Source organism: Rattus norvegicus, chromosome 4, assembly GCF_021556685.1.
Source record: "Rattus norvegicus strain SHRSP/BbbUtx chromosome 4, alternate assembly SHRSP_T2T, whole genome shotgun sequence".
Lineage (NCBI taxonomy): Eukaryota > Metazoa > Chordata > Mammalia > Rodentia > Muridae > Rattus > Rattus norvegicus.
Window position 1 is genome coordinate 24,362,846 of NC_141537.1, and position 55,360 is coordinate 24,418,205.

General features: G+C 38.9%; 1 protein-coding gene across 1 annotated transcript; it reads right to left on the minus strand.

The window, feature by feature from the left end:
- Positions 1-8,896: 8,896 nt before the first annotated feature.
- LOC148006237 (glyceraldehyde-3-phosphate dehydrogenase-like) lies at positions 8,897-19,529 on the minus strand. The gene is made up of 3 exons (XM_087659858.1): positions 19,478-19,529; positions 9,442-9,628; positions 8,897-9,278 (listed from the first exon to the last, which is right to left on the minus strand). The coding sequence occupies exons 1-3, from the start codon at positions 19,527-19,529 to the stop codon at positions 8,897-8,899; spliced, it is 621 nt and encodes a 206-aa protein (XP_087515984.1).
- Positions 19,530-55,360: the final 35,831 nt, after the last annotated feature.

Here is a 55,360-nt window from a genome sequence, read left to right on the forward strand (position 1 = left end):
AAGTAGGAACAAAAAGGACTATACAAAGTCTCAACAGAACCAAAAGCTGGTTCTTTGAGAAAATCATTAAGATAGATAAACCATTAGCCAGACTAACCAGAGGACACAGAGAGTGTGTCCAAATTAACAAAATCAGACATGAAAAGGGGGACATAACTACAGAATCAGAGGAAATTCAAAAAATCATCAGATCCTACTACAAAAACCTATATTCAACAAAACTTGAACATCTGCAGGAAATGTACAATTTCCTAGACAATACCAGGTACCAACATTAAATCAAGAACAGATAAACCATATAAAGAACCCCATAACTCCTAAAGAAATAGAAGCAGTCATTAAAAGTCTCCCAACCAAAAGGAGCCCAAGTCCAGATGGGTTCAGTGCAGAATTCTCTCAGATCTTCATTGAAGACAACTTACCAATACTCTCCAAAGTATTCTACAAAATTGAAACAGATGGAGCGCTATCAAATTCCTTCTATGAATTACTCCAATCCCTAAACCACACAAAGACCCAAAAAAGCAAGAGAACTTCAGACCAATTTTGCTTATGAATATCAATGCAAAAATACTCAATAAAATTCTGGCAAACCGAATCCAAAAACACACCAATATAATCGTGCCTCATGATCAAGTATCAGGCATGCAGGGATGGTTTAATATACAGAAAACCATCAACGTAATCCACTATATAAACAAACTGAAAGATAAAAACCACATGATCATTTCATTAGATGCTGAGAAAACATTTGACAAATTTCAACACCCCTTCACGATAAAAGTCCTAGAAAGAATAGGAATTCAAGGCACATAACTAAACATAGTAAAAGACATATATATATAGCAAACAAGTAGCTAATATTAAACTAAATGAAGAGAAACTTGAAACAATCGCACTAAAATCAGGGACCAGACAAGGTTGCCCACTCTCTCCCTACCTATTCAATATAGGTCTCAAAATTCTAGCCAGAGCAATCAAACAACAAAAGGAGATCAAAGGGATATAACTTGGAAAGGAAGAAGTCAAAATATCACTATTTGCAGATGATATGATAGTATATTTAAGTGATCCCAAAAGTTTCACCAGAGAACTACTACACCTGAAAAACACCTTCAGCAAAGTGGCTGGGTATAAAATTAACTCAAAAAAATCAGTAGCCTTCCTCTACACAAAAGAGTAACAAGCCGAGAAAGAAATTGGGGAAACGACACCCTTCATAATAGTCCCAAATAATATAAAATACCTTGGTGTGACTTTAACCAAGCAAGTGAAATATCTGTATGATAAGAACTTCAAGCCTCTTATGAAAGAAATTGAAGATCTCAAAAGATGGAAAGATCTCCCATGCTCATAGATTGGCAGGATTAATATAGTAAAAATGGCCATTTTACCAAAAGTGATCTACAGATTCAATGCAATCCCCATCAAAACACCAATCCAATTCTTCAAAGAGTTAGACAGAACAATTTGCAAATTCATCTGGAGTAACAAAAAACCCAGCATAGCTGAAACTATCCTCAACAATAAAAGGACTTCCGGGGGAATCACTATCCCTGAACTGAAGCAGTATTAAAGAGCAATAGAGAAAAAAACTGTATGGTTTTGGTACAGGGACAAGCAGATGGACAAGTGGAATAGAACTGAAGACCGAGAAATGAACCGACACACCTCTGGTGCCTTGATTTTTGACAAAGGAGCCAAAACCATCCAATGGAAAAAGGATAGCATTTTCAGCAAATGGTGCTGGTTCAACTGGAAGTCAACATGTAAAAGAATCCAGATCAATCCATTCTTATCACCCTGTACAAAGGTTAAGTCCAAATGGATCAAGGACCTCCACATCAAACCAGATACACTCAAACTAAGATCAGAAAAAGTGGGGAAGATTTTTGAACACATGGGCACTGGAGAAAATTTCCTGAACAAAACACTAATGGCTTATGCTCTAAGATCAAGAATCAACAAATGAGATCACCTAAAACTACAAATCTTTGTAAGGCAAACGACACTGTTGTTAGGACAAAACGGCAACCAACAGATTGGGAAAAGATCTTTACCAATCCTACAACAGAGAGGGCTTATATCCAAAATACACAAAGAACTCAAGAAGTTAGACTGCAAATAACACTATCAAAAAAAGGTTTCAGAGCTAAACAAAGAAGTCACAGCTGAGGAATGCAGAATGGCTGAGAAGCACCTAAAGAAATGTTCAGCATCTTTAGTCATAAGAGAAATGCAAATCAAAACAGCCCTGTGATTCCACCTCACACCAGTCAGAATGGCTAAAATCAAACACTCAGGCAACAGCAGATGTTGGCGAGGATGTGGAGAAAGAGGAACACTCCTCCATTGTTGGTGGGATTGCAGACTGGTATACCCATTCTGGAAATCAGTCTGGAGGTTCCTCAGAAAATTGGACATTGAACTACCTGAGGACCCAGCTATACCTCTCTTGGACATATACCCAAAAGATCCTCCAAAATATAACAAAGACACATGTTCCACTGTGTTCATAGCAGCCTTATTTATAATAGCCAGAAGCTGGAAAGAACCCAGATGCCCTTCAACAGAGGAATGGATACAGAAAATGTGGTACATCTACACAATGGAATACTACTCCACTATCAAAAACAATGACTTTATGAAATTCATATGCAAATGGATGGAACTGGAAAATATCCTGAGTGAGGTAACCCAATCACAGAAAAACACACATGGTATGCACTCACTGATAAGGTGATATTAGCCCAAATGCTCGAATAACCCTAGATGCACAGAACTCGTGAAACTCAAGAAGGATGACCAAAATGTGAAAGCTTCACTCCTTCTTTAAAAGGGGAAGAAGAATACCCTTGGTAGGGAATAGGAGGCAAAGTTTAGAACAGCCTTAGGAGGAACACCCATTCATAGCTTGCTCTACTTGTGACCCATACATATACAGCCACCAAACTAGATAAGATGAATGATGCAAAGAAGTGCAGGCTGACAGGAACCAGATATAGATCTCTACTGAGAGACACAGCCAGAATTTGGCAAATACATAGGCAAATGCTTGCAGCAAACCACTGAACTGAGAACGGAATCCCCCTTTAAAGAATCAAAGTAAGGACTGAAAGAGTTTGAAGGGGCTTGAGACCCCATATGAGCAACAATGCCAACCAACCAGGGCTTCCAGGGACTAAGCCACTACCCAAAGACTATACATGGACTGACCCTTGACTCCAACCGTATAGGAAGCAATGAATAGCCTAGTAAGGACACCAATGGAAAGGGAAGCCCTTGGTCCTGTGAAGACTGAACTCCAGTGAATGGGATTGTTGGGGGGAGGTTGGGAATGGGAGAAAGATGTGAAAGGGAATACTCATATAGAAGGGGAGGGGGAGGGGTTTGGGGGGATTGTTGCCTGGTAACTGGGAAAAATAGTAACATTTGAAATGTAAATAAGAAATAAGAAATATCCAATTTAATAAAGATTGAGAAAAATATAAATTTGAGGCTGAAGTGAAAAAGAAAAAGAAAAGAAAAGAAAAAACTTCCCAGCACATTTCATCTCAGTGATACTGGTATCTTCTTTATCACTACTAATTTGGTAGCTCCAGTTGATCAGCATCAACATACCCAGTAACTCAAAGGGTTAGTTTAGTAGTTCTGGTATCTTGTTAATCACAGCTGATTCTTTAGCCTCAACTAACCAAAACCACAGAATATTCACAATCAAAACAACATGGCTCTGAAAAGAATCTTTAATCTTCCCTCTGGAATTTCACAAGCCAGGCCTCCATCTTCTGCTCTGTTCTCCACATTATCTTCCAAACTCCTACAGAACATCCCACAGAGCTCTTAACATCCCAATGGCTCTTCTAGCTCAAAGTTCCAAAGTCCTTCCACAATCCTGCCCCAAAACGTGATCAGATTGTCACAGAAATACCCCATTCCTGGTGTCAATTTGTCTTCTATTCCTGAACAAACATCATGACCAAGAAGCAAGTTGGGGAGGAAAGGGTTTATTCAGCTTACACTTCCAAGTTGCTGTTCATCACCAAAGGAAGTAAGGACTGGAACTCAAGCATGTCAGGAAGTAGGAGCTGATGCAGAGCCCATGGAGGGATATTACTTTATTGGCTTGCTCTCACTTGCTCTCTTATAGCACCCAAGAGTACCAGTCCAGGGACAGCACAATGCACAAGGGGCTGGGTGCTCCCCCCTTAATCAGTAGTTGAGAAAATGCCTTACAGCTGGGTCTTGTGGAGGCATTTCCTCAGCTGAGCCTCTGTGGTAACTTTGTCTTGTGTCAAGTTGACACACAAAACCAATCGTACAGTGTATAAAAAACATTACTGTAATAGCTTCCTAAAATACATACATATACATATGTATATACATATATATGTAATGAGTTTAAATGAGCTTATCCTTTCTGAGACACTATAGGATCTGAAATTAAAAAGCCCAATAATTTCTTTTCAAGTTAATGGCCAGTGTTATTCAGACTCCTACCCCAAACACAACAAGGTATGCCTATTTTTTTCTAGTTACTTCCCAGATCTGTGTTCAAAGACTCTGTAATCCTCAAAGTTGAAACTAATGTCTGATTCTGTTAACTAGGGCAGCCTAAGTCATAAGCCCTAAAGAAAAATCTAATATTATTTTCTGTTTTACAGGGATAGTAGTAAATTATCCTCAACGATTTTTATTTTTAGATCCACAAATCTAAATATAGCTTTATTTAGATCTGTGGATCTAAAAATAAAGTCCCCATCAACATTATCAGAGAAACATTTTGGAGAGGATAGTCATCAATACAAAGCCATTATACAGAAAACAAGAGATGGTGAAGTTTCCAGTTTTGTTTTGTGTTTTTAATTGGATATTTTATTTACTTACATTTCAAATGTCATCCCCTTTCCTGGTTTCCCCTCTGGAAACCCCCTATACCATCTCACCTTCCCCTGCTTCTGAGAGGGTGTTCTCCCACCCACTGACCCAGCCACTCCCACCTCTTTGCCTTGGTATTCCCCTACATTGGGGCATAGAGCATTTAAAGTACCAAGGTCCTCTCTTCCCACTGATGCTTGACAAAGCCATCCTCTTCTACATATGTGACTGGAGCTATGGGTTGCTTCACCCTTTGGCTGGTGGTCTAGTCCCTTGGAGTTCCCAGTTTTAAATGTAACATCTAAACTGCATCCCTCTCGTCAAGTTTCAGACATTATCATGGAAGAGAGGATGAAACTATTGCAGGATCCAGTAATCTTTGATATTTTCTGTAAAGCAATGTTTTTAGGACATGACAGGGACATTGCATACACTGAATGGCTGTGGTTGTGACTGCATTCTTAAGGCTTGCATTAGCCAAGGCATCTAGATTCCCAGCCTGGATCACGGAGAAGCTCATGAAGTCTACCACCGTGGCCAAGGAGCTATTGATAGTTAATGGCTACTTGGAAAGCATTAGTGGGTTTCATTCAGGGTTTTCTTGTAGAATCCCAAGAGGCTACATATTTATACACAGATAATACAAGGCATATTTAATAGATGTAAATAGAGACAGAGACTCAGAAACACACAAGAGTGAGACAGAGACAAAGACAGACAGGAGCAAAGACACAGAGCAGGTGAAATTAGGGAAAGGAACAAGGTTAAGAAAGGAACAGAAAGGGAGGATTGGGGGTAGACTTGATTGAAATACCTTATATTCATGTATAAATTGCCAAACATTAAAAAAATAGTCAATAAGACAGTTCCAACTAAGATTACCCCTAAAAACAGTATGGCTTGACTGAATTTCTTTGTGTTATTGTTTATTAACTATAATACTATAGCACTGAAAATAGATCATTTTGACTTCAGTAAGTTGTCCTTAAATTGCCAAGTAGCATATATTTATATGTGGGTGATTAGAAGATTATTTTTTAACTTTTCTGTTTTTAGATGACTATCCTATGAAGGACTTTGCAACCTTGGCATGCCTCACATTTAGGGTCAGAAATTTTGTTGGAGAAGGTCACGTAATGCTTTACAAGATGTTCAGCAACAACCCTGACCTCAATATACTGAATGATAGTGCTCACAGCAGAGATGACAATCAAAATGTCTGTATACATTGCCCAGTGTCTCCTCAAGGGTAAATTTGCCTCTGTTCCCATTAAGACTACTATGGTAGTAAATAAGCTATCAAGTAAACTTACTGTATTGAGCAGTTAGAAAATATCAAGTAGCAATTTTCATTAAGATGAAATGTTTTTTTTAAATTTGACGAAGCAATATTACAGTTCACTTTTCTGAACTTCTCTAACATAACATTGTTATTCTATAAGTAGACTTGAAATGATGTTTGGTAAAAAGAAGATATGAATTACTAATTGATTTTTAGTAGATAAACTATTAACTATGGGCCACACATTAAGAGGAACTAAAACTCAACATGGTAATCATTGATTGATTGAGTGAGTGACTGATTTTTGTTGCTGTGACAAAACACTCTGACAAAAAGCAACATAAAAGAAGAAAGGATTTGTTTGGCTTATACAACAAGGTCATTATCCATCATGAGAGATGTTGGGCTGTGAACTGAGAAAACCATGGAGGATTGCTGCTCATTGGCAGATACTCAGATAATGTTCTGATATAAGAGTGGCCTTCACACCTAGAGATAGCACCACTGTAGTATCACCGTCATCAGTGGACAAAGCAACAGGTCAATTGATGTTCTCTAAGTTAATATTCCCTTTCCCAGATGATTTTGGTTGTTTCCAACTGATAAGAAAAATTAATTCACACAACTGCAGCAGGGGCTTACCTTAACAATATCGTCTGCTTGTGGATTCTGCTCCCCTAATTAGGCTGCCTTGACCCACCTTAGTGGGAAAGGATGTACCTAGTTCTGCACTGACTTGAGGTGCCAGAATTCATTCTGCAATAAAACCAATATCAGGTGTTTCCTAAATTCTTTCTGAAACAACACTTTTCTTGTTTTTTTTTTTTTTGTTTTTTTTTTTGTTTGTTTGTTTGTTTTTTTTCCGGAGCTGGGGACCGAACCCAGGGCCTTGCAGTTGCTAGGCAAGCGCTCTACCACTGAGCTAAATCCCCAACCCCACAACACTTTTCTTTCACTTTTTCTGTGAAAAACCTACAAGAGTTTTTCATAAAACAATTGTTGCTTAGACATAGCCAACAAGTTAAATAAAGACTGTGAAGATGTAAAATATTTTTACTTTTCCAGTCCATGCCAAGAAATTGCCACTAGTGTGAATACCCCCGGAGAAAGGGGCTTCCTCTGCCAATGTCCTTTTGTGTACAGAGGACTGAATTGTGAAACTACTACTAATTCCTGTGGAAGGAACACCCGCCAACACGGAGGCACCTGCCATAAAGACCCTGAGTACCTATGTGTATAGTCCCTGCTGGATATTCTGGAAGGTTCTGTGAGACAGATCAGAATGAGTGTGCTTCCAGCTCATACCACAATGGAGGTAATCAGTCCATTCTCATTTTAGACAATGAATTCTGATTCTATTTGTCCTCAGGCTATAAAACCTCTGGAATACTTGCTCTGCATTGATAATCACACACTGTATTTGCCAAGAGAAGAGGAACAATTCAGCAAAGCTTATTTTCTCCCTTCAGTATCAGGCCTCCTGGTAAGTATCTGAGGTTGAGCTCATACTGTTCTAGTACTACATATGTGTGCTTCTTACTTTTGGCTCAAACTACTCAATGATGAAGGAGAACTCCTTTATCATAGTTAAAAACATCATTAGATGGAGCTCAGGGCATCTTGTATAAGAGTTGTGGAAAGGATTGAGGAACCAGACAGAATAGGAACTCCACAAGAAGACTGAGAGAGTCAGCTAACTTGGAACCTTGGGGGCTCCCAGAGACTGAACCACCAACCAAAGAGCATACAATGGCTGGTGAAATAGTTGTGTAGCTTGGTCTCTATGTGGCTACCCCAACAATTGGAGTGGGACTTACTCTGATTCTATTGCATGATTTTGGAGTTGTTTCTCTAACTGGGCTGCCAGATCTGGCCTCAGTGGGAGAGGATGTGCAAGATCCTGCAGTGATTTGAGGTAATAGAGTGCATTGGTACACAGGTGGGGACCTTCTCCTTCTCAGAGGTGAAGGGGAAAAGCGCTGGGAGGAGGGGCCCTGTACGGTAGACACTGGGAGGAGGAGGGTTGGAATTGTGATATAAAGAAAATAGACTAATTAATGAAAAAAACTAATCAATAGGATCAATGAGATCATGTCATAAACAAAGGCAAGAAAGAGGAAGTGGATTCTGGCTATATTGATGTGGGCCAAATTTAAAGGGAAGTGTCTCAAGAGAGTGATTCTAGTTTTCAAACATCTTCGATAGCATGTAGAATACAAGCAAATTCATTTTTAGATTCAGCACATGGAAATCTTTTATGCTATTAAAATTTTGATGTCTTCCTGTGAGCAGATGTTCAAAGTAAGTTGTTTTTCTTTGTTTATATTTTTGTCTTTGTTGCTGGATTCTTTTTTGTTAGTTTGCTTGTTTGGTAGCAAACTTTATTGATGATATTCAAGTGAGTAGGGAGGGCTTTCTAGGTCCTTCTTGTTATTATGGGTATCTGGGACAGAAGTTGTGTGTAAGATGCTCAGTGATGGGGGTTTTGCTGGGACAGGGACTCATCAGCAACCTAGGGCCTCTCCTTTGCTCTCAGTGTCCTTACTGGGGTAGGTGGTCCAGGGTTTTTTATTCCTTGGAGGCCACATATCCCATGAGGTTCACCACACTGTTGCTGGAGCCATACTTATTGTAATACCAGGAAATGAACTTTGCAACGTTGTCATTGAGATCAATACCAGCCCCAACATCAAAGGTAGAAGAGTGCAAGTTGCTTATGAAGTCATAGGAGACAACCTAGTCTTCAGTGCAGCCCTGGATGCCCTTTAGTGGATATTGCAGTGCCTGCTTCACCACCTTCTTGTTGTCATCATACTTGGCAGGTTTCTCCTTGTGGAATGTCAGATCCACAACAGATATGCAAAAGGTCATGCCAGTAAGCTTCCCATTCAGCTCTGGGATGGTCCTGCCCACAGCCTTGGCAGCACTAGTAGATAAAGGGATAGTGTTCTGGGAAGCCCCATGGCCATCACACCACAGCTCACCAGAGGGACCACCCACAGTCTTCTGAATGACAGTGATGGCATGGATCATGCTCATGAACCTTTCCACAATGACAAAGTTGTCACAGATGACCTTGTTCAGGGGGACTAAGCATTTGGTTGTGCAGGATGCTTTGCTAACAATCTTGAGTATCAGCACTCAAAGGTGTAGAGATTATGACCCTTCTGACTCCACATTTCAAGTGGTCCCCATCCTTCTCTGTGGTGGTGAAGATGGCAGTTTATTCCATGACATACTCAGCACCAGCATCACTCCATTTGATGTTAGCTGGATCTCACTCCTGTAAGATAGTGGTGGGTTTTCTGTTGATGAAAAGCTTCCCATTCTCAGCCTTCACTGTGCCACTAAATTTGCCATGAGTAGAGTCATACTGGAACATGTGAACTATGTAATTGCGGTCAAGGAAGGAAGTTGTCTTCGGTAGCAACAATATCCACTTTGCCAAGTACAGAGCTGAAGGCAGCCCTATTGACCAAGCACCCAATACAGTCAGGTCTGTTCACACTGACCCTTCATCTTCTTGTCTATAGGATGTGGCTAGCATGACATGAGAAGATGCGGCTGTCTCCAGAACAGGGAGAAGCAGATAATCTAAAGAGATGTGTGTGTGTGTGTGTGTGTGTGTGTGTGTGTGTGTGTGTGTATGCAAGCACACACGCACACACACACATACTTGAACTCACATACACATGCATGCACACACACAGATGCCCAAAGCTTTAATATTTTGTCTTAAAGGAAAGGAAGAAAAAGTAGTTTATAGAGATGAAGTGGACTGATTGAAATGATTCTATAAGACAAGGAAACATTCACTTGAATAGATGGCCCAGAAAGCAGAAAAATTAAGTAAGCTAGAATGAGAATAATGTAATAATGTTTTAACGGTTACAATGGAGTTCTTCTTCATCGTGGAGTAGTTTGAGCTGAAAGCAAGAAGCACCCATATTCAGTACTAGAAGAAAACAGTGTGGGTTCAGCTCCGGGTATTTATCAGGAGGCCTGATGCTAAGTGGAGACGATATGCTTTGCTGAGTTTTTTCTTCTATTGGAAAATACAGTGTGTGATTATTAATGCAAAACAAGGATGGTAGAGGTTTTGATGGCCTGAGGACAAGAGGAATCAGAAATTAGTGTCTGCAAAGGAAGAACCAACTGACTAGAGACCCCAGAAGCTACCTTATGGTGTATATTGTTTAGCTTCTACTGCAGTCACGATTCTGTTTATCAGCAGCCACTTGAGACTTCAATGAAAGTCTCATTTGGAGTGAGTGAAATCAGGAAACACAGTGAAAATGGGAAGCCATCATTCCTAAGGACTAGAGAAGTTGGACCTATCTTGGTTAAGGGCAGTCACATGGCTGTCAGCTCAGCCATCTCTGTTATGGGAACTCATAGTTTGATTAAAAGCACTACTTTGATTAAAAGCAGCAACATCTCACATGAGCAGACCAAAGAAGCAAGTCTCCAAATCTACTTTGAAATAGAGATAATGTTTTTGCATGACTTTTGTTCTCTCTTGATAAATCTTTTAAAATCACTAACATAAAAATATGTTTAGCCTTATTTTTCCTAATGTTATTACACTACAATATAGCCTTGAAATTTTAGAAGCTACAGATTTTTTGTAACAATGCACCACCTAAAGGTCAAAAATTTACAGTCTCTTTATGGAATATGTTTATAGATTAGATTATGTTTAGTATCGAAACATCATTTTGATACTAAAAGCTTTTCAACCCAAAACTGCGAATGTTTACCAAGACTCTAATATGACACAAATATGTTATCTATTACATTTTCTACAATATAGATTTCAAAACAAATAATTTAATATTTCTAAAATGTATCTTCTTGTAGACTTAATAAGGATTCTTCACTCAGACCCACCTCTCTTGTGTCAAATGGACAGGTAAGTCAATTATCTAAGTTTGTCTATTCTTACAGGGTAAGGTTCATCCTGTAGTTTCAGACTCCCCTCCCCCATCTACGAAGACCATGTACATCTAAGAATTTTTTTCTTCCTAATCCACTTAACTTTACTTTTAGCCTCTAATGCTCATTTATGTTTCAGCATCTTGTCAAGTCCAGGATTTTACTCAAAATCTGTATCCAGGACAGCTCCAGAGAAGCTACCCACAGGTGCTCCAGTCTACCTTCATAGACACTCTAACTGGGACTACACTTTCCTACCTGCAGATATTCTCACAGATACCGGAAAGCAATGAAACAGCCAACTCTCCGAAAAGTTGGCCATCATCCCAATTTTCTTAGGGTCCCGAAAGATGACATTTCACTCAGTCTGCAGAAAGTAGTTTAAATAACAGGCTAACCTTACTCCACCATCACACCTTCCTAGTTTCTCATTGTTAATTAAACAGGAAAGGAGGACTCTCAGCTTACAGGCCATTCTGCTAGGCTTCTTCCAGGACATAGTAATGGCTTGTATCATCATTTCCTTACTTGCTACCCACCAAATGCAGGTGGCGTGGTGTCTAAAATGACTGATGGCTTGCCACCCCAGCTCTCTTTCTCTCTCTCTCTCTCTCTCTCTCTCTCTCTCTCTCTCTCTCTCTCTTTCAATGTGTTCCTGGCTGGCCTCTCTTTCTTTCCTTTTTTGTTTTACTTTTACTACCCTTATAGCTCTGCTTCCTTCTGTCTGCCTCTACCTCTTCTGAATGTCCTCACTCCCCTCCTTTCCACTAAATAAACCTCACTTATACCAGGACTATAGCATGGCATGATTTCTTTGCATGGACCCTCCAGGTCCTCCCACCCAAATGCATACCACATTACATTTCAAAGTACTGTATATAGAGTTGCAGTGCTAACCACTTTTTATTAGACAGCCACTCAAAGACTCATCTCTGGGGGTGAATAATACTGCATTTTTGGCAGGCATTAAATTTCAGTAGTTCTTTGATGGGTCCATGGGAGAGGTTTTTCCTCTGCCTTTGTTTCCCTACTGATATTGTCATTGCTTGAATTTAGTTTATTCTAAAGTATATAAATATTCAAATAAGCTAAATGCTGAGGTACATAGTTGAATCTCAGTTTTATTTTGGCACTGACCTCCTCATACACTGTGTCATGAACTTGTCTATACCTGTAACAACAACTCTATTGTAGAGTTTAATCAGTTGTCTATTATCTCCATTTGCTAGTCTAAAATCCCTTACCATCACAAAAGGACAATTTTTAGAAAAACTCACATCCGTGTCCTCAGAATCTTACTTTGTGCTTCCCTTGGTGATCTATGTCAAATGAACCTAGACAAGGTATATGAGGCAATTTATAGGAGATAGACTGAAAAGTGGCACACTTATAACAGATAAAAGAAGGCAGTGGACAAAGAGGTGACTGGGATGGACTTGACAGAGTTAAGACGATAGCAAAACATGTTGCTGATGCTTATATGTGATAAATTTTATTTCAATTCTAAAGTCTCTGGAACATGCTGCTTTCCTGATGGTCTTTGTCCTCTACATGAAACTGAGTCTTTTTTCTTTAGCAGGAAGTTTCTTACCACACAGCAGCAGTAACAAGAGCAACAACAACAGCATCAACAACAGCACGTGCACGCACACACACACACACACACACACACACACAAAGATGATACTGATAATAAGTAGTCATTAAGTAAGCTAATTTTTTTTAGAAATAAAGGATCCCATTTTTATTACTAACTAAAGGAAGTCAGTTATAAAGTTTATCTCTTTTTCTCCCCTCTTCTCTTTCTTTCTGCCTCACTCCTTTTATTTCTTCTTTATCACTTTGATTCTCAGTATCCTTCAAGGTTAGCTGTCATTCTTCAGGAAAACTACAGCTTTTCAGAATTCATCAGTGTTCTAAACAAAACTCACAATGTCAGGTCTAAGCCTTGATCTATAAAACAAACTCAGTCTGTGGCAGTCCATAGCTAATTACTGTGATCACCCAATTAGTGTGATCAGCAAGATAACTGGCTTGCCTACTTTTTAAAAAGGAAAAGTAAGAGGTTTCAGCCTGAAGCTAGATTCCTTGCTTAATCTATGGCCGTGAAAGCCAAAAATTGCTATCCTCTTACATTATTATGAGAAATGAAGCTTCAAACCAGGGAGATATCTTAAGTCTAAACTGGTAAGATTTCAGAGACTTAAAGGTGCTCATTAGCATAACAAAAGATGATTAAGAAGTATGTTGTGTTTTTCAAATTTTCTTCTCTTTGAAAGTAGAAGTTTGTTTTCTTCTTTTCTTTTTTTACAGAGTAGCTACTTGGGCGAACTGACTAACTTGGATCTCATGTTGCTGGTATATGAGTGAAGTCTAGAGTTGTGGAGGAGCCAGGTCTCTACATACTATGAATTATTTAGAAATCTGTGGTGGATTCATTGTGAGGCCATTGACATTATCAGACAACAGTTAAAATATCTGCATTGGATCTTTTTCTGTAATACTTATCAGATGTCAAGAAAAATTTTCTCTAGAATCCTCTAAGTGAGCATTTTTATTGGCTCTATCAAAGACAAAGTAGCAACCATAAATCTTTTCACTAAAATAAGATACATAGATATTGGAAAGTTACAAACATTTAGGGTAGCCAGGAAGCAATCCATTATTGACTGTAGACAGCAGGCTTAGCTTCTGGGATGCTGACTGAAGAACTAGACCAGCCTTTCTTCTCTGTCACCATTGAAAAATCAATGTGGTTCAGATATCTAATGTAGGTGAGAGGCAGACACTATCATTATGCTAATCCATTGATATGAGAATTCAGAGCTTTAACTCTCAAGATCTTTTGTAGGCTCTGGAAGGCACATTTACATGTTAAAGCACACACAGATGGACAGAAACACACACACACACACACACACACATACACACACACACACACACCTACTTTAAGTCAATTGACACATCATACTGTGATTAAGGATTCCTTTCAGGAGCAGTGAAAATTGGGACACTGAAGTCATCTCTGGCAGAACTTTAAGCTACATTAAGAAAACCTCCTAAAATCTGTAGAACATCAAGCCATGGCACTGATAATGCATGCATAATGAAAATTATGTATTGCTCCAATTTTGAAATAAGTATAGAATGTAAAACTGAGACATGTGAAATATTGGGGAGAATGCATAAGAAGGCATAAAACCAACGAATATATATATAGTATAATATATGAGGTATAAGGTTGGCACCAAAAAAAGCCATAAAGGCAGTTTGAAAAAGTATAGACATTGTAAAAATAAGTATCGATAACCAGTAAAGAAACTTAATGCTAGGAAAGTCTAATTCTCCCTTTCAGCCCTGAAATCATATACTTATGTGCAACACAAACAGACTCAGCAAGTTGTGTTTATATATTTGTGCAGACAAATGCATTCATATATATGCAATATTGCATATATATGTATATAATGGTAATGGCAAAGAAGACCATCAGTTTGAGATGGCACATAGGAAGAATTCAATAGTGCATAGGAGGCGCTGAAGAGAGAACAGGGAAGGGAAAGTAATATAGTTCTATTTTAGTTAAAAATGTGTTATAAAATATTCTTCTCCCCAAAAAATACTAATGTAGGAACTTCTTTAAAAACTAAAATTATGCCTACTGTGACCTAGCTATACTACACTTAAATATATATGTCAACACATTATTAGGATACTTGTATATACATATTTATCATGGCACATAGTATAATGTTATTCACCCCCTAAAAAGAATGAAATTGTGTCACTTGCCAAAATATGGATGACACAGCAACTCAAACTCAGAAAAGCCTGTATTATATGCTATCTCTCATGTCCAGAATGCATATGCACATATAGTCATAATGAATGTAGAAGGTGAACTGCTTCAAAGGAGATGAGAAGCCTGGAGGAGAGGGAAGGAAAGGATAAGAAAAAGTATTCTCTTAAAAAATTAGTCAGTTTTTTTTAATAAAATCATTTATACAATTGAAAAAATGATCAACTGTAATGTAAATTTGTTGAAAGTTTAGTATGATTTAAAAATAGTTATTTCAAAGCAAGAAGTTCTGTGATACAACTGAAGACTTAGGAATAATTTTGCCCCCTGAATAATTAGATATTATGCTTCTAGCTCTTTTACTCCATTCTGCTTGAATGTCAATTGCCCTTTTGACAATCATGATAGAAATCATAGTTCAAAAAATTTCCTCTTCTACTTCCCAAAACAACATGTCCAAAACTTAGGCATTTCTGATGAGAAATGAAGTGTCAATATAAACTGTACAAAAATATGAGAAAGAAAAGAAAGGAGAAAAAGAAAGAAAGGAAGGAAGAAAGATAGATTAAAAGAAAAGCAAAAACAATAGACTTATCTCTAGAAGACAAAATGAAGAGTAAATTTTCAACTCAAACAATAGCTATCATGTGAGGACTTCTATTTTAAGTCACACTTTATTATGTACTAGATAAACGAGTTTAATTAGGTCAAATAACCGCTGACTTTTCCCTTAATATAAAGAGCATAATAAGGTTTTTCCCTCATAAACCTTACATATCTATCAAGATGACAATGTGAGAATGTGTAAAAATACTTCCCTTGTAAAAGTATCATAAGTTTTCCTTTCATTAATAGTACTTTTACCCTGATACATGCTCATTTATTGATACATAATTTCTTAGTAAAGTATAATCATTCAAGGAAATTGTGTTTACTCAGAATTTTCATGATTCCTCTTCTGGAGAGAAGAGGCCAACATGGGCTGTGATTGAAAAAGTCTTACTCAGTAGTTGTGATCTGAGGAGAAGCAGGTAAGAGGAAAGGGGAAAAGCAGGAGGAGGAATGGGAAGCATCCTCCCAAAATGATCAATAGGCAACAGAAATTTCACAGCTGAGTTACAGATGTTACCTGCTTCAGAACTTAATAAGCCCAGAGCAAAGAAAGAAAAAGATCTACATTCATCTTCAAACCTACAAAATGTTTTTTCAAAAGATTTCCTGACTTAAAATTATTAATATCCTATTAATATCCACTTACCAGTGAGTGCATACCATGTGTACTCTTTTGTAACTGGGTTACCTCACTCAGGATGATAATTTCTAATTCCATCCATTTGACTGTGAATTTCATGAAGTCATTGTTTTTCATACCTGAGTAGTACTCCATTGTGTCCTCTCTTGAAGTACATCTGGGTTCTTTCCAGCTTCTGGCTATTTTAAATAAGGCTGCTATGAACATAGTAGAGCATGTATCCTTTTTATATGTTGGAGCATCTTTTGGGTATAGCTGTGTCCTGATGTAGCACTATATCCAATTTTCTGAGGAACCATCAGACTGATTTCCAGAATGGTTGTACCTGCTTGTAATCCCATCAACAATGGAGGAGTGTTCCTCTTTCTCCGCATTCTTACCAGCATCTCTTGTCACCTGAGTTTGTGAGCTTAGCCATTCTGACTGGTGTGAGGTGGAATATCAGGCTTGTTTTGAATTTTTGAATTGCATTTCCCTGATGACTAAGGTTGTTAAACATTTCTTTAGGTGCTTCTCAACCATTCGATATTCTTCAGTAACCAACCAGACACCCCAGAGCTCTCAGGGACTTAACCATCAACCAAAGACTACACATGGAATGACCCATGACTCCAGCTGCATATGTAGCAGAGGATGGGCCTTGTCAGTTATCAATGGGAGAGGCCCTTGTTCCTGTGAAGATTCGATGCCCCAGTGCAGACGAATGCCAGGGCAGGTAGGTGGGAGGGAGTAGATCAGTGGATGGGGGACCACCCTCATAGAAGCAGGAGAAGGGAGGATGGGATAGAGTGTTTCCAGAGGGGAAACTGGCAAAGGGGATAACATTTGAAATGTAAATATTAAAATATCTAATAAAAGAAAAGGAAAAAGAAAGAAAACTATTACTACTAAGTGTGTTAAACTCATTTGGATGTGGACTATATCACCCTTGAAACAAATTTTGATTCAAGAAAAGACAAAACAAAATAAAACCCTGCTATATTGCAATTACGCATTGCAGGAAATAGAATATCAAAATATTTCTTGAAAATATTGACATCTAATAAACTTTCTGATTAGGGAAAGTGAGAAAGTAGTTAATATGTAACCGATTTGCTGACAGAACTAACAGTGCTGCCAGGTAGCAAGGATAGTCATAAGGAAGCATTAAGTGACAGCGGACAAATTAACTGCATTGGACCCCACCTAGGCTGCCAAGACCGCATGTTCACATAAAAAGCTGAAACATCACAAAGGGACTGCACAAGGTGAGGAATCTAAGAGTACTCAGAAGGCAAAAATGTGAACCAAAATGCTGTCTTGTTGCACAAGACTGTGCCATTAACAATGGACACACCAATCCCATAGAAAAGGTTTATGAATCAGCTTAATATTATATGAAACATTATGCTATTTAACAAATAAGGTAATAGTTTATGCTTTTTTGCAATATTTATGTATCTTTAATTTCTGTAAAATTATAGTTGTTATGAGTATAGGAACTATTTGTAATATATGCATAATAAACTATGCCATCTATACTCATGTTTGTATTAACTGAATACTCAAATCACGTTTTATTTCATGTTTATTCAAAAATACTAGTGTTTACAACTATCTTTTCCTAATAAATATTTGCAGAGTATTTAAATAGAAAATATGTGATTAAAACCTTGACAACAATCTCTTAGGAATATAATGCAGATGGTGTCCAAGCTAAATCAAAACTTTAATAACTTGCAAGAAGAAAGTTTAGTAAGCTGGATAGGAGAAATGAATCAATATTCCTGAGATATTGTACACATTCTTACTATTGTAAAAGTTAGTAAATATATTTTGAACAATTTAATATTAATATTGATTTTGTTATAAATGCATGTTAAAAATATGAAGACAAATATCACAGCCGTTAAAATATTTGGAAGGAGCTAAGGCTATTATTCAAATATGTTTTTATTGCCTACATCTTTTAAGTGTCAGATTGTGTTTGATATGGTCAACTAGAATGCAAATGTCATCCAGGCAGCCTCTTGATTAATGAGAAGTCCCAGAACCATAGTCTTTGGTCTTTACTCTTCCAAATATGAAGCACTTGGGGAACTTGGCACATTGAACTTTGGATGATTTCTGGTCATGACAGCATTATCAATGAGAGAAGAAAGTGGAAACACAACAATACATTATCCTGACAAAGACTGCAACTGCAGGGCAAACAGAAATATTCTCATTCCAACTTATTCTGGGTATTAAAAATATTTTTCAGAAAGGACAAAGCATTAGAGGAAAATACAGCTCAAAAATTTGAATTTAATTAAACTTTGGATGATGGGCCAAACAAGTCAAATATACAGGCATGAAGAACATTTTTAATTTTTAATATTGTGAGACCATAGCTACATTATATAATACACAAATTTTACTCAAAATGCCTCATGATACTTTCTCTGATCTTAACATTTTATATAATGATAACATATATCTTATAATTGAAGTATAAGCTTTGCATAGCATATTTAGTTAATGTATAAGAGGTATATGGATTTTTATAATATCTCTTCCATTCGTATCCCTTTCGTGTCGAGACTCAGGTTAGGGTCTCACATTGCATTTTGTCTTCATATTCTATAAGCCGATTTCAGGTTATTACTGTCTTTGTTTCATTGCCTTAACTTGAGGAACTGGGAAGTTTTGCTTAAGATGTCGGTCATTGAGCGCTTGACCTTGGTGCTTATGTGTAGATTAAATATTAAATATTCAGGAAAGATTTTATAGAGGTGGTATGTACTTCTAAGAGCATCAGGTCACTGATTTCACTCGTCATTATTCAAGGTATTAATGACATCTGACTAAAACAGAACCTACCAGGATTCTCCAATTGTCAAGTAAAAATTTATCCATTCTTATGAATAAATGCTTTCTGAAATCTCATTTGAGGCTATATAAATACCCCACCTATGCTTAAAATTGACATCTTAATTGACAATTGTTTATGGGTATTTAGTTTTGCATTACTAATTAGTATTGATATTTGCTGCATTCAACCTCGACCAGCAAGGAAGACACGACCACAGGAGATCGTCTTCAAGCAGTTTTACTCAGGAACCTTGATACAACCTTCTGACTCTCTCTCTCTTCTGGCTCTCTCTCTTCTGACTCTCTCTCCCTCTTCTGACTCTCTCCTTCTGACTCTCTCTCTTCTTCCGGGGAACGCCCTGCACCACACTTAAATAGCTAGCACTGGCCAGTCCTAGCAAGCCACGTGGGTCATGTAGATAGGCTGTCACTATGCAGAAGCTAGTGGGCCAGGCAGACATAGCCAAATAAGGACTTGTTTACTGCAAGGAGCGCTCACCTTTGGGAGGGTGGAAGGCGGAAACCAGCGCCATCTTTGGGGCGTGGCACATCGCAGCTCTCTACAGATATTCATTATTAAGTTTTACTTTCCCCTCTTCCCAGTTTTTCTTTTTTGTTCTGTAGGATATTTTATTATTTTTGAGAATTTCATACAATATATTCTAATCATATTCACTTCTACTTCCCCACCTCCTTCCAGATCCACTTCTACCTTCCTACTCATTCTATGTCCTGTTGTCTTTTTGTTGATGTTATTTTATCTATAAACTCCAATATTTACTGCCCAAATACTCTTAGATGTTATGGATTATAATAAAACATGGTCAACCTACCAGAGGTCATAAGGAAAACTGCGGTCCCTTTTCCAGCAACTATCAAATGTTCACAATTCTTCAGCTGGGGGGTGAGGACCTGTACCCACATCTCCATTTGTATGTTTGAAATTTGTCTGGTTTGAGCTTGAATAGGTCTTAGGCAATCTGCCACAGTATCTCTGAGCTCACTTATATCTCTGCTCTCTTGTGTCTACAATGGATTGCTTCCTTGCAGTTTTCTACTAGCTCTGGCTCTTATAATCATCCAACCCCTCTTCCTTAAAGATCCAAGAACCTTAGAGTCTAGGGCATGATTAAGGCATTATGCAAACTTTACCCTAGAAGATTCTTATTTCAGTGAATAGTATTTAACACAAGGACTCACAACACATCAATGTGCAGAGAATAAGAGACTGAGGAGTGCTTAAAAACCCATGTATTCTCCATAGACATTAATTTCTAGAAGCTTATTTTGTTAGAGCAGAAAAGTAACACCTGGTTAAAAAACTAGAATGTTTGCCCTGATTGAGTAGAGAATTCCCATTCCGGGTGGGTTTTCTTTGGCTAAGAAACCACCGCTTGACAAGTGGTCCCATCTGACATCACACCAAAGAGATAGGAGCACTTTCCTTCTTTCTTTCTTTCTCTCTTTCTTTCTTTCTTTCTTTCTTTCTTTCTTTCTTTCTTTCTTTCTTTCTTTCTTTCTTCCTTCCTTCCTTCCTCCCTCCCTCCCTCCCTCCCTCCCTCCCTCCCTCTCTCTCTCTCTCTCTCTCTCTCTTTCTTTCTTAATTCACTTTTCGTCCATATCACAGTTCCCCCTTCCTCCTCTCTTCTCAGTACTACCCGTATAAAATCCACCCTCCCATTGCACCCTCATATTCTCTTCAGAGAAGGGGCAGCCTCCTTTAGTTACCAGCCTACTGAGGCATCTAGACCAAGCAGGTTCATGCATATCTTCTCCAAGGCCAACCAGTCAGTCCAAGTAGGGGAGAAGGGGATCCAATGGCAGAGAACAGAGACAGAGACACTCCTGCTCCAATTGTAAGGGGACAAACATGAAGACAAGCTGCACATTCACAGCAAATGTGCAGGGTGTCTAGGTCCAGCTCTTGTATGCTACCTGGTTGGTGGCCCAGGCTCTATGAGTCTCCATGGTCCCAGGTTACATGACACTGCAGGTCTTGTAGTGTCCTTCATCCCTCCAACTTGCATTCCTGCTGAAAGTCTAAGCTTGTTCAACCACTTCAGACCCCAATTTGATAGTTTCTCTGAAAAACGGGAATAGTTCTACCTCAGGACACAGTTGTACCATTCGTGAGCATATACCCAAAAGATGCCCCACAACGCCACTATGACACTTTCTCAACTATGTTTATAAAAGCTTTACTATTTTTTTTATTAACTTGAGTATTTCTTATATACATTTCGAGTGTTATTCCCTTTCCCGGTTTCCGGGAAAACATCCACCTCCCCCCTCCCCTTCCTTATGGGTGTTCCCCTCCCCACCCTCCCCCCCTTGCCGCCCTCCCGCCCATCAATCTAGTTCAATGGGGGTTCAGTCTTAGCAGGACCCAGGGCTTCCCCTTCCACTGGTGCTCTTATTAGGATATTCATTGCTACCTATGAGGTCAGAGTCCAGGGTCAGTCCGTGTATAGTCTTTAGGTAGTGGCTTAGTCCCTGGAAGCTCTGGTTGCTTGGTATTGTTGTACATATGGGGTCTCGAGCCCCTTCAAACTCTTCCAGTTCTTTCTCTGATTCCTTCAACGGGGGTCCCGTTCTCAGTTCAGTGGTTTGCTGCTGGCATTCGCCTCTGTATTTGCTGTATTCTGGCTGTGTCTCTCAGGAGCCATCTACATCCGTCTCCTGTCGGGTCTGCACTTCTTTGCTTCATCCATCTTGTCTAATTGGGTGGCTGTATATGTATGGGCCACATGTGGGGCAGGCTCTGAATGGGTGTTCCTTCAGTCTCTGTTTTAATCTTTGCCTCTCTCTTCCCTGCCAAGGGTATTCTTGTTCCCCTTTTAAAGAAGGAGTGAAGCATTCACATTTTGATCATCCGTCTTGAGTTTCATTTATTCTAGGCATCTAGGGTAATTCAAGCATTTGGGCTAATAGCCACTTATCAATGAGTGCATACCATGTATGTCTTTCTGTGATTGGGTTAGCTCACTCAGGATGATATTTTCCAGTTCCAACCATTTGCCCACGAATTTCATAAAGTCGTTGTTTTTGATAGCTGAGTAATATTCCATTGTGTAGATGTACCACATTTTCTGTATCCATTCCTCTGTTGAAGGGCTCTGTTGGGTTCTTTCCAGCCTCTGGCTATTATAAATAAGGCTGCGATGAACATAGTGGAGCACGTGTCTTTTTTATATGTTGGGGCATCTTTGGAGTATATGCCCAAGAGAGGTATAGCTGGATCCTCAGGCAGTTCAATGTCCAATTTTCTGAGGAACCTCCAGACTGATTTCCAGAATGGTTGTACCAGTCTGCAACCCCACCAACAATGGAGGAGTGTTCCTCTTTCTCCGCATCCTCGCCAGCATCTGCCGTCACCTGAGTTTTTGATCTTAGCCATTCTCACTGGTGTGAGGTGAAATCTCAGGGTTGTTTTGATTTGCATTTCACTTATGACTAAAGATGCTGAACATTTCTTTAGGTGTTTCTCAGCCATTTGGCATTCCTCAGCTGTGAATTGTTTGTTTAGCTCTGAACCCCATTTTTTAATAGGGTTATTTGTCTCCCTGCGGTCTAACTTCTTCAGTTCTTTGTATATTTTGGATATAAGGCCTCTATCTGTTGTGGGATTGGTAAAGATCTTTTCCAATCTGTTGGTTGCCGTTTTGTCCTAACCACAGTGTCCTTTGCCTTACAGAAGCTTTGCAGTTTTATGCGATCCCATTTGTCGATTCTTGATCTTAGAGCATAAGCCATTGGTGTTTTGTTCAGGAAATTTTTTCCAGTGCCCATGTGTTCCAGATGCTTCCCTAGTTTTTCTTCTATTAGTTTGAGTGTGTCTGGTTTGATGTGGAGGTCCTTGATCCACTTGGACTTAAGATTTGTACAGGGTGATAAGCATGGATTGATCTGCATTCTTCTACATGTTGACCTCCAGTTGAACCAGCACCATATGCTGAAAATGCTATCTTTTTTCCATTGCATGGTTTGGCTCCTTTGTCAAAAATCAAGTGACCATAGGTGTGTGTGTTAATATCTGGGTCTTCAATTCTATTCCATTGGTCTATCTGTCTGTCTCTGTACCAATACCATGCAGTTTTTATCACTATTGCTCTGTAATACTGCTTGAGTTCAGGGATAGTGATTCCCACTGAAGTCCTTTTATTGTTGAGGATAGCTTTAGCTATCCTGGGTTTTTTGTTATTCCAGATGAATTTGCAAATTGTTCTGTCTAACTCTTTGAAGAATTGGGTTGGTATTTTGATGAGGATTGCATTGAATCTGTAGATCGCTTTTGGTAAAATGGCCATTTTTACTATATTAATCCTGCCAATCCATGAGCATGGGAGATCTTTCCATCTTCTGAGGTCTTCTTCAATTTCTATCTTCAGGGTCTTGAAGTTCTTATTGTACAAATCTTTTACTTGCATGGTTAAAGTCACACCGAGGTACTTTATATTTGGGTCTATTATGAAGAGTGTCGTTTCCCTAATTTCTTTCTCGGCTTGTTTCTCTTTTGTGTAGAGGAAGGCTACTTATTTATTTGAGTTAATTTTATACCCAGCCACTTTGCTGAAGTTGTTTATCAGCTTTAGGAGTTCTCTGGTGGAACTTTTGGGATCACTTAAATATACTATCATATCATCTGCAAATAGTGATATTTTGTCTTCTTCTTTTCCGATCTGTATCCCCTTGACCTCCTTTTATTGTCTGATTCCTCTGGCTAGAACTTCAAGAACTATATTGAATAAGTAGGGAGAGAGTGGGCAGCATTGTCTAGTCCCTGATTTTAGTGGGATTGCTTCAAGTTTCTCTCCATTTAGTTTAATGTTAGCAACTGGTTTGCTGTATATGGCTTTTACTATGTTTAGGTATGGGCCTTGAATTCCTATTCTTTCCAGGACTTTTATCATGAAGGGATGTTGAATTTTGTCAAATGCTTTCTCAGCGTCTAATGAAATGATCATGTGGTTTTGTTCTTTCAGTTTGTTTATATAATGGATCACGTTGATGGTTTTCCGTATATTAAACCATCCCTGCATGCCTGGGATGAAGCCTACTTGATCATGGTGGATGATTGTTTTGATGTGCTCTTGGATTCGGTTTGCCAGAATTTTATTGAGTATTTTTGTGTCGATATTCATAAGGGAAATTGGTCTGAAGTTCTCTTTCTTTGTTGGGTCTTTGTGTGGGTTAGGTATAAGAGTAATTGTGGCTTCGTAGAAGGAATTCGGTAGTGCTCCATCTGTTTCAATTTTGTGGAATAGTTTGGATAATATTGGTATGAGGTCTTCTATGAAGGTTTGATAGAATTCTGCACTAAACCCATCTGGACCTGGGCTCTTTTTGGTTGGGAGACCTTTAATGACTGCTTCTGTTTCCTTAGGAGTCATGGGGTTGATAACTGGTTTATCTGTTCCTGATTTAACTTTGGTACCTGGTATCTGTCTAGGAAATTGTCCATTTCCTGCAGATTTTCTAGTTTTGTTGAATATAGGCTTTTATAGTAAGATCTGATGATTTTTTGAATTTCCTCTGAATCTGTAGTTATGTCTCCCTTTTCATTTCTGATTTTGTTAATTTGGACACACTCTCTGCGTCCTCTCATTAGTCTGGCTAGGGTTTATCTATCTTGTTGATTTTCTCAAAGAACCAACTTTTGGTTCTGTTGATTCTTTCTATGGTCCTTTTTGTTTCTACTTGGTTGATTTCAGCTCTGAGTTTGATTATTTCCTGCCTTCTACTCCTCGTGGGTGTATTTGCTTCTTTTTGCTCTAGAGCTTTTAGGTGTGCTGTCAAGCTGCTGACATATGCTCTTTCCTGTTTTTTCTGCAGGCACTCAGCGTTTTGAGTTTTCCTCTTAGCACAGCTTTCATTGTGTCCCACAAGTTTGGGTATGTTGTACCTTCTTTTTCATTAAATTCTAAAAAGTTTTTAATTTCTTTCTTTATTTCTTCCTTGACCAGGTTATCATTGAGTAGAGCATTGTTCAATTTCCACGTATATGTGGGCTGTCTTCCCTTATTGTTACAGAAGACCAGTTTTAGGCCGTGGTGGTCCGATAGCACACATGGGATTATTTCTACCTTTCTGTACCTGTTGAGGCCCGTTTTTTGACCAATTATATGGTCAGTTTTGGAGAAAGTACCATGAGGAGCTGAGAAGAAGATATATCCTTTTGCTTTAGGATAGAATGTTCTGTAAATATCTGTTAAGTCCATTTGGCTCATGACTTCTCTTAGTCTGTTTATGTCTCTCTTTAAATTCTGTTTCCATGACCTGTCCATTGATGAGAGTGGGGTGTTGAAATCTCCTACTATTATTGTGTGAGGTGCAATGTGCGTTTTGAGCTTTAGTAAGGTTCCTTTTACGTACGTAGGTGCCTTTGTATTTGGGGCATAGATATTTAGGATTGAGAGTTCATCTTGGTGGATTTTTCCTTTGATGAATATGAAATGTCCTTCCTTATCTTTTTTGATGACTTTTAGTTGAAAATTGATTTTATTTTATATTAGAATGGCTACTCCAGCTTGCTTCTTCTGACCATTTGCTTGGAAAATTGTTTTCCAGCCTTTCACTCTGAGGTAGTGTCTGTCTTTGTCTCTGAGGTGTGTTTCCTGTAGGCAGCAGAATGCAGGGTCCTCATTGCGTATCCAGTTTGTTAATCTATTTCTTTTTATTGGGGAGTTGAGGCCATTGATGTTGAGAGATATTAAGGAATAGTGATTATTGCTTCCCGTTATATTCATATTTGGATGTGAGGTTATGTTTGTGTGCTTTTCTTCTCTTTGTTTTGTTGCCAAGATGATTAGTTTCTTGCTTCTTCTAGGGTATAGCTTGCTTCCTTATGTTGGGCTTTACCATTTATTATCCTTTGTAGTGCTGGATTTGTAGAAAGATATTGTGTAAATTTGGTTTTGTCATGGAATATCTTGGTTTCTCCATCTATGTTAATTGAGAGTTTTGCTGGATACAGTAACCTGGGCTGGCATTTGTGTTCTCTTAGGGTCTGTATGACATCAGTCCAGGATCTTCTGTCCTTCATAGTTTCTGGCGAGAAGTCTGGTGTGATTCTGATAGGTCTGCCTTTATATGTTACTTGACCTTTTTCCCTTACTGCTTTTAATACTCTTTCTTTATTTTGTGTGTTTGGTGTTTTGACTATTATGTGATGGGAGGTGTTTCTTTTCTAAAAGCTTTATTTGTAATAGCTAGAAACTTTAAGTAATCTAAAGGACCGAAGAATGGATTTTAAAAAAAAGTGGTACATGTACAACACAATGGAATAATATTTAGCTATTAAAAACAAGGACACTGGGAAAGGGGATACCATTTGAAATGTAAATAAGTAGCCAAGAAAAAAGAAAACAACAAAAACATCATTAATTTTGCAGGCAGACAGATGGAACTTGAGAATGTCATCCTGAGTGAGATAAACTAGACCCAGAAAGACACGTTTGGCAAGTATTCACTTATAAGTGGACATTAGTCAGAAACAGCAGGGCAACCATGCTACAAGCCACAGACCTAAAGATATTGGGCAATAAGGAGCTCTCAAGGGAGGATGTATGAATCTTGTTCAGAAGGGGAAACTAAATATTCTTCAGAGGAGGACAAAGAGAGGAAACTGCATAAGAGAACAGGTAAGGAGAGGAACAGGGATAGTGATCAGGCAGGGTGTGAAGTGGCATCTAGAGAGGACTGGGAGCAAAAACGGAAATGGGATGGGAGAAAGCTGGGATGGGACAGGTTACAGGGAATCTGTGGAGTGAATTTCACTTAGATTCCTATTAATCTAATAGGGGGACACAGAGACTGAAATGTTAACCGCCTGTAGTCAGGTAGAATTTCCCAACAAGAGACAGGGAAATCGACACATCAACAACAAAAACTTCAACCAGTACTTTGTCTTGCCAGAAATGTGTAGGGTTAAATATGCAGCATAGACTGGGGGAACAATATCCAATATTTACCCCAACTTGAGACCCAACCCATGTGAAAGAGCCAACCTCTGACACTATTCATGATAGACTTGCTTCCAGACAGGAACCTAAAACAACTGTCTCTGAGAGGGTTCAACCAGTAGTAGATAAAGTCAAATGCAGAGTCCTACAGTCAAACATCAGGTGGAGCCTGGGGAGTACTGTGGAAGGGGGATAGAGACAACTAGCTCGTTAATGAGATATTGTTCATAACTTTTCCAGAATTCTTACTTCCTGTGCAGCAAGTTTATGGACCTCAGAATTTTTCCAGAAAAGTATAACTCTTTTATTCCATTCTTAGCAGTATTTCTTTAAGGCTTGAGGCTTCCTCCAGAGACTTTGAGCTTCCTCACTCATTCACACTGTTAGGCATCTTCTTGACCATGTGTCTTTCCACCACTGCAGCTTAAAGAGCATAACTATTTCCTTCTCTCATCCATTGTCCTCTTCTGAGCAACAACAGTCATTTATTGTTTTTTGGGTTTTTTTTTCCTGCCCGGAACAGGTTCTTAGTCTAATTGACAAAACAATTTTCAATTTTAGAATAAAGTTAAAGTGAAGCATGATAAAAGAAGAGCCTTAAAACTGAAGCCCAGTTTCCTTTATGTAATTTAGGAGATACATAAAGATGCTATATTTAAAGTAACATTTAAAGAAATACTGTCTTAAGATGTTGATTTATATTGTGACAAACTGCATGCTAAAAGTATCTCAACAATGAAAAACAAAATGCCAACTTTCTGTCATTTAATTTGATAAATATGACTGTGATCATATTTACTGCTACTCTTATCAATGTTTTGGGGCAAAATTTCTTGACAATTTTGTAATAATTGAGAATCAACTAAACTTTAATCCTATGTAAATACTATAAAAAGTCTATTAAACAAATACTTGAACTGACTTTTTTATCTCTAAAACAGAATTCACTCTAATTACTTAGCTGCTGCATAAAGGTCTAAATTCTTCATTAAAATGTTCAGTTGTACCAAAAATAATTCAGATATTTTATGTGCACTTTGAGCTAAATTTCTCAAATAGCTAAATTACTTTATAAACCTATTCTATTCCAATTCCCACAAAGTTTTGGAAGAACAAAAATGATAAGCTTTGTCTTCAATAACTTAGTAACCATCTTTCATTTGCTCTATAATAAAGAGGATGTCAAAAAAAAAAAACACCTGGCTACCAATTTATAACAAAGCTGCTTAATAACATTAAATATGCTGATTGAATGGTTACAAGACCAAGAACTAAGAAAACTAACTTTAACAATCATCCCTTTATCTCAAGTAGCTGGCACATTTCATTCCACAAATGAAAATGTTAATCTATGACAATTACTTTAAGCAATACTAATGCTTTTGTTACAGGCTGGCGTTTTCTCATCTTCAATTAAACTTCAGCATGCCTTTGGAGCATAAGGACATTCACAAGGCAAATCAACTGCATACTTTTTTGTTAACTTCACAATGTCTAACCGTATTATCGTCAATGGTGCTATGTGTTATAAAATAGGCTTCTAGGCTTGTGGGACAGCCAAACAAAGACACCGGCGTGCCTGATGACATGCACTTGTATTATCTTTCTACCTTACACATACGCAAAATAAATAAATGTAATGATAGCTTTTTGAAAGTAAAAAAACATGCTGCTTAACTTTTTCTATAACATTTCTTTCATTTGTTCATCTATATTTCGCTTTTAAATGAAATAATTTTTATTGTAGAATTCCATACATGTATACAGTGAAATATGGTTATGTTTCCTCCTGTATTTCTCCTCCAAATTGCTCTGTACCTTCCCTAAAATACCCCCCTTCCAACTCTAAAATATCCTCCTTCCAACTTCATGTCTTCATTTATTAACAATTTTTCTTTGTAATAGACCATTAAGTCTAACCAATGCAGCCCAAATGTGTATGGGTGTTGGAATATAGCTGAAAACTGTCAGTGGGAACACACCTCAGTAAGACACATTCTACTTCTCCCAGAACCTATTACCTGAAAATAGCACTTCAGATATGCTTTTCTGAATCAGTGCACATTGTATACAAGTAACCATTTTAGTTTTGAGGTCACCAGTGTAATAGCCATGGCATGTTCATAAGATCCTGTTTCACATCACTCTTCCACAGCCTCCTACTCACTCTCATTCTTCCTGCTTCCTTCTATACAAGGGTCTTTGAGCCTTGACTAGAAGGGTGGTGACTAAGATGTACCATTAAGTGGGAGATCTCTTAGTGAGAATGTGACAGACTCTTATTTTCAGAAATTTGACCAAATGTGTATAACCATTGACTGCTGTCCGCTGTAAGAAACATAACTTACAAAGATTGAGAACATCTCAGATTTATTGGTATAAACATAACTATATAGAAGATAATTTAACAGCTTGACCACTTAGTTAAAAATAGTGAGTTATACCCTAAAATCCATAACCTGCCACTTTGAATGAGAGCTGATTCCTATCGTCCAGGACATTTGAATACTAGACACCCAAATTGTAGCATTATTTATAGAAGTTTAGTTTATGTTGTATTTTTGAAGAAAATGAATTGAAGAGTAGTCTTTCAGATTGTCTTCTCTAATTTGTGTTTAATTGACGATGTGAGAAGTCAACTTCCTGAGGTGGTCATGCAACCTCCAGCTACATCTTCCCTCCATGATGGGTTCTTATTCCTCTAGAAATATAAGCCACAATAAATAAACACTAACTTCCTTATGTTATGTAGGCCATGTTATTTTATCACAGAAACAGAAAAATAACCAATACACTTCTCTAGCCATAAGCTTTTGATCTTGATTATCATACCAAGTTTGGAGTTCTTTACTGTGTATCAGGCCTCAAAACCACTGAGAAAATGGTCAGCTACCCTATGAAAGCTGTGGTCAGCTACCCTATGAAAGCTATGGCACAGTTCCACAAGTGGACATATCTTGCTTTGCGAAGCATGTAGCATCCAGCTCTGGGGGGGGGGGGGAGACAGAGGGTCTATTGGTGACTTTCTCCTGAACAGCCTGTGCAGCTGTATGCTTTCACTGTAGTATGCTTGATATAGAATATCACCATCCTCTAGTTTTCTTTTTATCATTCAGTCTCATTTTAGTTTCATTGCCCTGGTGTTCAATTTGCCTCACAATTTCCCATTTACATTTTTTCTATTGTTTATCTACTTACTCCATAAAAGCAAGTCACATGGTTTCTGTTATAATTTCCTGGAATATATTCAAACCTGCCTAACATGAATACACATATTTAATTGTTACAAGTTATAATTTATATGAGAGAGGTAATGTTCAATTTTATTTGAGCCTGTGTTAACCCACAAAATATAATGTATTTTATTTTCATCCATCTTCCTGAAAATTAAATCAAATATAATTTTACCAGGTACACAATATTACTAAAAACGGGATCAAATCTCTGCTCATGTATATTCTAACATACAGAAAGAACAGTGCCATCAAAAATATTTAAGCAATTTAGGTTACTAGAATGACTCACAAGATAAAAACAATTATAGCTAAGCCTGATGGCTTGAATCCACATGCTACAGTGCAAAGATCAATATTACCTCTTTACTATAATGACATGCCATAGTATGTGCTTGGCCACATGCATATATACACAATAAATGCATGTACAACTCTTTATTGAGATTTTCTCTCTCGTATCACCCTGAGTAAAGTAACCCAGTCCCAAAAGGGCATACATGCTATATTTTCACTTATAAGTGGATATTAGCCATAAAATGCAAGTACCATGTTCCAGTGAACAGACACAAAGAAACTAGACAAGAAGGAAGGCCCAAGCAAGGAAACTTGAATCTCACTAGGAAGGGGGAATAAAATAATCATAAGAGGTAGATGGAGGGAAAAATTGGAAGGGAGAGGGGATAAATAGGGGAATGGGAGCTCAAGATAAAATATGTAGAAAGACAGGGATGATGGCTAGTAGGCCATAAAAACAAATGGAAATCTAAAACTGATTTAGGTGAGGAGATAGGGTAGGGGCAGACCTCCAGGACAAGACAGAGACTTAGGATAAGGGAGGCACAGAAAAATCAATGGAGATGCCTTAGCTGCCACTCACTGTATTAGGGATATGGAACCTGAAAAGGCCACCACTTGTAGCCAGGAAGGAACCCCAGTGGAGCAATAGAGACATCAACTCACCCACAAAACTTCAACCCCAAATTTTTCCTATCTATAAGAAATGCAGGAGCAGGTATGGACAGAGGCTGAGTGAATGGGCAACCAATAACTGGCCCAATTATGGAGACATCATGTGGACAAGCACCTATCCCTAGTAATATTAATGATACTCTGTTATGCTTGCAGACAGGAGCAAGTTGTCCTCTGAAAGGCCCCACCAGAAGCTGACTCAGTCAGATACAGAACCCCACAGCCAAACAGTGGATGATGCTTGGGGACTCTTTTGGGAAAATGGGAAGAAGGATTGCACACACCAAAGAAAAAAGGAACTCCAAGAAAGACAAAGAGAGTCAACTAACCTGGACCCTTGGGGTTCTTAGAGTCTGAACCACCAAGGGCTGGACCTAGACTTCCCTGCTAATATGAAGCAGATACACAGCTTGGTCTTCATGTGAGTCCTTGAAAAACTGTAACAGGGGCTACCACAAAAGCTGTTGCCTGTAAGTGGGATATGTATTTCTAGCTGCAAGCCTTGTTGGCCTCAGTGGAAGAGTAAGTACCTAGCCTTGCAAAGACTTGAAGTGCCAGGGTTGGGGGAATACCCAGGGGCCTCCACCGGCTCAGAGGAGAAGGGAAGGGAGGGATGATGGAAGTATTATGAGACAGGGTGACAGGGAAGGAGTAGTGAGAGGGATGCAAAATGAATAAGTTAAAAACATAAACTTAAATATTCTTGTTCTGCTACTGACACTCTAGCATATGCATCATCACACACAGACACACACACACATACACACATACATACAAACACAAACACATTAAATACATGTGCAAATATTTAAAGAACATCAATGTTTTTTGTGTTACTATAAATTTAAATAGGTTAAAATTATAAACTATGAAATCTATTTAAATAGAAAGTAATTATTAATGGATAAATACAAACCAAATATTTCAAAATCAAGAGACAGAGAGAGAGAGAGAGAGAGAGAGAAAGAGAGAGAGAGAGAGAGAGAGAGAGAGAGAGAATTATGATCTCAAAGGAATACCATTCTATGACAATCACTATGACCACTTGCAAAGTTTTAAAGATAGACTTAACTTTTATAGTTGAAATTTGCCTTTGGCTCTACCAGTGTTTATTGTCAAAAAAACCTTTCTCAGAAATTAAAATAAGCCTGAACATCAGTTTTCTAAGAAAATAACCACTAACAAGGAGGTCAACAGTATGCAATCTTACAGAGAATGTATTAGCTTCTTATTTTGAAAGAAAATTTCCTTTTATGTAAAAATACATCAGTAACAAAGGTTATAGCTGGTAACTTGGTGTTAATATGCCTCTAACATGTTTTGTATTTTATGCCGTTTTGGGGAGCTTCCTCATTGCTTCACATTCTTTGTATTCCCAGGACATAGACAAGAGTGCTCCTTCAGAATCATGCATAGTATTTCATTGAGCTATTTATATTTCTTTCTTTCTCTAGAGATAAAAATCACAAGAGATTTTCTATACTTTGAGAAAATTCCAAATATTACTATCATGCATATCAAATATTTGGGGCTATGAGTCCTGTTTGAATATGTACAGTATATTTGCCAGAAGGTTATCTTTAATGTGAATAATAGCTTGACTCTACCTATAAAGTAAAGTGCTCACGAAGTATAACAAACTCTTTCAAGACAGCAAAAATGTGTCATTGTAAAGATACATCAATAAAGCACAGTGCCACTGTGAGCATTTTCCACACATTGTACTAAGCACTGAATCCATTTTAGAATCCTTTGCTGTACTGTAGACCACAGAAGTACATATTTCATTGTTTTAAAATAATATGACATGTACAGGAGCCACTATGCAAAATGAAATTTGATGTGAACTATAATTACATACAGAAGCAAAACTAGTTATAACAGAATTTATCACTCTTATTATCAAAACAGAAACAATGAACTTTACAAATTAACTTATTTCTGTTTCATTTTTTCAATTAACCTTCAGCCTTTTTTCCCATGTATAGCAAAAATGAACCACCTTAATAATGATAGGAACTATATAAGACAGAATAAACCTAAACTGTAGTTTTGAAAGCAAAGTGATCTTTGTGTTTGAGGATTGTAGCACAGTTGTCCTATATTTTGTGGCTTATAATACTTATATGCGAGTACATACCATATGCGTCTTTCTGTGTCTGGGTTACCTCACTCAGGATATTTTCCAGTTTTATCCATTTGCCTGCAAATTTCATGATGTTCTTATTTTGAATAACAGAGTAGTATGTCATTGTAGAAATGTAGCACACATTCTTTATCCATTCATTGGTTGAGGGACATCTAAGTTGTTTCTAGGTTCTGGATATTATGAATAAAGCTGCTATAGTTTAACAAGTGTCCTTCTGTTAAGGCAGAAAAACATTTTTGGCTGTATGCCCAGAAGTGATATAGCTATATCTTGAGGTAAAACTATTCCATAGTTTCTGGAAAAAAAAACCCAGCAAATAGATTTTCAAAGCAGTTGTACAAGTTTGCAAGCTCACCACCAATGTGGGAGTATTCTTGCTCCACATCCTTCTCACCATGTGTTGTCACTTGAGCTTTTGACCTTAGCCATTCTGATGGATGTAAGATGGACTCTTGGGGTTGGTTTGATTTTCATTTTCCTGATGACTAAGGATTATGAGGATTTCTTTAAATGCTTTTTGGCCATCTAGAAATTCCTGTGTTTAGAATTCTGTTTAGTGTCATACCCTTCTTTTTAAATTTCTTTATTTGGTTTGAAGGTGTGCACCTTCTTGAGTTCTTTTCATAAAGTGGATATTAGCTCTCAGTCCAGTGTAGGGTTGGTGATAAACTTTTCCCATTTTGTAGGCTGTTGTTCTGTCCTGTTGATAGTGTTTTGCCTTACAAAAGCTTTTAAGTTTCATGAGTTCCCATTTATTAATTTTTGACCTTACTGCCCGAGCTGTTGATATTACGTTCAGGAAGTTGTCTCCTGTACCTATGTATACAGGGATATTCCATGGCTTCTCTTCTATCAGACTTAGCATATTTGGTTTTACATTGATGTCTTTGATCCACTTTTTCTTCAATTTTGTGCAAAATGATAACCATGGAACTATTTGCATTCTTCTACTGGAGATACCCCCTTAGATCAGCAACATCAACCATACAGGATGCATGAGATAAAAGTAGGCCCTCTACATATATGTAACAGATATGAACCTTGGTCTTTGTGTGAGACCACTAACAACAAGAGTAAGGGTTGTCTCTTACTCTATTGCCTCTTTTTCAATCGCTTATCCCTTTTTGGGCAGCGATGTGTAGCAACAGGAGGAGAAGATCCCATAGGCAAAGTTCTCTTATTGTTGAGAATAGTTTTCACTATCATGGGTTTTTGTTGTTCCAAATGAAGTTGAGAATTGCTCTTTCTATATTGGTGAAGAACTGAGTTAAAATTTTGATGGAGATTGCATTGAATATATGAATTTCATATGGTAAAATGGCCACTTTTACTATGTTAATTGTGCAGATCCATGAGCATGGAAGATGTTTCCAACTTGTGAACTCTTCCTCAATTTCTTTCTTCAGAGACTTGCAGTTCTTTTCATATAAATCTTTCACTTGCTTTGTTAGAGTCACACCAAGATATTTTATATTATTTGTGACTATTGTGAAGGGTATTGTTTCCGTCACTTCTTTCTTTTTTTTTTTTTTTTATTAACTTGAGTATTTCTTATATACATTTCAAGTGTTATTCCCTTTCCCGGTTTCCGGGCAAACATCCCCCTCCCCCTCCCCTTCCTTATGGGTGTTCCCCTCCCAACCCTCCCCCCATTGCCGCCCTCCCCCCATAGACTAGTTCACTGGGGGTTCAGTCTTAGCAGGACCCAGGGCTTCCCCTTCCACTGGTGCTCTTACTAGGATATTCATTGCTACCTATGGGGTCAGAGTCCAGGGTCAGTCCATGTATAGTCTTTAGGTAGTGGCTTAGTCCCTGGAAGCTCTGGTTGCTTGACATTGTTGTACTTTTGGGGTCTCAAGCCCCTTCAAGCTATTCCAGTTCTTTCTCTGATTCCTTCAACGGGGGACCTATTCTCAGTTCAGTGGTTTGCTGCTGGCATACGCCACTGTATTTGCTTTATTCTGGCTGTGTCTCTCAGGAGTGATCTACATCCGGCTCCTGTCGGTCTGCACTTCTTTGCTTCATCCATCATGTCTAATTGGGTGGTTGTATATGTATGGGCCACATGTGGGGCAGGCTCTGAATGGGTGTTCCTTCAGTCTCTGTTTTTTTTTTTTCATTTTTTTTTATTAACTTGAGTATTTCTTATATACATTTCAAGTGTTATACCCTTTCCCGGTTTCCGGGCAAACATCCCCCTCCCCCCTCCCTTACCTTATGGGTGTTCCCCTCCCAACCCTCCCCCCATTGCCGCCCTCCCCACATAGTCTAGTTCACTGGGGGTTCAGTCTTAGCAGGACCCAGGGCTTCCTCTTCCACTGGTGCTCTTACTAGGATATTCATTGCTACCTATGGGGTCAGAGTCCAGGGTCAGTCCATGTATAGTATTTATGTAGTGGCTCAGTCCCTGGAAGCTCTGGTTGCTTGACATTGTTGTACTTTTGGGGTCTCGAGCCCCTTCAAGCTCTTCCAGTTCTTTCTCTGATTCTTTCAACAGGGGACCTATTCTCAGTTCAGCGGTTTGCTGCTGGCATTCGCCTCTGTATTTGCTGTATTCTGGCTGTGTCTCTCAGGAGCGATCTACATCTGGCTCCTGTCGATCTGCACTTCTTTGCTTCATCCATCTTGTCTAATTGGGTGTCTGTATATGTATGGGCCACATGTGGGGCAGGCTCTGAATGGGTGTTCCTTCAGTCTCTGTTTTAATCTTTGCCTCTCCTTTCCCTGCCAAGGGTATTCTTTCCCTCATTTAAAGAAGGAGTGAAGCATTCACATTTTGATCATCCGTCTTGAGTTTCGTTTGTTCTAGGGATCTAGGGTAATTCAAGCATTTGGGCTAATAGCCACTTATCAATGAGTGCATACCATGTATGTCTTTCTGTGATTGAGTTAGCTCACTCAGGATGATATTTTCCAGTTCCAACCATTTGCCTATGAATTTCATAAACTCGTTGTTTTTGATAGCTGTGTAATATTCCATTGTGTAGATGTACCACATTTTCTGTATCCATTCCTCTGTTGAAGGACATCTGGGTTCTTTCCAGTTTCTGGCTATTATAAATAAGGCTGCGATGAACATAGTGGAGCACGTGTCTCTTTTATATGTTGAGGCATCTTTTGGGTATATGCCCAAGAGAGGTATAGCTGGATCCTCAGGCAGTTCAATGTCCAATTTTCTGAGGAACTTCCAGACTGATTTCCAGAATGGTTTTACCAGTCTGCAATCCCACCAACAATGGAGGAGTGTTCCTCTTTCTCCACATCCTCGCCAGCATCTGCTGTCACCTGAGTTTTTGATCTTAGCCATTCTCACTGGTGTGAGTTGAAATCTCAGGGTTGTTTTGATTTGCATTTCCCTTATGACTAAAGATGTTGAACATTTCTTTAGGTGTTTCTCAGCCATTCGGCATTCCTCAGCTGTGAATTGTTTGTTTAGCTCTGAACCCCATTTTTTAATAGGGTTATTTGTTTCCCTGCGGTCTAACTTCTTGAGTTCTTTGTATATTTTGGATATAAGGCCTTTATCTGTTGTAGGATTGGTAAAGATCTTTTCCCAATCTGTTGGTTGCCTTTTTGTCCTAACCACAGTGTCCTTTGCCTTACAGAAGCTTTGCAGTTTTATGAGATCCCATTTGTCGATTCTTGATCTTAGAGCATAAGCCATTGGTGTTTTCTTCAGGAAATTTTTTCCAGTGCCCATGTGTTCCAGATGCTTGCCTAGTTTTTCTTCTATTAGTTTGAGTGTGTCTGGTTTGATGTGGAGGTCCTTGATCCACTTGGACTTAAGCTTTGTACAAGGTGATAAGCATGGATTGATCTGCATTCTTCTACATGTTGCCCTCCAGTTGAACCAGCACCATTTGCTGAAAATGCTGTCTTTTTTCCATTGGATGGTTTTGGCTCCTTTGTCAAAAATCAAGTGACCATAGGTGTGTGGGTTCATTTCTGGGTTTTCAATTCTATTCCATTGGTCTATCTGTCTGTCTCTGTACCAATACCATGCAGTTTTTATCACTATTGCTCTGTAATACTGCTTGAGTTCAGGGATAGTGATTCCCCTTGAAGTCCTTTTATTGTTGAGGATAGCTTTAGCTATCCTGGTTTTTTTGTTATTCCAGATGAATTTGCAAATTGTTCTGTCTAACTCTTTGAAGAATTGGATTGGTATTTTGATGGGGATTGCATTGAATTTCTAGATTGCTTTTGGTAAAATGGCCATTTTTACTATATTAATCCTGCCAATCCATGAGGATGGGAGATCTTTCCATCTTCTGAGGTCTTTTTCAATTTCTTTCCTCAGTGTCTTGAAGTTCTTATTGTACAGATCTTTTACTTGCTTGGATAAGGTCACACCGAGGTACTTTATATTATTTGGGTCTATTATGAAGGGTGTCGTTTCCCTAATTTCTTTCTCGGCTTGTTTCTCTTTTGTATAGAGGAAGGCAACTGATTTATTTGAGTTAATTTTATACCCAGCCACTTTGCTGAAGTTGTTTATCAGCTTTAGTAGTTCTCTGGTGCAACTTTTGGGATCACTTAAATATACTATCATGTCATCTGCAAATAGTGCTATTTTGACCTCTTCTTTTCCGATCTGTATCCCCTTGATCTCCTTTTGTTGTCTGATTGCTCTGGCTAGAACTTCAAGAACTATATTGAATAAGTAGGGAGAGAGTGGGCAGCCTTGTCTAGTCCCTGATTTTAGTGGGATTGCTTGAAGTTTCTCTCCATTTAGTTTAATGTTAGCAACTGGTTTGCTGTATATGGCTTTTACTATGTTTAGGTATGGGCCTTGAATTTCTATTCTTTCCAGGACTTTTATCATGAAGGGGTGTTGAATTTTGTCAAATGCTTTCTCAGCATCTAATGAAATGATCATGTGGTTCTGTTCTTTCAGTTTGTTTATATAATGGATCACGTTGATGGTTTTCCGTATATTAAACCATCCCTGCATGCCTGGGATGAAGCCTACTTGATCATGGTGGATGATTGTTTTGATGTGCTCTTGAATTCGGTTTGCCAGAATTTTATTGAGTATTTTTGCGTCGATATTCATAAGGGAAATTGGTCTGAAGTTCTCTTTCTTAGTTGTGTCTTTGTGTGGTTTAGGTATAAGAGTAATTGTGGCTTCGTAGAAGGAATTCGGTAGTGCTCCATCTGTTTCAATTTTGTGGAATAGTTTGGATAATATTGGTATGAGGTCTTCTATGATGGTCTGATAGAATTCTGCACTAAACCCGTATGGACCTGGGCACTTTTTGGTTGGGAGAACTTTAATGACTGCTTCTATTTCCTTAGGAGTTATGGGGTTGTTTAACTGGTTTATCTGTTCCTGATTTAACTTCGATATTTGGTATCTGTCTAGGAAATTGTCCATTTCCTGAAGATTTTCAAGTTCTGTTGAATATAGGTTTTTATAGTAAGATCTGATGATTTTTTGAATTTCCTCTGAATCTGTAGTTATGTCTCCCTTTTCATTTCTGATTTTGTTAATTTGGATACACTCTCTGTGTCCTCTCGTTAATCTGGCTAATGGTTTATCTATCTTGTTGATTTTCTCAAAGTACCAACTTTTGGTTCTGTTGATTCTTTCTATGGTCCTTTTTGTTTCTACTTGGTTGATTTCAGCTCTGAGTTTGATTATTACCTGCCTTCTACTCCTCCTGGGTGTATTTGCTTCTTTTTGTTCTAGAGCTTTTAGGTGTGCTGTCATGCTGCTGACATATGCTCTTTCCTGTTTCTTTCTGCAGGCACTCAGCGCTATGAGTTTTCCTCTTAGCACAGCTTTCATTGTGTCCCACAAGTTTGGGTATGTTGTACCTTCATTTTCATTAAATTCTAAAAAGTTTTTAATTTCTTTCTTTATTTCTTCCTTGACCAGTTTATCATTGAGTAGAGCATTGTTCAATTTCCACGTATATGTGGGCATTCTTCCCTTATTGTTATTGAAGACCAGTTTTAGGCCGTGGTGGTCCGATAGCACGCATGGGATTATTTCTATCTTTCTGTACCTGTTGAGGCCCGTTTTTTGACCAATTATATGGTCAGTTTTGGAGAAAGTACCATGAGGAGCTGAGAAGAAGGTATATCCTTTTGCTTTAGGATAGAATGTTCTGTAAATATCTGTTAAGTCCATTTGGCTCATGACTTCTCTTAGTCTGTCTACGTCTCTGTTTAATTTCTGTTTACATGATCTGTCCATTGATGAGAGTGGGGTGTTGAAATCTCCTACTATTATTGTGTGAGGTGCAATGTGCGTTTTGAGCTTTAGTAAGGTTTCTTTTACGTATGTAGGTGCCCTTGTATTTGGGGCATAGATATTTAGGATTGAGAGTTCATCTTGGTGGATTTTTCCTTTGATGAATATGAAGTGTCCTTCCTTATCTTTTTTGATGACTTTTAGTTGGAAATATATTTTATTTGATATTAGAATGGCTACTCCAGCTTGCTTCTTCTGACCATTTGCTTGGAAAGTTGTTTTCCAGCCTTTCACTCTGAGGTAGTGTCTGTCTTTGTCTCTGAGGTGTGTTTCCTGTAGGCAGCAGAATGCAGGGTCCTCGTTGCGTATCCAGTTTGTTAATCTATGTCTTTTTATTGGGGAGTTGAGGCCATTGATGTTGAGAGATATTAAGGAATAGTGATTATTGCTTCCGTTATATTCATATTTGGATGTGAGGTTATGTTTGTGTGCTTTTCTTCTCTTTGTTTTGTTGCCAAGACGATTAGTTTCTTGCTTCTTCTAGGGTATAGCTTGCTTCCTTATGTTGGGCTTTACCATTTATTATCCTTTGTAGTGCTCGATTTGTAGAAAGATGTTCTGTAAATTTGGTTTTGTCATGGAATATCTTGGTTTCTCCATCAATATTAATTGAGAGTTTTGCTGGATACAGTAACCTGGGCTGGCATTTGTGTTCTCTTAGGGTCTGTATGACATCAGTCCAGGGTCTTCTGGACTTCATAGTTTCTGGCGAGAAGTCTGGTGTGATTCTGATAGGTCTGCCTTTATATGTTACTTGACCTTTTTCCCTTACTGCTTTTAATATTCTTTCTTTATTTTGTGCGTTTGGTGTTTTGACAATTATGTGACGGGAAGTGTTTCTTTTCTGGTCCAATCTATTTGGAGTTCTGTAGGCTTCTTGTATGTCTATGGGTATCTCTTTTTTTAGGTTAGGGAAGTTTTCTTCTATGATTTTGTTGAAGATATTACTGGTCCTTTGAACTGGGAGTCTTCACTCTCTTCTATACCTATTATCCTTAGGTTTGATCTTCTCATTGAGTCCTGGATTTCCTGTATGTTTTGGACCAGTAGCTTTTTCCGCTTTACATTATCTTTGACAGTTGAGTCAATGATTTCTATGGAATCTTCTGCTCCTGAGATTCTCTCTTCCATCTCTTGTATTCTGTTGGTGAAGCTTGTGTCTACAGCTCCTCGTCTCTTCTTTTGGTTTTCTATATCCAGGGTTGTTTCCATGTGTTCTTTCTTGATTGCTTCTATTTCCATTTTTAATTCCTTCAACTGTTTGATTGTGTTTTCCTGGAATTCTTTCAGGGATTTTTGTGTCTCCTCTCTATGGGCTTCTACTTGTTTATTTATGTTTTCCTGGAATTCTTTCAGGGATTTTTCTGTCTCCTCTCTATGGGTTTCTACTTGTTTATTTATGTTTTCCTGGAATTCTTTCAGGCATTTTTGCGATTCCTCTCTGTAGGCTTCTACTTGTTCTCTTAGGGAGTTCTTCACGTCTTTCTTGAAGTCCTCCAGCATCATGATCAAAAATGATTTTGAAACTAGATCTTGCTTTTCTGGTGTGTTTGGATATTCCATGTTTGCTTTGATGGGAGAATTGGGCTCCGATGGTGCCATGTAGTCTTGGTTTCTGTTGCTTGGGTTCCTGCGCTTGCCTCTCGCCATCAGATTATCTCTAGTGTTACTTTGTTCTGCTATTTCTGACAGTGGCTAGACTGTCCTATAAGCCTGTGTGTCAGGAGTGCTGTAGACCTGTTTTCCTCTCTTTCAGTCAGTTATGGGGACAGAGTGTTCTGCTTTCGGGCGTGTAGTTTTTCCTCTCTACAGGTCTTCAGCTGTTCCTGTGGGCCTGTGTCTTGAGTTTACCAGGCAGCTTTCTTGCAGCAGAAAATTTGGTCTTACCTGTGGTCCGGAGGCTCAAGTTCGCTCGTGGGGTGCTGCCAGCGGGCTCTCTGCAGCGGCAGCAACCAGGAAGACCTGTGCCGCCCCTTCCGGGAGCTTCAGTCCACCAGGGTTCCAGATGGTCTTTGGCTTTTTCCTCTGGCGTCCGAGATGTGTGTGCAGAGAGCAGTCTCTTCTGGTTTCCCTGGCTTGTCTGCCTCTCTGAAGGTTTAGCTCTCCCTCCCACGGTATTTGGGTGCAGAGAACTGTTTATCAGGTCTGTTTCCTTCAGGTTCCGGCGGTGTCTCAGGCAGGGGTCCTGCCACTCCTGGGCCCTCACCCACGGGAGCCCAGAGGCCTTATATAGTTTCCTCTTGGGCCAGGGATGTGGGCAGGGGTGAGCAGTGTTGGTGGTCTCTTGTGCTCTGCAGCCTCAGGAGTGCCCACCTGACCAGGCGGTTGGGTCTCTCTCTCTGGGAGCAGAGAGCTGCTGCGGTCCGGGATCCGTCGGTGTGGGACTTCCATTTCCCTCATTTCTTTCTTTTCCCATTTATACTTTGAGTAGATGAAGGCTACCTATTTTTTTGAGTTAATTTTTATATCCAGCCACTTTGCTGAATTTGTTTATCATCTGAAAGACTTATCTGGTACAATTTTTGGAATCACTTAACTATGCAATCGTATTACCTGCAAATAGTGGTATTTTGACTTCTTCCCTTCCCATTTGGGATACAAAGGGATATTTGGCCTCCTTTTGTTTTCTATTTGCTCTGTCTAGAACTTTGAGTACAATATTCCGTAGACAGGGAGGTAGTGGACAGTCTTGTCTAGTCCCTGATTTTAGTAGAATTGCTTCAAGTTTCTTTCCATTTAGTTTGATATTGGCTACTGGTTTGTTGTACATTGTTTTTCTTATGTTTAGGTATGGGTCTTGAATTCCTAATCTTTCTAAGACTTTTAAGATGACGGCCTATTGATTTTTTTGTCAAATGCTTTCTCAGGATCTACTGAGATGATCATGTGCTTTTTTATTTTCTTTGAAATATTTATATAGTAAATTATGTTAATGGATTACCATATTTTGAATCATCCCAAAATCCCTAGAATGAAGCCTACTTGATCATGGTGAATGATTATTTTGGTGTATTCTTGGATTTGATTAGCAAAAATTTTATTGAATATTTTTGCATTGAACAACAAAAAACACAGGATAGCAAAATCTATTCTGAACAGCAATAGCAACGCTGGGGGAATCACCATCCCTGACCTCAAGCTGTACTACAGAAAAATGGTGACAAAAAAACCTAAAACCAAAAACCAAACAAATGAAACAACAACAACAACAACAACAACAACAACAACAACAACAACAAAAAACAGCGCATAGTACAGAGATAGACAGGTAGAATAATGGAATAGAATTGAAGATTCCAGAGTGAACCCACATAACTGATCACTTGACCTCTGACAAAGAAACAAAAATCACCCAGTAGAAAAAAGACAGATTTTCACCAAATATTGCTATTTCAACTGAAGTTCAGCATGTAGAAGAATACAAATTGACCTATTCTTTTCTCCTGTTCAAAGCTCAAGTCCAAACAGATCAAAGACCTCCACATAAAACCAGATACACTGAAACTAATTGAAGAGAAAGTGGGGAAAAGCCTGTAACACTTAGGCACAGGTGAAAATTCCTGAACAGAATACTAATTGCTTACACTCTAAGATCAAGAATCATCAATGGAACCCCATCAAACTGTGCTTCTGTAAGGCAAAGGACACTGTCAATAGGACAAAACAGTAACCAACCGATTGGAAAATGTTTTTACAAGTCTAACATCTGATAGAGGGCTAATATCTAATATATACAAAGAATTCAAGAAGTTATACACAAGAGAATGAAATAACCCTATTAAAAATGGGGTACATAGCTAAACAAAGAATTCTCAACTGAGGATTATCGAATGGCTGAGAAGCACTTACAGAAATGTTCAACATTCTTAGTCATCAAGGAAATGCAGTCAAATAACACTGAGATTCCACCTCACATTAGTCAGAAAGGCTAAGATCACAGACTCAGGTGACAATAGATTCTGACAAGGATGTGGAGAAATAGAAACAGTCCTCCATTGTCGGTAGGATAGCAAGCTGGTACAACCACTCTAGAAATCAGTCTGGCAGTTCCTCAGAAAATTGGACATAGTACTACCTAAGGACCCAGCTACACCACTCCTGAGCATATACCCAAAATATGATCCAATAAATAACAAGGACAAATGCTCCACTATGTTCACTGGAGCCTTATTTATAATAGCCAGAAGCTGGAAAGAACCCAGATGTCCTTAAACAGAGAAATGGATACAGAAAATGTGGTGCGATGGAGTACTACTCAGGTATTAAGAACAATGACTATGTGAAATTCTTAGGCAAATACCATTCTGAGTGAGGTAACCCAGTCACAAAAGAACACACTTGGCATACACTCACAGATAAATGGATATTAGCCCAAAAACTTGGAATACCTAAGGGAAAATTCACAGATCATATGAATCTCAAGAAGAAGGAAGACAAAATTGTGGATGATTCATCCCTTCTTAGAAGGAAGAACAAAAAAATCATGGGAGGAAATACAGGGACAAAGAGTGGAGCAGGGGATGAAGGGGCATTCAGAGCTTGCCCCACCTGGTGATGATCCATCTCATACGCAGACACGAAATACAGTCACTATTGCTGGTACCAAGAAGTTCAGCAACCTGATATGGTTGTCTCCTGAGAGGCCCTGCCAGAGCCCTACTAATAAAGATGAGGATGGTTGCATCTAACCATTGTACTGAACATGGGGACTCCAATGGAGAAATTAGAGAAAATTGAAGGATCTGAAGGGGTTTGTAACACCCTAGGAAGAACAATAATATGAACCAATCAGATATCACCAGAACTCCCAGGGACTAAACCACCAACCAATGAGGACAGATGGAGTGACCCATGACTCCAGCCACATATGTATCAGAGGATTGCATTGTCTAGCATCAATAGGAGGAAAAGCCCTTGGTCCTCTGAAGGCTTGTTTCCTCAATGTAGGGGAATGCCAGGACATTGAAGTGGGAATGGGAGCATCCTCATAGAAGCAGGGGCAGCAGGAAGGCATATGGGAGAGGCAAGAAAGGGGATAACACTTGAAATGTAAGTACATAAAATATCTAAGAAAAAAAGTTTACAGCCACTCTGCAAATCAATCTGGCAGTCTCTCAATAAATTTGAAATAGTACAGCATGAGGACACAGCTATACCACTCCTGGGCATATATCCAACCTATAACAAGGATACATGCTCCACTATGTTCATAGCAGCCTTATTTATAATAGCCAGAGGCTGAAAACAACCCAGATGTCCCTCAACAGAGGAATAGATTCAGAAATTGTGTTACATTTACACAATGGAGTACTATACATCTATTAAAAACAATGACCTTCTGAAATTCTTAGGCAAATGGTTGGAACTAGAAAATATCCTGAGTGAAGTTACCAAGTCACAAAACAACAAAAATGGTATGTACTCACTGATAAGTGGATATTAGGAAAAAAGCTTCAAATACCCATGAAACATTTCACAGACCACATTAAGTTCAAGAGGAATGAACATATGGATGCTTCAGTACTACTTAGATGGGAACACAATAATCAAGGGAGATAGAGAGTCAGAGGGACTTGATAGAAAGTGAGGAGGGGGAAGAGAAAAATGGGTCAGGATCAGGTGTGGGAGAAGATGGGAGAACTATACAGGGGGTCAGGAAATTGAACAGAGGTGTGTAGCAATGGGGGATTGGAAACTGGGAGTAGATGCAAGACTTGCGAGATGCCAGGAAAGCAAGAGGTTCTCAGGCCCCAGTGAGGACAACATTAGCTGAAATACCCAACAAAGGGGGGGGATGCTGTGGAGACTATATTCAGAGGTTAGGCATGGCCCCATGTTGAGATATGGGGCCACCCACCAACCTCAAAATTATTAATCCAGAATTACTTCTGTTTAAGAGAAATACAGGGACTAAGAGTAGAGCAGAGACTGAAGGGAAATTCATCTAGAGGCCGCCCCACACAGGGATCCAACCCATATGTAGACATCAAACCCAGACATCATTGTTGATGCTTAGAAGTGCTCCCTGACAGGAGCATCACACAGCTGTCTTCTGAGAGGAATTATAACCAATACAGTTGCAGATGCTTACAGCCAACCACCGGACTGAACATGGGAATCCCAGTGGAGGAGTTAGGGGGAAGACTGAAGTAGCTGAAGGGGTATGTAACCCTATAGGAAGAACAACAGTGTCAACCATCCGGACTCCCCAGAGCTCCCAGGAACTAAACCACCAACCAAAGAATATACATATAGGGACCTAGGACTCCAGCTGCATATGTGGTAGAGGATGGCCTTATTTGGTATCAATCAGAGGGAAAGTCTTTGGCCCAGTGAAGGCTCAATGACCCAAAGTAGGCGAATGCTACTGCAGTGAGGTGGGAACCAAGATTGATGGATGGGCGAGCACCCTCATCGAAGAATGGAGGAGGGGGGATAGGTTAGGGCAGTTGTGGAGGGGAAACAGGGAAAGAGGATAACATTTGAAACATAAATAAATAAAATAATCAATAAAAAATTTAAAACAGATGTTACTTTCCCAATGTGTGCTGCCACGGCTAAAACATAAGAAGGTGACCCACACCCGCGGATCCCGGCCCGCAGCAGCTCTCTGCTCCCAGACCCGGTGAGAGAGAGACCCAACCGCCTGGTCAGGTGGGCACTCCTGAGGCTGCAGAGCGGAAGAGACCACCAACACTGCTCACCCCTGCCCACATCCCTGGCCCAAGAAGAAACTGTATAAGGCCCCTGGGCTCCCGTGGGGGAGGGCCCAGGAGCGGCAGGACCCCTGCACCTGAGACACCGCCGGACCCTGAAGGAAACAGACCGGATAAACAGTTCTCTGCACCCAAATCCCGTGGGAGGGAGAGCTAAACCTTCAGAGAGGCAGACAGGCCTGGGAAACCAGAAGAGACTGCTCCCTGCACACACATCTCGGACGCCAGAGGAAAAAGCCAAAGACCTTCTGGAACCCTGGTGCACTGAAGCTCCCGGAAGGGGCGGCACAGGTCTTCCTGGTTGCTGCCGCTGCAGAGAGCCCCTGGACAGCACCCCACGAGCAAACCTGAGCCTCGGGACCACAGGTAAGACCAAATTTTCTGCTGCAAGAAAGCTGCCTGGTGAACTCAAGACACAGGCCCACAGGAACAGCTGAAGACCTGTAGAGAGGAAAAACTACACGCCCGAAAGCAGAACACTCTGTCCCCATAACTGACTGAAAGAGAGGAAAACAGGTCTACAGCACTCCTGACACACAGGCTTATAGGACAGTCTAGCCACTGTCAGAAATAGCAGAACAAAGTAACACTAGAGATAAACTGATGGCGAGAGGCAAGCGCAGGAACCCAAGCAACAGAAACCAAGACTACATGCCATCATCGGAGCCCAATTCTCCCACCAAAACAAACATGGAATATCCAAACACACCAGAAAAGCAAGATCTAGTTTCAAAATCATATTTGATCATGATGCTGGAGGACTTCAGGAAAGACCTGAACACACTTAGGGAAGCACAGGAAAACATTAATAAACAAGTAAAAGCCTACAGAGAGGAATCGCAAAAATCCCTGAAAGAATTCCAGGAAAACACAATCAAACAGTTGAAGGAATTAAAAATGGAAATAGAAGCAATCAAGAAAGAACACATGGAAACAACCCTGGATATAGAAAACCAAAAGAAGAGACAAGGAGCTGTAGATACAAGCTTCACCAACAGAATACAAGAGATGGAAGAGAGAATCTCAGGAGCAGAAGATTCCATAGAAATCATTGACTCAACTGTCAAAGATAATGTAAAGCGGAAAAAGCTACTGGTCCAAAACATACAGGAAATCCAGGACTCAATGAGAAGATCAAACCTAAGGATAATAGGTATAGAAGAGAGTGAAGACTCCCAGCTCAAAGGACCAGTAAATATCTTCAACAAAATCATAGAAGAAAACTTCCCTAACCTAAAAAAAGAGATACCCATAGACATACAGGAAGCCTACAGAACTCCAAATAGATTGGACCAGAAAAGAAACACCTCCCGTCACATAATTGTCAAAACACCAAACGCACAAAATAAAGAAAGAATATTAAAAGCAGTAAGGGAAAAAGGTCAAGTAACATATAAAGGGAGACCTATCAGAATCACACCAGACTTCTCGCCAGAAACTATGAAGGCCAGAAGATCCTGGACTGATGTTATACAGACCCTAAGAGAACACAAATGCCAGCCCAGATTACTGTATCCAGCAAAACTCTCAATTAACATTGATGGAGAAACCAAGATATTCCATGACAAAACCAAATTTACACAATATCTTTCTACAAATCCAGCACTACAAAGGATAATAAATGGTAAAGCCCAACATAAGGAGGCAAGCTATACCCTAGAAGAAGCAAGAAACTAATCGTCTTGGCAACAAAACAAAGAGAATGAAAGCACACAAACATAACCTCACATCAAATATGAATATAACGGGAAGCAATAATCACTATTCCTTAATATCTCTCAATATCAATGGCCTCAACTCCCCAATAAAAAGACATAGATTAACAAACTGGATACGCAACGAGGACCCTGCATTCTGCTGCCTACAGGAAACACACCTCAGAGACAAAGACAGACACTACCTCAGAGTGAAAGGCTGGAAAACAACTTTCCAAGCAAATGGTCAGAAGAAGCATGCTGGAGTAGCCATTCTAATATCAAATAAAATCAATTTCCAAGTAAAAGTCATCAAAAAAGATAAGGAAGGACACTTCATATTCATCAAAGGAAAAATCAACCAAGATGAACTCTCAATCCTAAATATCTATGCCCCAAATACAAGGGCACCTACATATGTAAAAGAAACCTTACTAAAGCTCAAAACACACATTGCACCTCACACAATAATAGTGGGAGATTTCAACACCCCACTCTCATCAATGGACAGATCATGGAAACAGAAATTAAACAGTGATGTAGACAGACTAAGAGAAGTCATGAGCCAAATGGACTTAACGGATATTTATAGAACATTCTATCCTAAAGCAAAAGGATATACCTTCTTCTCAGCTCCTCATGGTACTTTCTCCAAAATTGACCATATAATTGGTCAAAAAACGGGCCTCAACAGGTACAGAAAGATAGAAATAATCCCATGCGTGCTATCGGACCACCACGGCCTAAAACTGGTCTTCAATAACAATAAGGGAAGAATGCCCACATATACGTGGAAATTGAACAATGCTCTACTCAATGATAACCTGGTCAAGGAAGAAATAAAGAAAGAAATTAAAAACTTTTTAGAATTTAATGAAAATGAAGATACAACATACTCAAACTTATGGGACACAATGAAAGCTGTGCTAAGAGGAAAACTCATAGCGCTGAGTGCCTGCAGAAAGAAACAGGAAAGAGCATATGTCAGCAGCTTGACAGCACACCTAAAAGCTCTAGAACAAAAAGAAGCAAATACACCCAGGAGGAGTAGAAGGCAGGAAATAATCAAACTCAGAGCTGAAATCAACCAAGTAGAAACAAAAAGGACCATAGAAAGAATCAACAGAACCAAAAGTTGGTTCTTTGAGAAAATCAACAAGATAGATAAACCCTTAGCCAGACTAACGAGAGGACACAGAGAGTGTGTCCAAATTAACAAAATCAGAAATGAAAAGGGAGACATAATTACAGATTCGGAGGAAATTCAAAAAATCATCAGATCTTACTATAAAAACCTATATTCAACAAAATTTGAAAATCTTCAGGAAATGGACAATTTCCTAGACAGATACCAGGTATCGAAGTTAAATCAGGAACAGATAAACCAGTTAAACAACCCCATAACTCCTAAGGAAATAGAAGCAGTCATTAAAGGTCTCCCAACCTAAAAGAGCCCAGGTCCAGACGGGTTTAGTGCAGAATTCTATCAAACCTTCATAGAAGACCTCATACCAATATTATCCAAACTATTCCACAAAATTGAAACAGATGGAGCCCTACTGAATTCCTTCTATGAAGCCACAATTGCTCCTATACCTAAACCACACAAAGACACAACAAAGAAAGAGAACTTCAGACCAATTTCCCTTATGAATATCGACGCAAAAATACTCAATAAAATTCTGGCAAACCGAATTCAAGAGCACATCAAAACAATCATCCACCATGATCAAGTAGGCTTCATCCCAGGCATGCAGGGATGGTTTAATATACGGAAAACCATCAACGTGATCCATTATATAAACAAACTGAAAGAAAAGAACCACATGATCATTTCATTAGATGCTGAGAAAGCATTTGACAAAATTCAACACCCCTTCATGATAAAAGTCCTGGAAAGAATAGGAATTCAAGGCCCATACCTAAACATAGTAAAAGCCATATACAGCAAACCAGTTGCTAACATTAAACTAAATGGAGAGAAACTTGAAGCAATCCCACTAAAATCAGGGACTAGACAAGGCTGCCCACTCTCTCCCTACTTATTCAATATAGTTCTTGAAGTTCTAGCCAGAGCAATCAGACAACAAAAGGAGATCAAAGGGATACAGATCGGAAAAGAAGAGGTCAAAATATCACTATTTGCAGATGACATGATAGTATATTTAAGTGATCCCAAAAGTTGCACCAGAGAACTACTAAAGCTGATAAACAACTTCAGCAAAGTGGCTGGGTATAAAATTAACTCAAATAAATCAGTTGCCTTCCTCTATACAAAAGAGAAACAAGCCGAGAAAGAAATTAGGGAAACGACACCCTTCATAATAGACCCAAATAATATAAAGTACCTCGGTGTGACTTTAACCAAGCAAGTAAAAGATCTGTACAATAAGAACTTCAAGACACTGAGGAAAGAAATTGAAGAAGACCTCAGAAGATGGAAAGATCTCCCATGCTCATGGATTGGCAGGATTAATATGGTAAAAATGGCCATCTTACCAAAAGCAATCTACAGATTCAATGCAATCCCCATCAAAATACCAATCCAATTCTTCAAAGAGTTAGACAGAACAATTTGCAAATTCATCTGGAATAACAAAAAACCCAGGATAGCTAAAGCTATCCTCAACAATAAAAGGACTTCAGGGGGAATCACTATCCCTGAACTCAAGCAGTATTACAGAGCAATAGTGATAAAAACTGCATGGTATTGGTACAGAGACAGACAGATAGACCAATGGAATAGAATTGAAGACCCAGAAATGAACCCACACACCTATGGTCACTTGATTTTTGACAAAGGAGCCAAAACCATCCAATGGAAAAAAGATAGTATTTTCAGCAAATGGTGCTGGTTCAACTGGAGGGCAACATGTAGAAGAATGCAGATCGATCCATCCTTATCACCCTGTACAAAGCTTAAGTCCAAGTGGATTAAGGACCTCCACATCAAACCAGACACACTCAAACTAATAGAAGAAAAACTAGGGAAGCATCTGGAACACATGGGCACTGGAAAAAATTTCCTGAACAAAACACCAATGGCTTATGCTCTAAGATCAAGAATCGACAAATGGGATCTCATAAAACTGCAAAGCTTCTGTAAGGCAAAGGACACTGTGGTTAGGACAAAACGGCAACCAACAGATTGGGAAAAGATCTTTACCAATCCTACAACAGATAGAGGCCTTATTTCCAAAATATACAAAGAACTCAAGAAGTTAGACCGCAGGGAAACAAATAACCCTATTAAAAAATGGGGTTCAGAGCTAAACAAAGAATTCACAGCTGAGGAATGCCGAATGGCTGAGAAACACCTAAAGAAATGTTCAACATCTTTAGTCATAAGGGAAATGCAAATCAAAACAACCCTGAGATTTGACCTCACACCAGTGCGATTGGCTAAGATCAAAAACTCAGGTGACAGCAGATGCTGGCGAGGATGTGGAGGAAGAGGAACACTCCTCCATTGTTGGTGGGATTGCAGACTGGTAAAACCATTCTGGAAATCAGTCTGGAGGTTCCTCAGAAAATTGGACATTGAACTGCCTGATGATCCAGCTATACCTCTCTTGGGCATATACCCAAAAGATGCCTCAACATATAAAAGAGACACGTGCTCCACTATGTTCATCGCAGCCTTATTTATAATAGCCAGAAGCTGGAAAGAACCCAGATGCCCTTCAACAGAGGAATGGATACAGAAAATGTGGTACATCTACACAATGGAATATTACTCAGCTATCAAAAACAACGAGTTTATGAAATTCGTAGGCAAATGGTTGGAACTGGAAAATATCATCCTGAGTGAGCTAACCCAATCACAGAAAGACATACATGGTATGCACTGATTGATAAGTGGCTATTAGCCCAAATGCTTGAATTACCCTAGATCCCTAGAACAAACGAAACTCAAGACGGATGATCAAAATGTGAATGCTTCACTCCTTCTTTAAATGAGGAAAAAGAATACCCTTGGCAGGGAAGGGAGAGGCAAAGATTAAAACAGAGACTGAAGGAACACCCATTCAGAGCCTGCCCCACATGTGGCCCATACATATACAGCCACCCAATTAGACAAGATGGATGAAGCAAAGAAGTGCAGACCGACAGGAGCCGGATGTAGATCGCTCCTGAGAGACACAGCCAGAATACAGCAAATATAGAGGCGAATGCCAGCAGCAAACCACTGAACTGAGAATAGGTCCCCTATTGAAGGAATCAGAGAAAGAACTGGAAGAGCTTGAAGGGGCTCGAGACCCCAAAAGTACAACAATGCCAAGCAACCAGAGCTTCCAGGGACTAAGCCACTACCTAAAGACTATACATGGACTGACCCTGGACTCTGACCCCATAGGTAGCAATGAATATCCTAGTAAGAGCACCAGTGGAAGGGGAAGCCCTGGGTCCTGCTAAGACTGAACCCACAGTGAACTAGTCTATTGGGGGAGGGCGGCAATGGGGGGAGTGTTGGGAGGGGAACACCCATAAGGAAGGGGAGGGGGGAGGGGGATGTTTGCCCGGAAACCGGGAAAGGGAATAACACTCGAAATGTATATAAGAAATACTCAAGTTAATAAAAAAAAAAAAAACATAAGAAGGTGAATGCTATATGCCTTCATTTGGATACGTTCTAGAGCACTTTACATGTTCCTTACTGCACTTGAAAACCAAAACTCAACTCTTATTGCTTTGGACTGCTCCTAATTTAGAAATCCATACAGCTGCATGAAACCCTTTCAGACAATACAGTGTGAAGGGGATTATAAATTGGGCTATGAAGTGACTAGAAAACTTAGAAAACAGAGGATTTATTAATTAAGCTATATGGATTTTGTCAACTTGGTGAGATCAAGTGACATTTGGGGAAAAGGTACATCAATATAGGGACTGCCACCATCAGACTATTTCTAGGCATGTTTTAGGGGCATCTTCTTAACTGTGAACTAATCTGAGAGGGTCTCTTTTATTCTTGGTGGTTCCAACACTGGGTTGGTGGTTCCCTATGGGTGTGGTTCTAGGTTTTGTAAAGATGGTATCTGAGTAAATCTGGAATAACAAGTCCATAAGCAACACGGTTATATGCTTTCTGCTGAAGTCCAGCCTCCAAGTTCCTGTCTTGGTTTTCTTCCATGTAGAGTGTAAGACTGTAGAGTGTAAGACAAACAAGCCCTTTCCTTCCTAAGTTGCATCTGATTGGTATTTTATCACACCAACAAGAGGCAATGTAGGACAGTTCATTTGAAACGCTGCAGTAAGTTTAGTAAATAAAGCTTTTGCAAACAGAGGTTTTGTTAAGCAAGACATGTGTCTATTTCCTTCTGCCTTGTAATGTGTATTGTGTCATTACTCATGCTCTGTGCATCAAGCTTATGTTCCTGTCAGGATGAAATTACTGCATAGAAGAATAGTGATTTGGGTTCCTCCTGCTTAACTTCCTCACCCTTGCTGCTTAGTCTTTCTTAAAGATATCTCAGAGCTATTACAAGAATTTAGAATCATGCTAATGGGGCACTTTGGAGACATTACTCAATACACTGTGTGTACCACAAACAATCAGCAACATACTTAAGGACAGTACTTTGAATCAGGAACACAAGACCAAGATTATTAGCTTATTCCTTGTTACTTTGTTGTTTATAGTATCAAATTATCTAGTCTTTATGCTTCAACATCTTCACTTTAAAATTGAAGTAATGAAATCTTTTCTCATAAGCTTGCTGATCACACGTACATAAATGTTTAATTTGTTACCAAGTACACATCATAGAGCATGCCTATTTTCCAATATTCTTCTTTACCACATTATTTTTGTAGATATTGTAAACACTATTGCAATGAGGTGATTCTCAGTATTGATAGCTTCCTGGGATTCTGGCATGGACTCTGAGCTAGGAATTTTACACCAGTAGTCAATTTTACCAGACTATAAATGGACAGATACAAAGATCCAAGGAACAGTCAAATGCAACTACAGAAAACCATGAATATTTACAAGCATCTTCTATTCAGAAGAAAAATTTTTCTAATATAATCATACTATCAAAGTAAAGCAAAGTATCTTTGAGTACATTTCTCTCCACCAATCTAAAACAAACAAACAAACTAACTAAACCAAAAAAAAAAACAGTGAATGTGTAAATGGTTGTTTTTCATAGAGAAAAAAATATATTTTCTCCCAAACAGATCCCAATACCATACTAAGAGGTCAGCAATAATGGAAATGGAGTAGGTGAAAAATGTTAAGACTACATCAGTTAGAAGAGCAGATACAGAGAGCTCAATTTAGGATACACTGAGTGTGAAAAGTCTCACGAATCCTTAAAATGAGGAGACTGAATCAACAATTTCTAAAATGAGTCTAGAATATGAATTACACGGAAATGTACCCTGGGGATATAAACACATGGTACTCTAAGCCATGAAATCATATGTCCAGGCAGTGAACATACACTCAACACAATGAAGGACTACTCTGCTTGAAGCTTTACAACTTCCAACAGGTCTCAGCTTATCTCTGCATAAATGTGTGACTACAGATAATAACAATGACCTATGATAATCAGTAACTATTTAAGGCATCATCTCACATGTGAATAAAATATAGGAAGAGTGAGGTTGTATAGTGATTATGCAGTGTAAAAAATGTAATAAAGTCAAGTCAACACATGTTTGTTACCTGAGTAACAAGTGGGAGAGAATACAGGAGAAAGACAACGAGGATCTCTCACAAAAACCACCAAGGGATCAATATTTCTGCATATACAAATGACACTATGAAGACATTCTTACATAACTTAAGTAAATGTGACCTTTAAAAGCCAGAAAATGGACGGCTGAAAGACAAATGTTCTTATAAATATTCAAGATTCTTAAAACAACGGAGTACAAAGAAAATGACCAGTAAGAGTTCAGTATTTTCACTAAAACTATTTTAGCATTTTTGTCACTAACGGAAGTAAAAAAAATCACTTTATTCAATTTCAGAACAAATGGTGCAGACAAAATCATATCCAATGATTGTCTAGTTGAATTTTATACAATATTTACTGAACATCTGTTAAATCCTCATGTTCAAACTTTTTATTTTCCTTTTATTATTAGCTTCAATATTCTGCTATAAAATATTCCATATGTGAGTAAAATATAAAAACCTTCAGATAAAAACCATTTTACATTTATATTGGAGCTTTTATGATTTACTCATTTAAAAATATTTCCCCAACTTTACAAATAAAGTCATTTCATGCAAAGTTGTGTTTCTGTTTTTGTAAAGGCATAATAGATTTTCATCAGGAAATGATTAGAGACTATAAAATATGAGTAATATATTGTGTTTAATGTAACAGGAACCTAAGTATATTTAACAAATGTGTCACTTCTTTGAGTAATGTATTC

Excerpts from the sequence above, each read along its gene's own strand:
- LOC148006237 (XM_087659858.1), bottom strand. The coding sequence starts at position 19,529 with ATGTGCCACGCCCCAAAGATGGCGCTGGTTTCCGCCTTCCACCCTCCC. Across the intron at positions 9,629-19,477 it reads CGCCTTCCACCCTCCCAAAG|GGCTGCCTTCAGCTCTGTAC; the intron begins GTGAGCGCTCCT and ends CTTGGTCAATAG. Across the intron at positions 9,279-9,441 it reads CCCACCACTATCTTACAGGA|CAAAGCATCCTGCACAACCA; the intron begins GTGAGATCCAGC and ends CAAGATTGTTAG.